This window comes from Malus domestica, chromosome 08 (assembly GCF_042453785.1).
Source record: "Malus domestica chromosome 08, GDT2T_hap1".
NCBI classification, from domain to species: domain Eukaryota; kingdom Viridiplantae; phylum Streptophyta; class Magnoliopsida; order Rosales; family Rosaceae; genus Malus; species Malus domestica.
The window spans coordinates 24707026-24779114 of record NC_091668.1 but is presented as its reverse complement, the minus strand read 5'-3'; the positions used below and the strand labels follow the sequence as shown (position 1 = coordinate 24779114).

The 72089-nt window shown below is 38.2% G+C and overlaps 5 protein-coding genes and 1 non-coding gene across 6 annotated transcripts; 3 read left to right on the top strand and 3 right to left on the bottom strand.

Moving 5' to 3' along the window:
- The first annotated feature begins 30406 nt into the window (after positions 1-30406).
- Positions 30407-31680, top strand: LOC103441662 (aspartyl protease AED3). The gene is given in 2 exon segments (XM_008380354.4): positions 30407-31130; positions 31133-31680. Coding segments are annotated over 2 exon segments (1272 nt in total).
- Positions 31681-37868: 6188 nt separating this feature from the next.
- Positions 37869-39107, bottom strand: LOC103410942 (uncharacterized). Its single transcript, XM_008349590.3, has one exon. It carries the CDS (start codon positions 39105-39107, stop codon positions 37869-37871), a length of 1239 nt encoding a protein of 412 aa, XP_008347812.1.
- Positions 39108-40084: 977 nt separating this feature from the next.
- On the bottom strand, positions 40085-42142 carry LOC103410907 (probable pectinesterase/pectinesterase inhibitor 20). The gene is made up of 2 exons (XM_008349560.4): positions 41091-42142; positions 40085-40921 (listed from the first exon to the last, which is right to left on the bottom strand). Exons 1-2 carry the CDS (start codon positions 42091-42093, stop codon positions 40230-40232), a joined length of 1695 nt encoding a protein of 564 aa, XP_008347782.1. The 5' UTR covers positions 42094-42142; the 3' UTR covers positions 40085-40229.
- Positions 42143-48600: 6458 nt separating this feature from the next.
- TRNAS-GCU (transfer RNA serine (anticodon GCU)) lies at positions 48601-48682 on the top strand. The gene has a single exon. It is a non-coding gene; the product is annotated as a tRNA-Ser (tRNA).
- An 8265-nt stretch (positions 48683-56947) lies between these two features.
- Positions 56948-58734, top strand: LOC103441661 (mitochondrial uncoupling protein 5-like). The gene has a single exon (XM_008380353.4). The coding sequence runs from the start codon at positions 57662-57664 to the stop codon at positions 58613-58615; it is 954 nt and encodes a 317-aa protein (XP_008378575.1). The 5' UTR covers positions 56948-57661; the 3' UTR covers positions 58616-58734.
- A 1075-nt stretch (positions 58735-59809) lies between these two features.
- Positions 59810-69597, bottom strand: LOC103441712 (rho GTPase-activating protein REN1-like). Its single transcript, XM_029107201.2, has 23 exons — positions 69361-69597; positions 69105-69194; positions 68826-68915; positions 68254-68367; positions 68023-68090; positions 67854-67932; positions 67036-67183; positions 66344-66463; positions 65866-65943; positions 65422-65477; positions 65249-65327; positions 64374-64458; positions 63677-63920; positions 63266-63472; positions 62740-63063; positions 62499-62548; positions 62147-62207; positions 61991-62074; positions 61719-61832; positions 61467-61636; positions 61223-61292; positions 60715-60879; positions 59810-60397 (listed from the first exon to the last, which is right to left on the bottom strand). The coding sequence occupies exons 2-23, from the start codon at positions 69132-69134 to the stop codon at positions 60047-60049; spliced, it is 2787 nt and encodes a 928-aa protein (XP_028963034.2). The 5' UTR covers positions 69135-69194; positions 69361-69597; the 3' UTR covers positions 59810-60046.
- Positions 69598-72089: the final 2492 nt, after the last annotated feature.

Below are 72089 nucleotides of genomic sequence, written 5' to 3'. Positions count from 1 at the left end.
ACCGAAAAGCAAAGACTCACTGCGCGACGTCGTCAAATCGCCAGGACTTCTTCAAAAGCAAAAGTATCTCATATCATCAAGGTCGAAAGCAAGAGTATCTCATATCATGCTTTTTCCATGTCCTTTACTTTGTCTTTGTTCTTACTCGCAGGACAATAAGAATGAGAACAATCAGTTGGCACTTGGAGCCAGCCTTCCGATTTGGAACCGACGGCCTGGAACTTCTTCCCTGATTGCTTACCTAGCATTGCTCTCGAGTAGTCGTCTTCAATGGTCGATACACTTCTAGAGAAGATGCTGCATCTGCCTGGAGAACAAATAAGATGAGTGACAATGAAACATTAATCTTGAATATCGTCAGCAAACGCGACAACTGCAAGTGCGGATTCATCCCCTAACCCTCTTCAATATGAATTGGAAAGATTGAACAAAGAAACAGGGCATCACCTCCACCTCGTGCCTGCCAGCCATGTGTCCGAACCCTAAAACCGCTCGTAATTCTATTTAAATTCAAGATCAAGCCCAACGGCCCTTGAAGAAATCACAAGTCCGATTCAAAATCAAGTGTCCACCACCCTTGAATCAAAATCAACTCCAAATAAAATGAGTAAGTTCGAACCTCTGGAGGAAGCCAGAAAACCCTTCAACCTAGTTCAAGATCAAAGATGTGGAAAGTCAACAAGCGCAACAAAATACATGCCGATTCATCCATTACCAAAACTAAAGATCATCTACCACATGAAACTCCTTGTGGTCCAAATTTCATCCAAGATCAAGCCTCAACGGCCCTTGAAGAAATTTCAAACAAAATTCAAGAACAAGCCTCAATGGCATTTGAAGAAACTCCTAACCCAATTCAAGATTAAGCCTCGACGGCCCTTAGATTGACATCTACATTAAGGGACTTCAAAACGCATCTTCTACACGTGACAAGCACATGTATACAACGCGCCTTGAAGTGGTGGCATTTGTAAACATTGAAATTTGGTGAAATAAATGTTGGCCATTGCATTACATTTGTAGACATTGAAATTTCGGTAAAATAAATGTTGACTATTGCATTAAAATGACAACATCAACTCATTTTACCTACATCATACACTTAATTCACCTACAACAATCCACCCAATTCACCTACAACCTCCACCCAATTCACCTACAACAATCACCCAATCCACCTACAACATCCACCAAAACAAAATGATGGTGGTAATTCATTCTCAAAGCTTATAAATAGGCCTCTCCAGCAAAGGATCAAAGGGGGAAATTGACATACATTTTCTCTACTCTCAAGCAAATCCCGAAGGATCAAGAAAGCCCTATTCGATCTTTGTGAAATCCTCCTTCAAGATCAAGCCCCAACGGCCCTTGAAAAACTTCCACCAATTCAAGATCAAGCCCCGACGGCCCTTGAAGAAAGTGTTCGTCATTCATCAATCATTCATCCAGGATCAAGCCCCGACGTCCCTTGGATCAACAACACAATCTACAAATCTACATTTTACGAAGATAGAATCAGAGGATTAAATTGTAAAAAAGATTGTAACCCGAAATCAATACAAAAAATATTATTTTGTACACGTATTCTTGTCTCATTCATCGCAGGAATTTCAATGTTTACAGCCACATTTTTATTGAGAAATTTTATATTGTTCAGATTTATGAAATTATGACGGCATTGACCCTACATATTTTATCTGCTCATAATGCACGCTTACACCGATGAATATAGTACTCGTTAGGGCCATGATTAGCTTCAAGTGTATGTTCATATTGTACCATTGCGCTCATTTTGGATCCATTATAGGTGTCAGCATGTACTAGTTGCTTTTGCATCTAGGACTCGTACGTGATGTCACATCCCGACCCGGGCCCTCACCACATCCCGGGCTCGACCCTACTTTAGCACGATATTGTCCACTTAGGCCCCGACCACGCCCTCACTGTTTTGTTTCTGGGAACTCACACGAGAACTTCCCAATGGGTCACCTATCCTGGGATTGCTCTCGCTTAACTCGCTTAACTTCGGAGTTCCGATAGAACCCGAAACCAATGAGCTCCCAAAAGGCCTCGTGCTAGGTAGAGATGGGAATATACATATAAGGCATAGAAGATCCACTCCCCTGGGCGATGTGGGATGTTACATGTGATGCGCTTAGTGCTAGCTTCACGTGTATGTAGTACTTGAGCATAAATCATTACACCCAGCTTGTTCATGTAGCTACTTTCTGCATGGACTCTTGTGTGCTGCATAATTTGATAAGCATAATATATATATATATATATAGTTGTTAAGATATTGTGGTTTACGTACATGTACCCTTGAATTAATTGTTTTACACTGATACTTTAGTTTTCATACTTACACGTAATATGATTTTGGAAACTATACGGGTTTTACAATAAAGAGTTATTGTGTTGTGAAAAATCAAAGGTTTTTAGTAAATCGGTATTTTTGCCCACTCACACTTTTTGTTTTGCAACCCTCCACGACTTTGTAGTTGGTTTCTGTGACGAGTGAGGGACTATTAGGGTTTTGACACTCCAATTAATGTAGGGAATTTATTTCCTATAATTTGTACAATATCTATCTTACACAGGATAAGAATATCCTTACTTTTACTACATAGTTATCTATGCTCTGATACTCATGCATTGTAATAAGGATTCATCCACATTGCACTCTTAGTTTTAATTTAGCTATCGAATTTGGTTTTAATTTGTTCATATTTTTTTGCACATTACTTGTATATTATGACTTCTTCACCTTCCAAATGCAAGTATCAACCAATATCCCTAGAATTCCGATGTCTACTTCAATATGTGGGTCGGGGTATGTCATTTTACATAACCATTATGTTTTGACTAGCATTCACATTTCAAGCTTTTGCATTATTGATCATGGGCACATGATGATGCTTGAATGAGAATTTCCTTTTTCCTTAGCAAATTTAACAACTAAAATTTAGACCCATCCATTTAAAATGTGCATTCGTATGTAAAGAAATGGATAATAACTATATTATGCATAGCCACTTAATACTACGGTCTAGTGGTATTTCTCTTTACTTGTAAGTGAGAGGTCTTAGGTTCGATTCTTGCCAAAGGCGAATTTAAACCACATTATTGCTAGTCCATTGTGAGGCTTAGCCTACTATAACGACCTGTCCCTAACTTTACGGTTTTTATAATTTTAAGAGTGTGATTTTACCAAAGAACCCTTCAAGGCCCAAAACGTTGACTTTTGTTGACCATCTTGTCGTGCCACGCAAGACCCGTTTCCTTAGCATATCTTTGTAGTACTCGTCACTACGAACGAGTGGATGCAAGCGAAGTTGAATTTGGAGTTAGAATGAGGATTTTACGAAGGTTGAAACATTGGGGGTATATTGGTAATTTTACATTTCGCAGCATATTTTTCTGTTTCGTCTTTCCATGTCTTGTTTGGTGAGCCAGTGGGGCCCACCCTTGTCTTTTTTGTTCCCCGATCCATCCCTTTTTTCATTTTCCTCCCTTTTTCTCTCATTTCTTCCTTCTTCCCCGTGAACCTCTCTCTCTTCCTTTCTCCTTTTTCATCTCTCTGCAACTGTCTCCTGATGCGAAAATTATCTTAACACAAAAATTTAACCCTCTTTTGACAATTGTAGTACAAGTATAAGTAGGGATCGTTCTGGACCGGGGATTAGGAGGGCTTGCTAATAACCTCTAAACTGACTCAAAAACATAAAACTAAACTTAAAAACACTTAACAAGATTCACAAGACTCAAAGCAAACTTAAAATACTCAAAACAGCTTAAAACAACCAAATAAACTTAAACTAGACACTAGGAATGACTTTGGACGAAAAGTGACTTTTATTTGAATCAAAACACTTAAAAACACAAACTAAAACAGATTTGAAACACTTTGAAACAAGAAACTAAAAGAGGGGTTTTGATTTGGATGAAGTTGAAACAAACAAGTATGAAAAACTAGGCAGATTGTAAAACGAATGTGAGAAATAGGATGATGGATGGGATAGCTAGAGGCTTTTTCTCCACACATGACATGTATGCAAATAACTTGATTTCCAGTTACTACTTCATTGAATTATGAATGACAATGCCCCAAATTAACCGTGACATCACTAGTTAACTCTTAGATTTTCCTTGTTTTATTGGATTGGATGACATCATTCGACAACCCAAAACATTCTTCAAAAATTCCCTACATGACATTATAATAGAGATACAATCAAAGATCATTACGTCTAATGAAAATCATAAGCATTGACAAAGCACTTGCAACTATGACATCATGTCATTCATGCTAGGAATTGAACTTAACGCGATCGTTTATAAGCGACCTTCACTACATGTGAATATAAGTTTGTAACGATTATATGAAACTTCCTTATATTCTAGCAACGGATTTATGCGTGTCAATTAAGTGTTGACCCTTAATTAACAAGTACAAATAAGTTATCAATCAAATAGTTAAGCCAATTGCATTCACGATTCAAGAGTTCATAACTGGAATTTATTAAATTATATTGCACACATAATCATGGCTTCGAAATCACCCCTAGCCAAGAGGGGTTTAGCCACTCATATTTACAACAAAATGAAAGGAAATGAATTTAAACATTAGAAACAAAAGAAAGAAAACACCTAAACGCTCCAACGATCCAAGTTGGACAGCAAGCACGTCCAAGCACTTTCCTTCCCTTCCTTTACTACGGCACAAGGTGTTGGTGAGTGTTTGAAGGTTTGTTTGTATGGAGGAATGATTGTGAAGATGAATGGATGTGTTTGGATGAAGGTTGTGTTGAAATGGGAGTGAATGATCTAACAAAGTATATCCTCCATTTATGTTACACACACTTCCTTTTATAGAGGAAATGCATGACAATGGAGGGGAACATGGAGTGGTGTAGCAATTGAGTGCAATGATTCAATGTAATGATGCATGAATCTGAAATGATGGAGGGAACAAGGAATGGTGTAGCAATTGAGTGCAATGATTCAATGTAATGATGCATGAAATCTGAAATAATGAAGGGGACAAGGGTGATTATGCATGGCATGGGTGGAAATGTCAGTAAGTGGTGAATCAATGAGTGCAAGGAGGTGAACGGATATTGTGCACATGGTAGACAAAGGAAAGGAAGTGGAATGATGCAACAAATGAGTCAATGGGGGGAACATGGATGATGATGCACGGCATAGGAATCTAAAGGGAGTGCAATGGTGGTGCACGGCAATGATGGAAAGGTGAATGGTGGAATGACACCCCTTTGTGGCTGAGCTCTTTGTCATTTTTACATTAATTCTTCTTTGTCTTTAACACATTCCTAGCCTCTTTAGTCTTCAATTTTGTCCATCCACCTTGCTCCATGCATGTGCTATTCATTCCAAGCCCAAAACTGCTCCAAAATGCATCAAAATGCATTTTATTGCTTTATAAGGCTTATGGACCTACAAACACACGAAAATAGCTTAAAATACATAATTAACTAAGAAATAACAACATAAATGCATGAGAACAAGCTAACTCAGTCGCATAAATATGCTCATATCATCTCCCCGAGCTCTCACCCACACAACAACAAAAAAGCCAACACCCTCACCACCCCCATGTGATATGTGAGACCTTTGGACCCAAGGAACAACGGAAAATTCCTCAAACGCCTCATCCCATCGATGCGCAGTAACCGTCACTATGCAAAAAGTCTATCCGACAAGTTCTCGCCATCTCCGATGAAGGTAAGCCCCTAGAAACCTCTAGATCGTGTTTTAAGGGTTAGATTAGAGTATTTTTTAAGTGTTAATCCCATGTTGGGTGCAGAAACAACTTGGGAAGCCAGTTTCCAATTTCCAGTTTTATGGCGAATACACCCTTTTTGTAGGCGTTTTCAGGCCAACTTCGGCCGCCACTCGGCTTCATTTTGGTACTAATCCCTTATTCTCATTCCAAGCTTCATTTCCATAGTTAAAATGTAAAAAATGGTGAAGAAATGAGCTCGAACGGAGCTCTAGAAAATTTGCTTAGAATTCGACTAGTTTCAGCCTCGCGAGGAAGGCGAGTATGCCTATACTCATAGGCATGTGAGGCTATGTGTGGGGCTACTGTACTTGGCCCGTGGAGCACGCACGCCTCTCTAGAGGTACTGTGCTCTGCCGTTGTCGACGGTTGCACTAACGACTTTTCTGGCAAACTTTTTGGCGACGCAACTTGACGTGTGGGGGAACCCGAGGTTCCTCCTTAGGTTTTTAGACGTCTCGAATCCGAATTCAAGGTACGTTTTCCCAATTCAATTGCTTTAGTAGGGTTTTACTAATTGATCCTTTTATGTGCCTAAGTACATTTATTTGTGGCGACACCGTCCTCTCTAGTTTGCACGTCTGTTCGACGACGGAGTATCTATGAGTGGACCCTTCTTAAAATGCATGATTTTAAATGCTAGGGTTGCATACAGGAAAAACATGATTTCTTGATTTTACGTTGTATGAAATTTATATTTGATTGATCGAATTTACATTTCATGAAATATTGATTTTACGTTTATGAAAGATTTACGAACCATGAATTTGTACGTTTTACGATGTATGATGGATTTACGAATATGAATTTATGGTTTCGCATGATTTATTTATTATGGTTTATGATGATAAGATGTTTCTAGCTTTTGAGCTTCGATGATGTGTTATGAAAAGATTATGGTTATGTTTTTAGTGCTTACTTAGTGGGTAATCATACAACATATACACACAACACGAATATGTATCTGTCTATGGCCATAGGACACAGTAAAGGAGCGATGAGATATTCATGACATACTCCCAGTTTCACTGGCGAAACCAATATCGAACAACTTTACTAGTCATGGCTAATGTTGGTGTGTTATATATATTTCTTCTCTAGCGTAACCCAGAGTCGTATAGCTTCACCTTCGGTTGATGGGATCCACCATGTTTCTTCACTGGCGTAACCCAGTGTCGTACAACTTCACCCTCAGGTGATGGATATGCCTTTGAGCGAATACGATACCCCTATTTAGGTACATTAGTGGTTGATTTACGAGCTTTTACAGATTTGCCTGCGGGTGCTTTCGATATCACTTTTAGAGATGAGTTTATTGTATACGAACATTTTTGGCATGTTAGATTTTTTGGAAAAAAAAACCTATTATGTAGTATTGTTTTATTTTCAAAACAGGGGGTTAATATGTTCAGAAAGAAAACGGTTTTACTTAGTATTATTATTATAAACTTTGGCCCACTCACATTTTGTTTTGCGCCTCCTTCAGGACTTAGAATCGAGGAGAACAATCCCGGCGTTAAGGCACTTCCGCATCAGTATCTTTAAGTCCTCTCGGTGTTAGACCCACTTTCTTTGTAATATCATTTATATCGTAATATTCCTTTCACACTATTCTTGATTAGTTATATGCCCTGAACACGTTCCCACATCCGCATATTTTCATTATATTTAAATTTGCTCGTTTTATTTACCTTCGTTCTTCCTTTATAACTCGCATGCATATTAAAATGGTTTCGTCACCCTTAGGTATCAGGTAGCACGTGCCCATCTTGGTATTTGGGGATATCGGGATCGGGCCGTGTCACCTACTCTCCCACCCACTTAGTGTAGATAATATTATTTGTTTGATGGAAAAAAAAAAAACTACATTCTGCATATAAAATAAAACAATAAAAAAATTACATTCTGGATATAACGTAAAACAATAAAAAAAAAGTTCTCTTCTCGTGCCACCAAGATATTTTTCTTTTATTATTACCGAAGTTCGGAGGAGAAGCAGAATCCTAGTGCATTAGAATAAATGCTTATTGTGTCACGCCTCAATTCCGACATAATCTTAGGGTCAACACGTGACGCTTGGGTGCAGGGTGCAAGTAAATAGAAACAAGGTACACAATAGAATACTGATACTAAAATTCACAATATTTACAACAACTGTTCAACAAAAGCAACCAACCCTCACTAGGGACAACGCCCACAGGCTCCCAAAAGAAAGTCCAAAAGAAATACAAGAAAAGATATCGGGGTAACCTAATCACTCCAAACTCTCTGACAGGAACATATTTATGCGACTTAGTTGGCTTGTTCTTGTGCATTTATGTCGTGTTTCCTTAGTTATTTTAATGTTTAAAGTCATTTTCGTGTGTTTTCAGACTCTAAGTACAAAGTATGCAAGAAGATGCATTTTGGAGGCCTTTGGAGCATGTTTCGGGCTTGGAATGGATAGCAAATGCATGGGCCAAGTGGATGGACGAATTTGAGAACTAAAGAGGCCAAGAATGTGAAGAATTATGGTCCAAAAGATGAAGAAAACAGCCCAAAAATCTATCACCCCAACTTGCATTCCTTGCCATGCAAACCACATAGAATTCCCTTTGGATTCCATGCCATGCTTGATCACTCTTGTCCCCTACATAATTTCTAATTTCATGCTTCAATTCATTTAATTATTACACTCAATTGCTTGATACCTCTTGTTCCCTTCACTCATTAGATTTTAGACAACATTTACATCCATTACATGCACCAATTGATGCTCCATCATTCAAATTTGGAATCCCATGCCTTGTGTACCACATGTTGCTGCACCTTTGACCCATTTATTGACACATTTTCACCTCCCTTTCCATCTCTATGAAATGTACACAATCATTCATGCCCCCTAGCTATAAGACCACTCCATTTTACCCTTCACACTTTGCATCATCACTTCATTTTCACCCTTGGACCATTGCACACCACACACACAAATTGCCATGCATTTCATCCTTAACCTAACCTGATTTTCTAAGGTTTTTGGGGCCTATAAATACATGTTTACACCCCTTGGCAAAAGAACAATCCCCCATATTCATCATTTTATCACAGAAATTCGTCCATACACACCCTAGGAAGCAAAACACCCCAAAAACACCATTCTAGTGCCTAGAAAACATAACAGCCACTCCACCTTCTTCCACCCTCTTTGCCTAGCTCTCTACCACTCCCCAACCATCAAACACTCTTCCACTCTCACCCTAAACCCTTCCACAAAATTCCCCATCCATTCTACACCATAAATCCACCCAAAAATCTGTCCACAAGCTTCATGCCGTAAGCAAGGGAAAGGAGGAATCTTGGATGCACTTGCTACCAAGTTGGAGCATTTTAGGTGTTTTCTTTCCTTTGATTTTAATGTCTAATTTTATGTATCTTTGTATTGCAAGAATGAGGAACTAAACCCCCTTAGTTGGGGGGTGATTCGAAACCATGTACATGCTTGCAATATGATTTGATTACATTCAGTTGTTATTTCATAAGTTGCGGATTCAATTCGTTCATCTACTTGATTGATAACTTATTTGTGTATGTTGATTGAGAGTGCACGCTTAGTTTTCATGCATGAATATAATGCTAGATTATGAGGGAGTTTCACCTAATAGTTACAATCTTATAATCACAAGTAGTGAAGATCGCTTGAAAACGATCGCGTTGAATGAATTCTTGGCACTAGTTTCATGCTCATCATAGTAACGAATGCCTCGTCAACACTTATAGTTCTCATTGTGCTTCATGATTCTTGATTGTATCTTTATTGTGCTCATCACGTAAGGAACCTTTGAGGAATGCTTTGAATTGTTGTATGCGCTTTTCCATCCAATTCATTAACTTAAGGAGAACTTGAAGGTTAATTTAAGCGTATCTAATTAACTTGGGGTGTTGAGTTTCATAATTTATTGAAAGAACAACTGAAAATCATTTTGTTTGCAAGTGTGTCATGTGTGGAGAAGAACCTCCTAACTAGCCTTTTATCCATCCTTTTCATCCAAAAACGTTTTACAATCTGTTTTGTTTTAAAGTTTCTGTTTTGTTTTCAATTTTCGTCCAAAACAAATCCCCCTTTATTTTGAAGTCTTAGATTAGTTAGAAAGTGTTTTGATTTGTGTTTCTAAGTGTTTTGATTCAAGTTTTCATCCAACTTCGTCCAAGTTCTTGTTAGGTTCTCAAAACTGCCCAGAAAGTGGTTTGTAGGCAGTTTTGAGTCATTAGGTTGCTGTTTTGAGTTTTATGTTTGTTTAAGTATTTTAAAGTATAGTTTTGCATTCTTTGAGTCTAGTTTAGTGTTTTAAATTTTGTTTTTATGTTTTTAAGTCAGTTTTCAAGTGTTTAGCAATCCCTCCTAATCCCCGGCCTAGAACGATCCCTACTTACATACTTTACTACAATTGATAAAAAGAGGGTTTAATTTTGTGTGTTAACTTATTTTTCACATCAAATTTTGGCGCCGTTGCCGGGGATTAGCAACTTTGCTAATCTCTTGGATTGTTTTCTTTCGAATTATTGTATTTTGTTTAAGTTTCTGTTTAAGTTGCTGATTTGTTTTGTTTTCTTTGTTTTTAGGTACTAGTTTATGACCCGTAGCTCACAACCTGTTCGTGAGCATATCTCCGACTTTGACGGTGATTTTGAGAGGACTTTGAGAAGGAAAAAGAAATTGCAAGAGTCTAATCCTCCTAGTCCCGAGCCTGAATTAGAAGAGCAAGAAGTTGAGGTTGAAGAGAAGGCCACGGCACAAGTAGGTGGAGAAGAGCAAGGTATAGCCATGGACAACCGTACGCTCAAGGAGCTTGCCGCCTCGGGTTTGGATAATGCCGCACCATTGTGTATCCAATATCCCATGGCTGCTCAAGGTAAAACTGAAGAGTTCGAGTTAAAGTCAAGTTTGCTCCACCACATTCCAAAGTTCCATGGGCTGTCCATGGAGGATCCGAACAAACATTTGAAGGAATTTGAAGTGGTATGCTCAAGTATGACTCCAGTTACCGTTGACGGAAGTATTTTAAAGATGAAGGCTTTTCCATTCTCTTTAATGGACAAAGCCAAGGATTGGTTATATGAGTTGGCTCCCGGTACAGTTACATCTTGGGAGAGTATGAAGAGGGCGTTTCTGGAGAAGTTTTTCCCAACTTCTCGCATCATTCTTCTTCGTAAAAAAATAAGTGGAATTCAGCAAAGCCAAGGTGAATCTTTTCCATCTTATTATGAACGATTTAAATCACTTGTTGCTTCTTGTCCACAGCATCAGATGAAGGAGGAGTTACTTCTTCAATACTTTTACGAAGGTCTTTTACCACTTGAACGACAAATGTTGGATGCTTCCGCGGGAGGAGCTCTAGTGGATAAGACACCTAGGGATGCCAAAACTCTCATTGCGAATCGAGCACTCAATGCACAACAATATGAAGGTGTTGGGCAAAGAGACACCCCACGGCCACATCATGTCAATGAGGTAAGTTCTATTTCTGAGTTACAATCCCAAATGGCTAACCTTACGTCTATGTTATCGCAGTTGGTTGAAGGCCCCAAAACGCAAGGAACTACAATCTGTGGTGTATGCTCCATTCAAGGACACCAATCTGATCAATGCCCTAAATTAATTGAGAATGGAGGATGGGAATCGGTCAATGCTGTGGGTTATGGGAATCAAAACCAACCAAGGAATGATCCTTTCTCCAATACATACAACCCAGGATGGCGTGACCACCCCAATTTCAGATGGAGAGATGCACCACAATATGGCCAACAAAGTGGATTCCGACAACCCCCGGGTTTCTTTCCAAGGCCAATGGAACCACAACCACCTCCTCAGGCACAATCTTCCCAAACTAACCCAGGTACGTCTATGAATGATGATAAAACATATCAGTTACTAACCACCATGGCGCAGGGAATGCAGAACCAAGCAAAGGAGGTTAATGAGCTGAAGAAGCAAATGGGCCAAATGGCCGAATTTTTGGGGCAATTCCGTGAAAATGGTAAGTTACCAAGCACTACGGTGGTCAATCCAAAGGGTGGCTTCGAATCTGCAAAGGCTATCACATTACGAAGTGGAAAAGAGGTGAGAAACAAGGAAGATGAGAAGATACAACTCGAAGAAGATGAGAACACCTACCCCACGACAAGGGTACCATCACCCATGCCGCAGCCATCTAAGACATCCCATCCGTCCACCTCAGGTAAGAATGTTCCAAATGTTGTGATTTCGAACACTAATCTGCCCAATGTCCCCTTTCCTAGCAGATTTTTGCAATCAAAGAACGAAGAGGAGGAAAAAGATGTTCTAGAGACATTTAGAAAGGTGCATGTCAACATTCCCCTCCTTGATGCCATAAAGCAAATCCCGAAGTATGCCAAGTGTTTAAAGAAGCTTTGCACAGCAAAGAAACGTGTCCGGGAGAAAGAGGTGGTACATGTAAGTGAGAATGTCTCCGCCATCTTGCAACATAAACTACCTCCCAAATGCAAAGATCCGGGAAGTTTTACAATTCCGTGTGTCATTGGTAATACCCATTTCAAATCTGCCATGCTTGATTTAGGTGCTTCTATAAATGTTATGCCATATTCCATTTATGCATCTATGAACTTAGGAGCATTGAAAAATGATGGTGTAATCATACAATTGGCCGATAGATCTAACGCTTATCCAAAGGGAGTTTTGGAAGACGTTTTAGTGCAGGTTGATCATTTAATCTTCCCGGCAGATTTCTATGTCCTCGAAATGGATGAATCGGACCATGCCCCTTCATTGCCCATCCTCCTTGGAAGGCCATTCATGAAAACGGCTCAAACGAAGATTGATGTGGCCAAAGGATTAGTCACTATGGCATTTGGTGGTGACATGATTAGTTTCAAAATTTCTGAATCCATTGAGACTCCTAATGTTGTTCATTCTTGTTGTGCCATTGATAAAATTGAAAAGATAGGACTGGACCGTTCAGCACCAGGCACAAAGGATGCATCAAGAACCATGCAAGAGGAGGGAATTGGAGTGGCGCACAAGGACCATACGACCACTGCTCTCAAAATGCTCAAATTGGCCGAACACACCATGGGGAAGAATGTTCACATTGCTGCCACTTCATCACAACACAAAGGTAAGCCACCTAATCCAAATCCAATTTCCATTAAAGTTGATAGGTGGTTCCCTTCTTTGGTGCAGGTACCCAAGCAAATCCCCGATGGTGGGCGTATGAACATGAACCTTAGGCAACACAACGCACCCATCAACAAACATCACTATCCATTTCCGTTCAAGGATGTAATCTATGAGAACTTTGTTGAGCATGTTGTGGAGGACATTCCCTTGCATGCCGTGGGCTTCAGTGGGGAGTAATTGTGTTCATCGTCCGGCTGGAAGACGTTAAAGCAAGCGCTTTAAGGGAGGCAACCCATTTATTCTGCTTGATTGTCAATTTTATTACTTGTTTAATTATTTTTGGTTGTGACTTTCTATTTTGAAACATTAACAAATATGCAAGGGATTTTTTACATTAAACTTCATGAAATGAACAGGAATCTGGGAAATAAAGAAACATAACATAATACAAGAGGAAGAGCCTTCACAAAGGCTGCTTGGGAGATGTCGTAGTAGTCGGCGGAGTCGCAATAGTTGGCGGAGTCTCAGCAGTCGGTGGGGCCACGGAAGGAGAAAGTATCAGAGGTTGATCAGTTGGAGCTTCACTGCGCGGTGCCGCCCCAGAAGACGAAGGCAGATGCGGTTGGAACAAACCCACAAACCTCCGGTGATCAAGTAAAATCTGACCATCAGTTTCCTGCAACTGGTCAATTTTCCTCTTCATGTTTGTGGCATAACTGTGTGCAAGCTTATGCAATTGTTTATTTTCATGCTTGAGTCCTCTAATCTCCTCTTTGAGACTCTGTATTTCAGCCACCAACGATTCAACGTGACGGGTTCGAGCAAATAGGCGTTGGGCCATGTTGGACACGGAACCGGCACACTGCACGCTAAGAGCCAGAGACTCCTTAACCGCCAATTCATCAGACCGTCTAGCGAGTAGTCTATTATCTCTGGGGGTGACAAGGTTTCGGGCCACCACCGCAGCAGTCATGTCATTTTTCATCACCGAATCCCCAACGGTGAGAGGACCAGTAGGGGATATGAGGGACGGGCGCCATATGTTGTCTGGAGAAGGCGGAGCTGCCTCTTCACCAATGTTCAAGTCAAAACGACGATCGGAAGGGCCAGACATTTTTCAGAGGTGGTGAAGAAAGAAGAGAGTCGAACTGATTAAGATTTTGGAAGTGCAAGAAGGGAGTGTTTACAGGAGGGAGCTCAAGTGTGTTGTGGAACAAAATTAACGCCTCTATAAAAAGAAGAAATCAAAGGGGCGCTCCTCAGAAATCGAAGAAGCGTCCTCTCGCAAATCGAAGAGTCGGGGCTCCTTTCTCAAAAGTCGGATTCTTTTCTCAAAAGAGGCGTTTCATTTCTCAAAGGCTGGGCTTGCTCAGAAACCACGAGCCGAACACCGAATTTCAAAAGATCAAATTGTCCAGACGCCTCGTCAGCATCCATCACACGCAACTCAGCTTTGCGAAAATCACGGGCAGTCTGTCGAAGCACCGATTCCAACCATCTGTCTCTCTCAGCCTCGTCAGCACTTGTCACATGCAATCTCAGCCTCGTCAGCATTTGTCACATGCAATCTCTGCCCTCAACGAAGCTCAGAACTCGAAGCGTAAATTCCGGATATTAAAGAGACCTCTGCTTTATCGAGACGTGTCAGCATCTGTCAATTTGCACATCTGCGTTGCGTAAATCACGCGCAATCTGTCGAAATTTTTTGGAGAAGCGGAATGCATGTGGAAACTACTGTTAAATTATCCCAGGCTTGCCGACACGAGTAATGGAACAATGCCTTCCCATCCATTAAGAAAATTCTATAAATGTTAAACTTCAAAGTGAAGCAGTCTCACCCAACTTTCAGCCTCACTTAACCCTTCATCCTCTCTAAAATGGCTTTCCAACAAACCCTCTCGAGTCACACTGTATTCCTCATTCCCTGGGATACCCCTGCAAACAACCCATCCAGAGCAAAAGTATTTCATATCATAAAGGTTGAAAGCAAGAGTATCTCATATCATGCATTCTCCATGTCCTTTTCCTTGTCTTTGTTCTAACCTGCAGGACATGGAGAAATTGCTCTCGAGTACTCGTCTTCCACTGCTGATGTACTTCCAAAGAAGCTGCCACATCTACCTGAAGAACAGATAAGGCAAGCGAAAATGATACCAGCAGCATGTGGAGACAACGTACAGAAGAAACAAGCAGAGAAGAATGTAGCTCGTACAATCAACCCAGCACAAGGAGTCCGAGCTGAAGAACTAGAGAAGCTGCCACATCTGCTTGGAGAACAAATAAGGAACTGCAACATCACCAAAGAGAAAAGCTTCGTCGTACAATTCCAATCTAGTTCAAGATCAAAGCTGTGGAAAGTCAACAAGATCAACTATCTCCAAAACCAGATTTGCGTTCTTAAACTCTACTCTGTCTGGTTTTTACTTTGCCATATTTGTCATGTTTATTTGTCATTTATTATTTGCTTGTTTTTTGTGTGAGTATATGCTTGAAACATTGAGGACAATGTTTGATTTAAGTGTGGGGGGGTAACCATTGTTTTGCATGAAATTCGTAGGAATTTATCACCCATTACTTCTAGTATTGTTCTTTGTTGTTTTAAGTATTTTTTAAGCTGTTTTGGAGTGTTTCAGTGTGTTTTGACATAAAAATCCGAAAATTCATAAAAATTTGAAAAATTGTTTTTGAAAATCCCAAAAAGAGTTGTTTTTGTGTGCTTATTTGTGTCTTAGGGTACCTTCCAACACAATGATGAGGATTCAGTTTGTAATTGCATGACTGTTAAAGAGAGTTATAAACATGGATGAAAGTTTGATTTACTCTTTATTTATGCGTGATTGTGGTTATAACTTATGAAATCACATGTAATCATAAAAGAAAAAAAATTAGTTTTTTTTGTAACATGCTTGAAGGAAAGAACTCAAACTAACGCTACAACCTTGTGAGACTTGAGCCTAAATGTTTATTTGGAGAGTTAAAATCTGTGCATTATTGTTTTCTAAAGTCGTTGCATGATCTCATTATTCTTTGCTTGGTTATTACTTAGAAGGCGTTTCATCATTTAGTTCCAAATGCTAGAACTCATGCCTATTTCATTCAAAGCATGCTATTGATTTGCATAACACATATTCAAGATGAAGTTGTGTAGTTACCACCACCAAAGCCAAACTGCCATGTATCCCATATCGTTATATGTTTAAGTTAACCCCATTGAGCCTTGCCTACATTCTTTGTTAAACCACATTATCCTTACCTAGCCTAGTTTAGGACCATCCATACCTTTGTTCTTGAAGCATAGTAAAACATGATTCAAATTGAATTTCTTTTGATTAATGTATGGCAGAAAACAAGTGTGGGGGAAGTGTGAGTTATTATGCTTGTTGAAAAGAAAAGAAGAGTTGAGGAAAAAAAAAAAAAAAAAAAAAAAAGAGTTTTAAAGTGCTGCTTGTTGAAGAAAGGGTCCAAAACTTAGAATTCGGCCCTAATTATTGCTTGAATTTTCCCTTCGTGTCTAAAAGCTGATTTCTGCAATCTAAGTGAATTCTAAGTTTCAATTTCATTACTTTACTTGCTATTGCTTTAAGAACGATTGTTATCCTTATCCTTCATTTGTTAGCCATCACCCCAAGCCCCGTTACAACCCTTAACTTCATCTTGAGTGTCATGCGTTTCAATATGTGGAGTTTGAATTTGGTATGAGCATATGGTGTCACTGGTTCTCGCATCTAAGTAGTAGCATTCCATTCATGAGATCATATCTAAACATGCTTATTAACTCCAGAAATTGCTTTCTTTGTGATACATATATGTGAGCGTTCGTTTTCATATCTACATCAATCTTCTCACATATAACTAGTAAGTGGTGACTATGATTAAGTATGTGCTTAAGTGTAAAGATGACTCAAATCTGTGGGGATAATAATTTTTAACATGTCATGTGCATTGGAAATCCCTGAGGCAAATGTTGGAAGGTTTAGGTTGTGTTTTATTTGTTTTGTTTTGTTTTATCTCTTTGTTTTGCTCGAGGACTAGCAAAAGCTAAGTGTGGGGGAATTTGACAGGAACATATTTATGCGACTTAGTTGGCTTGTTCTTGTGCATTTATGTCGTGTTTCCTTAGTTATTTTAATGTTTAAAGTCATTTTCGTGTGTTTTCAGACTCTAAGTACAAAGTATGCAAGAAGATGCATTTTGGAGGCCTTTGGAGCATGTTTCGGGCTTGGAATGGATAGCAAATGCATGGGCCAAGTGGATGGACGAATTTGAGAACTAAAGAGGCCAAGAATGTGAAGAATTATGGTCCAAAAGATGAAGAAAACAGCCCAAAAATCTATCACCCCAACTTGCATTCCTTGCCATGCAAACCACATAGAATTCCCTTTGGATTCCATGCCATGCTTGATCACTCTTGTCCCCTACATAATTTCTAATTTCATGCTTCAATTCATTTAATTATTACACTCAATTGCTTGATACCTCTTGTTCCCTTCACTCATTAGATTTTAGACAACATTTACATCCATTACATGCACCAATTGATGCTCCATCATTCAAATTTGGAATCCCATGCCTTGTGTACCACATGTTGCTGCACCTTTGACCCATTTATTGACACATTTTCACCTCCCTTTCCATCTCTATGAAATGTACACAATCATTCATGCCCCCTAGCTATAAGACCACTCCATTTTACCCTTCACACTTTGCATCATCACTTCATTTTCACCCTTGGACCATTGCACACCACACACACAAATTGCCATGCATTTCATCCTTAACCTAACCTGATTTTCTAAGGTTTTTGGGGCCTATAAATACATGTTTACACCCCTTGGCAAAAGAACAATCCCCCATATTCATCATTTTATCACAGAAATTCGTCCATACACACCCTAGGAAGCAAAACACCCCAAAAACACCATTCTAGTGCCTAGAAAACATAACAGCCACTCCACCTTCTTCCACCCTCTTTGCCTAGTTCTCTACCACTCCCCAACCATCAAACACTCTTCCACTCTCACCCTAAACCCTTCCACAAAATTCCCCATCCATTCTACACCATAAATCCACCCAAAAATCTGTCCACAAGCTTCATGCCGCAAGCAAGGGAAATGAGGAATCTTGGATGCACTTGCTACCAAGTTGGAGCATTTTAGGTGTTTTCTTTCCTTTGATTTTAATGTCTAATTTTATGTATCTTTGTATTGCAAGAATGAGGAACTAAACCCCCTTAGTTGGGGGGTGATTCGAAACCATGTACATGCTTGCAATATGATTTGATTACATTCAGTTGTTATTTCATAAGTTGCGGATTCAATTCGTTCATCTACTTGATTGATAACTTATTTGTGTATGTTGATTGAGAGTGCACGCTTAGTTTTCATGCATGAATATAATGCTAGATTATGAGGGAGTTTCACCTAATAGTTACAATCTTATAATCACAAGTAGTGAAGATCGCTTGAAAACGATCGCGTTGAATGAATTCTTGGCACTAGTTTCATGCTCATCATAGTAACGAATGCCTCGTCAACACTTATAGTTCTCATTGTGCTTCATGATTCTTGATTGTATCTTTATTGTGCTCATCACGTAAGGAACCTTTGAGGAATGCTTTGAATTGTTGTATGCGCTTTTCCATCCAATTCATTAACTTAAGGAGAACTTGAAGGTTAATTTAAGCGTATCTAATTAACTTGGGGTGTTGAGTTTCATAATTTATTGAAAGAACAACTGAAAATCATTTTGTTTGCAAGTGTGTCATGTGTGGAGAAGAACCTCCTAACTAGCCTTTTATCCATCCTTTTCATCCAAAAACGTTTTACAATCTGTTTTGTTTTAAAGTTTCTGTTTTGTTTTCAATTTTCGTCCAAAACAAATCCCCCTTTATTTTGAAGTCTTAGATTAGTTAGAAAGTGTTTTGATTTGTGTTTCTAAGTGTTTTGATTCAAGTTTTCATCCAACTTCGTCCAAGTTCTTGTTAGGTTCTCAAAACTGCCCAGAAAGTGGTTTGTAGGCAGTTTTGAGTCATTAGGTTGCTGTTTTGAGTTTTATGTTTGTTTAAGTATTTTAAAGTATAGTTTTGCATTCTTTGAGTCTAGTTTAGTGTTTTAAATTTTGTTTTTATGTTTTTAAGTCAGTTTTCAAGTGTTTAGCAATCCCTCCTAATCCCCGGCCTAGAACGATCCCTACTTACATACTTTACTACAATTGATAAAAAGAGGGTTTAATTTTGTGTGTTAACTTATTTTTCACATCACTCTCTAACCTCTGTCAGCTACCCCAAGAACTACTCTTATCTACTGACACTTGTCACTTGCACAATTGCCCCTACACATTGTCCACTTAAAATACAATCTTCTTGTTACAAAATGAGATTCATTTATTTTTCAAGTTATCTCCTCCTCGACCTTACGGACTTGGCTAGAATAAATTCATGATTCATGTACTTAGTACAATTACCCTATTAACTGAAACATGTTAGTAATGACATTCAACGATTATATGTGAGCATCAATGAGTTGATAGGAATTTAAAAGTTAAGATATATAGTCTTCATCTAGGTACATAAATGTATTCATATCTGAACATCAAGCTTTGTAAATATTTGTAGGAAATTACAGTTAAGATACATAGTCTTCTTCTGGTGGAGAAAGTTTCTGCAGATGTAAAATGAATAGTGTATAGCAGCAATAAGGTATAATTAAGTAACAACACAGGTGTATTACCAACAATGCTTTACCATCTTTCATTGATTTTGCGTCGTGTACTGACAAAAGCATAACAGAATTACTGAATACCTTTGAACTATTGCAAGCTTGTCAATAATCCGTGCAGTAACAAGACATTAAATTTGATGCAAGAAAACACAAGGGATGTCGCAAAGGTAGATATGTGTGTCTGGAAATCGCAGGAAGGCGAAGGGCCGGAATGAAAGATGTAGTCGATGAACAAGAAGTGAATATTTTTGTCCTACCGTGGTGAGGCTTTGGTAATTATAAACTACTCTAAAATGATAAGGTACTGTTTATAAATTGAGATCGATGAACTTGTTTTATGATTTTCACATTCGTTGAATTATTGTTACTCACAAATTTCGTACCTTATCTAGATTGTTGCTTTGCTCAGTGCACCATTCTCACGGTGTAGGGGCAATTGCAGGTGACATGTGTTAGTAGATACGAGGAGCTCTTGGGGTAGTAAACAAAGACCTTGGAATGATTAGGTAACCCCTATATCTTTCCTTATATTTATTTTGGACTTTCTTTTTGGGAGCCTAAGGGCATGTCACCCTAGTGAGCGTTAGTTACATTTTGTTGTACAGTTGTTGTAAATATTGTGAATTTCAGTTTAGTATTTCTTGTTTGTATTTCCTTGCACCCATGCACCTGAGTGCTACATGTTGATCCTATAGACGTATGTCAGGATCGGGGTGTAACATATGCGCCCTTCCACTAGGGATTGCATTCTTTCAATCATAGACATAAAATTGGACCTACATATATTGATCACAAAAGTTAATTTACGAATTTTCTAGTATGCATCAATGTGTACTATTTATCGATATTTGTGACCGCTAAACTCTTACCTGTTAGATCTTTAATTGTACATCTAACTCTCCATTCTTCTGAAAAATATACACCAGAGTATATGGTAAAAAATTTAGTCACATCGTTTCATAATTCATGATTCATATCATGTGTGAAGTGTGCGACACTGCATGCAACCTTGGCTGCCGTATGCTTTGTACCTTATGTGGCTGTTTGTAGATAAGTAATAGACAAGGGTCTCGTGAGCGAGTACTTATGAAATTTATAATTGATTTGAGCATCTTCTAAAAAATATCCAAATCACTGTGCATTTGTTATTATTTGGATTGCATTTGTAGCATCTCAAAGTTGTGGTTTTGGAGCCTATTCGCAATTTTACGTTTTTTTTTCTTTGGTTTTGGCTTCCATAGCAGTCTTTAATTGAATGGACTAAGTATAATTCTGTTCAGAATTATAGTCTTGCAAGAAATTACTTTTTGATGAATAGTATCATACTATATTCATCTACTGTCTCTAATCGAATAAGCTAAGCATAGTCCGTTCTTTTTGAAACAATTGAACCAAAATTCACAAAGAAAAAGAGGACCAGTCGTCGAGCTTCGCGTCGCTCACCAGGTCGAGGAAGCTCTAATTTAGCATTTTTTTCAGAGGTGTTTGATTCGGCTATTGTGATCGATGAAACTCTAGAAGTTGAATTTTGGAAATTTTGTTTCAATTTGTGAGATGAAGAACAATCAGCGAGCATGAACAACGATCCAATTCAGTAATATCACGCGCTGCGGATTGGGTTTTGTTTCAACACTTGGCAGTTGGATCTGCAGCTACTACTGGTGGCCCCAAGTAAACGGGCTGGGTATCAGACCAAACTTGGCTAACCTGATTTCTTTTCGGCCATGTTTTGACTTGGTGAGCTCCACTAATTTTTAACCCAATCTTCATTTAGTGATGAGTTTCTTTTCTTTTTTCTTTTTTTTAATCATATCACATTTTGACCCTTTAACCATTTCCATTGAAGATGAAAACAATTGTTGTGACATCCAAGTAATTGAGCTCCACAGTGTAATCTCGTAAGTATGGTGGGGTAAGGTGCCAAACTACAAACTAAGTGATAAAATCACAGCCACCAAACTTAAGAAGGTGTTCTTTCGATTCTAACCCTTGTGAGTATTGTGAGATTCCTTATGGAACTTGAAATTAATTAAGTATAACTTATATGTAATCGGGGTATGTCTTTCAATATTTCTTTGTTGCTTCTCATGTGACTAATTATACGAAGAGTAAAATAGGAACATTGAAAGTATATTTATGACATTTATGATTGTTTTCCCTTAACCGTGCTAGATATTGAAATAGTGTCAATTGTGAGTGAAGAATCGTTAACATATAATGTTTGCGAGCCACGAATTAGCATTGATCAACGATTGTGATAGCATCAAGTGCAAACATGTGACTGTCGCTACAACAACTCGTTTCCTATATATCTAGTTTTTATTTAATTTAATTTAATTTTAATTTTTTTAATCTTTTTAGAAATTTTAGGAAGACATTATTCACATTTTTTAGAGTTGGATAGTGATTTCTGCATATTCTTTTTGTTCTTTTCCGTATTTTTATTTATTTTTCGTATTTAGATTGAATGTTTAAAATAAATAAATAAAAGACACTCACACTAATTGGGCGATCAGGTGCATGTTGTTGCCCCCATCTCCCATCTGTTTTCTGGTTGTGCGTAAAAGACACTCACAAAATTAAAAGGGAGATTTGGAAAAATAACTAAAATTTTAACTATGAATTGAATTTTAACCAACTATCATTATTGTTTATAATTCTAACCAAAATTTGACCTGAAAGTACATCAATACCCTTTTTAAACTAAATTAATTACAAAAATATATCATCTCCATCTATTTATGGTCCAAATTTTGACTATGTATCAAAACTCCCTTCTGTGTTTTTTTTTTCACAAGATTTCTGAGGATGAAAATGTCAAAGCCATCAAGGAGGAAATTAACAAGGTTGTTAAACTTGAGGAATAGCTCGACATTGATGTCCTGATTATATTACTTGTCAATTAAAAATTATGTTCTCCTTTTAAGCTGAGGGAGTCTCTTATGCAAAAAGAATGCATGTTCCATTTAATTGAGTGTCAAAATATAAATGGGTTTTTGGAAATAATATGCCTACCTTAATCAGCTTTTGCTGAGATTAGAAAGAGAATAATTATCCAGTGGAGCCGATCATGTGCATGTTAGTGGAGCCGATGCTGGGCCATGGCGAAAAGTTTCCTAACCCCGTGACCGATCGCATCTCGGGAGCGGCCCAAGCAAGGACAATAAGCAAAAGATGGTGTTGTCATCCACCACTGCTATCCAAAACCCCTCCAATGGCGTCTTCTTAGAGCAAGTCTAGCCTTGGACAATGCTTGGGGGACAGGGGAAAGGAAAGGGCCTGAGGCCTGGTGGACAACCCTCTAGCCTTGGAGCGCCCGAGTGAGGGTGGGAGCCCGAGCACAAGGGGTGGGGAATTGACAGGCCTGCAGCCCGAGGGCCAGGCATTTTTTTTTTTTTTGTGTCAGCCCAAGGGCTTGCAGCCCCATTTCCATGTTTTTTTTATTTTGTATTGCCAGGGGGGAGGGCTCCAAGGGTGGAGATGCAAAAGGTAATTACTGTTCATTAATGGTAGTTACTATTCATTAAAGGCAGTTACTGTTCAATATGGTGGATTCAATAGTGGATTGCCAGGGAGGAGGGCTCCAAGGGTGGAGTTGCTCTTATATCCACTCCACACTTAAAATGTAAAATCATACGACTTGAATTGCTAATGAGCTGGATGTCAAAATGGGTTCATAAAATTCCATGACTTCATACTTAATGAAGTAGATCAACAATTCATTAGTTAAAAGTTAATGGAAAACTCACTCAACCTAAATTGAACATGAAACGAATCGTAAACTTAGATGTTTTAGATTCAAACGTTCACATAGAAGTGAAAACATTTGACTTTACCTCATACGTATGGTTTTCAAGTGATTGTATCCACTCAAATTTCGCCTTAAGAGCAACTGCACCCATGGAGCCCTCCCCTTGACAATCCACTATTGAATCCACTCTTTTGAACAGTAACTGCCATTAATGAACAGTAATTGCCATTTGCATCTCCACCCTTGGAGCCCTCCCCCTGGCAATAGGCAGTAAAATATTAGTTTTTTTGTTTGTTTAAATAACAAAATAAAATTATTTGTAATTTCGGATAAGATTTTTTAAATCGTTCTCATTGCGTCACGTGTCATTTTATAAAAAAAACAATTATTTAGCGATGGATTTCGATAAGATTTTTATCCAATGTCATCGTGCCACGTGTCGTTATCTTTTGAGAATCTTTGACGATAGATTTCGATCAGATTTTAACTCGTTCAAAATTGCGCCATGTGTCATTATCCGAAAAGATAATTATTTGAAATCGATTTCGATAAGATTTTTATCCAATACGATCGTGCCATGTGTCATTATCTTTTCAAAATCTTTGAGAATAGATTTCGATCAGATTTTTAACGAATGACAGCATGCCACGTGGCCTTATCTACAATCCAATCCTTTCTTAATCGTCCATATAATCCACCATCCATCCTCACAAATCTCACACCAATTTTCTCAACATCTCCATCTCATTATTCATAGTTTCTGCTTCTTCTTCATCATCCATCCTTACAATGTCTTTTTCTTCATCAAGGATGATGTGGGAAATCGATCAGCAAGAGGAAGAATTGTTTAACCAATCTAAAGGAATGTTCAACCTTCAGATAGCCGAAAATGAGATGAATAAGGATGAGGAGCGTAGAAGGAGAGATGACGAAACAAGAATGGCCAGAGCCTCACATTCCCGTTGAGTCATCCAGACTGTTGCTTAGATATGCAGGCCCAACCGTTCAAGAAACCTTGATAGAAGCAGGCAACGACGGGGTGAAGAGCTGTTGGACGATTACTTTGTCCATAACAGTGCATTTCCTGATACGTACTTCAGACGCCGTTTTAGAATGGAACGACATTTGTTCAACAGAATCATGACTGATGTTTGCAACCATGATTCTTACTTTGTGCAAAAGAAGGATGCTTGTTATGGGTCTCCTGACTCAGCAAAAAATCACTGCTGCGTTGCGGATGCTTGCGTATAGAGCATTTGTAGACCAAGTGGATGAGATAACGAGGATGGGGAAATCAACCATTCTTGAGGCCCTGATGAGGTTTTGCGGAGCAGTCGAATCTTTATACACCGCAGAGTACCTCCGAAGACCTACTCACATGGACTTGCAAAGGCTTCTGGAGAAGGGCGAGATGCGAAGTTTTCCTGGGATGATAGGAAGCATCGATTGTATGCACTGGACGTGGAAAAACTGTCCAAGTGCATGGCAAGGCGCATATGGGGACAGAAAAGGAGCAAAATCTATCATTTTGAAGGCAGTGGCATTTTTTGATACATGGATATGGCACGCCTTTTTCAGGGTTTCGGGGGCTCAAAATGATCTCAACGTCCTTGCCCAATCCCCAGTGTTCAACGACGTCCTGCAAGGAAATACACCAAAAGTCACGTACGTCGTCAACAGACTTAGGTACGACGGGCCATACTACCTAGTTGACGGCATTTACCCACGGTGGGAAACATTTGTCAAAACAGTGCCACTCAGCGAGGTGCAAAGGAAAAACACTTTGCAAGCTGTCAAGAGGGGTGCAGGAAGGATGTGGAGCGTTGTTTTGGTATCCTTCAAGCTCGTTGGGCGATCGTCAGGGGTGCTGCCAGAATGTTCGATGTAGAGTCACTTCGATCCATCATGATGACGTGCGTCATTCTTCACAACATGATTGTGGAAGATGAGTTCGATTGTGATGCGGTTGATGAATATGAGCCAGAGCCAGACACGATGAACAATTCAAGAACACAGATATATTGTGCGCATGATGCCACCGAAGAACCCGTGCAACACGAGCCATTAGAAAGGGATGGACGTTACAATGAAAGGGTCATTAAACGATATACTGCACTTCAAAGTGAAGGAAATTTTGTGAAAAACATGTTCATTTGAGCAACATCTATAGCATGCAATTAACAAATTAAAGGCGGAATCATGCTTGCATGCACTCAAAACAAAACATTACCCATTAAATTCAAAGCCTAGTAGTTAGGTGAACCAAGACTCAACTCAAAACAAAGTGAGTTGAGAAATTATACCTTTGTTGATTCCTCTTTGCATAAGCAAAGGATAATCACCCAAGAGATAGGGCCTTCATTCCTTACTTCTTAGATCCATGGATTTGGATGGAAGAATAGGTTTCTCCAAGTTCTCAAAATTGAGAACCTCTAAGTCTCCACACCAAGGTAAGATTTTTGGAAGAAATGAGTGACCTAGAGGAAGTAAGATTACTAGCTATTTTCCTCTAGGGTGGCCGGCCTCTTTAGAGAGAAAAGAGAGTTTGTGTTCTCATCTTTTCTCCAAAAGAAACCCTAAATGAATTTTGGCTATAAGGTCATATTTATACCTACATTCATTGGAGTGGCAAACTTGTAATTAAGTCCAAAACCCACTCCTTTATCAATATGGCCGGCCATAGGGTTTCATTGGGCTTTTTAGGCCTTTGTGAATTATTTGTCATTAAGTTGTCATACAACTTAAGTCAATGGGCTTGACGTTCGAAGCCCATTGGGCCTTGAGGCCCAAAACTAACCCGTGGTCTTTTAACGAACTTTATTCGTTTAATTAATTAACATATTAATTAATCCTTGCCATAAATAAATAATTAAACCATTTAATTATCCTTACTCATCTCCGTTGTTTCTTCAATCTCTACCTTACACGGTGTACGATCCATTAGGTTCCTTTTAGCGAGGCAGTGGGTGATTAGAACTCTTTCAAATCGATTGTGAATTGAAACTTACTTTCAATTCTCCCTTTAGTGATTATACACGTTTAGGGCTTCCACAAACCATGAGTGACACCTAGCAGTATGTCATGGTTACCCAAGCTAATCAGAAGAGGTGGATAACCTATTCAATTTAGGATTACAATGCAATACGGTCTTTCTCTAATACAATACTCTTGACCATATTGTTTGGTTTGATAGTTTATTTATGTCTACTATCCAATGTGATTCATTTACTTATATGATTACTTTGAATGTAATTTGGAACGACTTCCTAAATCTCATTCATACTCTGGCCAGAGATTTTTAATCATATCATAGAGTATTCTCCCTCAAACGGTTTGAAGGTTAGAGATCCCTTGTTACACATTCACTTGCCTCCATGGCTAAGTGGCTTAACCCCAACTATGCCGTGGACACCCGCGAATGGAGTGACTTTGACATAATCAAAGATCAAGGACCTAACCACAAGACAACTATGATGCCTTAGGTCAAAGGACTACTTTGCATTATCCTAACCATGAGTTCTCATGTGACATGAGTATGAGAACTCTTCGTTGATCGTGTTCAGTGAACTCATTCCTTATTGAGCACCTACGTACTTGTCTTGGTGTCAGTCACACCAATGACTCGAGACCAGTCACTCTCACTAAGAGAAGACATAGCACATACTGATCTTAACGGACTGTCAATGCCCAATCGGCAATCCTATGATCAGGAACGTTTAGGATATGTATACGAAAGAGAATGGTCTCATGAATCTAACTTCTTTAAATTACATTCTCCTAATTACATATTCCTTGGACTCATCGTTTAAGCATATAACATTTATATGAGACGGCTTAAAACAATAATTTATGCCCTTGATATTAAACTAGATTAGCTTAACATGTGAAATGTCCGTAAAGTATCATCATATGATTGGTTTTAGGGCACATTTCCAACACAAAGGTCATCTATGCACAATGATCGGCAAATTGACTTGATAGAGCACCAGTGGGCATTGAAACAAGCTGAAGATACTTAAGTTTATTTAGTATGTTTGTTTGTATTTGGTGTGTTTATGTAATTCTATTTGGTGTGTTTTTTGTAGTGAGTTTTTTATTATTTGGTATGTTTATGTAATTTTATTTGGTGTGAATTATTTGGTATGTTTATGTAATTTTATTTGGTGTGTTTTTTGTAGTGAGTTTTTTATTATTTGGTATGTTTATGTAATTTTATTTGGTGTGTTTTTGTAGTGAGTTTTTTATTATTTGGTATGTTTATGTAATTTTATTTCATTATACGTGAACAATTTGATGAATAAAGATTCTATTATTAGGATAAATATATTACGAAATTAAATAAATGTACTCTCACTTTAAATAAAGTCCTCACTTCAATAAATTGGAAAGAACATAAATAATAAATTACAACCCAAAGTGATTGGAAAACTATGGGCTCCGATTACAAAAAGTACCTTATTCATCATCACTTAACAAATCTGTGGTGCTAGGATCATCTTGTCTTGTTGTGCTAGGACCATCTTGTTTTGATCTCGCTTCTCTTGCACGCCTCCTTTGCACCACATCCGCTTTCTCCGACTGCCAAAAATATTTAGAATTTGGAGACATCCCTTCTAAACGCGTGTTCATAATGTCACGATCTCGTTGTGCAATTCTTTCTTCTCTAAGCAACTCCCTTTCTTGCCTAAGTAGCTCTCTTTCCCTCTGTTCAGCTTGAAATGCTTGTTGAATAGCTGCAGCTTTTGCCTCATCTTTAGCCTTTTCAACCTCATATTTCGCCAATTCCCGTGCCAACGTCAATTCACCTTGACGAGCAAGTTCTTGCATGTACTTTCCATAATCATTCTTGGAAGCACTCATTTTCCTCTTTGAAGCCTTCTTACCTTGAGGCCTAATTGGATAACGGGTCGACCCCGACGCTTGTTCAGGAATGGGCGTTTCAGGCACTTCTTCTCCATCTTCTTCATCAACATGGGAGCCATGATCGGGTGTAGAGTGTGGAGGGGTGCTGCGTACAAAGGTGATGTGTAGAGGGGTGTTGTTCATGCATACTTCTGGACCAACAAGCACAACTTTGAATTTAGGACAATCTTTAACAATATTCCAACATTCCCACCGATGGAATGATTTGTTTCTTGATTTGATTTTGGCAGCATACCATGCTTGTGCTTGAAGTTGCTACAAATGAATAATAATGAAATTATTAGGTAACAAATAAATAATACAAACAAATAATAATAATGAAATTATTAGGTAACAAATAAATAATACAAACAAATAATAATAATGAAATTAGGTCACAAATAAATAACGCAAACAAATAATAATAATGAAATTAGGTAACAAATAAATAAAACAAACAAATAATTATAATCAAATTAGGTAACAAAATAATAATACAAACAAATAATTATAATATATTCTTACCTCATATGCATAATTTGCCCCACTTCGAACATTACTACTAGCTTGTGTCAAGGCATCTCTCCACGTACTAAAGGAATGGCTAAGTATTTTCCAACGACTGGACATCAATTCTTTGGTTCTTTTCCCACTCATTTGCTTAAGAAATTTGGTATGAATTAAACTCCACATTTCTCACAACTGCATCTCATTACCCGTAAGGGAATTATGAGTAACTTCAACCCAGTTAGTGCACAACGCAACATCTTCAAGAAGCGACCAATTCGTACCTGCGTGAGAAAGATAGGAATTTGATTGAAAGTAGTTGAGAAAATATGAAATTGTGGTGTAAGGTAGATGGAGAAGAAGTGGTATTTATAGAAAAGTAAAAACAATTTTTTACAATTTTTTTTTTCAGATTTTTTACAATTTTTTTTGGATTTTTTTGGATTTTTTTTTAATTTTTATTCAAATAATTAATCTCTGCTGTTGGATTTTAAAAATTTTGAATTCCAACACTCCAGATTGTGCCACGTGTCACAACGGTAACTTTTCTTAATTTTAAAACTATTTTTTTTCAATTTATAAAGCAGATTAATATCAACCGTTGATCTCAGATCGAACGGTTGATATAAAATCAACTTTTTTTTTATTACCGTTGCAAATCGAACGGCTCGTATTAAAGAGCCGTTGGGATTGAACGGACCGTGGGAAGCCACGTGGCTTCCTAACGGTAACTGGGTTGCTGGGCCAGTGCCCTGAATTCCTGTCGAGCGACGCGCCCCCCACTCGCGAGTGAGGGGCACGCGCCTAACACAAAAAAAATAAAAAATAAAAAAGCCCGGACCCAGGCCTGACGTCACGAGCCTCGGGCCATAGGCCTGTCGATTGCCCACCCCCCCCCCGGCCCTCGGGCTCCCACCCTCACTCGGGCTCTCCATGGCTGGAGAAGAACCAACCGGCCCTCGGGCCCTTTCCTGATGCCTGTCCCGAGCAAAGAGCAAGGCTGGACTTGCTCTAAGACCTCGAACGGGCGTTAGGTATTCTTTATTTCCAAAAAAAGAAAATAAGTCATCAAGAACCCTAAACCTAAAGTCAAACTTCCTCGCCTAGTTTGACTAATGTAATTTGATGTTTTGTGCAGTACTTATAACACATCCTAGGTCACACGATGCAATATTTGAGATTCACTCAGAAATTTGAAATTCACCAAGTAGCAGTAGCACCCTCTATTTTCTCAGGCAGATATGGAGGTTGAAGTTTAGGGTTTGAACTCTGCTAAATAATGACATTCTTCTTTTGGACCAATCAGAGAGCTTTGCTGTTTTGGGATCCTGCATGAACTGATCAGTTGTCATAAGCTGCACATCCTCCAAACTTATCATTTTTGGGTGTATTCTCACCAATGGTCCCCATAATTTTCACATGATTTTATAGGATATTAACTTATAAATTCGCAGTAATTCTAAGGATGCATTGCCTGCAATAATTTAGCAATAATTTAACTCCACCAAACTTTATATATATCTTGGCTCTTATAACCCTTGACGCACACTACAAGCTTTCTTTCCTCAGCTGATCTCGACTCCAAAGTCATGGACTTGAAGAATACTTCCCCATTTTTCTTCTTTGCCCTATTGATCTCCGTTACCAAAGCCCTTGATCCTTTTTGTGCCTCCCAATCTGATGGCTCCGATGACCTCTCCATCATTCCCACCTATAGCAAATGCTCTCCCTTCTCCTCACCCAAAACAGACTCTTTGGTCACCACTGTCCTCAACATGGCCTCCAAAGATCCAACTAGGGTTAACTACTTGTCAACCCCAGTGCCCCAAAAGACTACGTCTGCTTCGATCGCTTCAGGCCAGCAGGTCCTCAACATTGCTAACTACGTGGTCCAGCTCAAGCTCGGTACCCCGAGTCAACTCATGAACATCGTCCTAGACACTAGCAACGACATTGCTTGGGCCCCATGTTCCGGCTGCACGGGGTGCTCCTCTACCACCTTTTCACCCAACTCATCGAGCACATATGGGTCACTGGAATGCTCAGTGTCCGAATGTGCTCAAGCTCGCGGACTCTCGTGCCCGGCCACTGGGTCTACTGCCACCTTAGTTCAAGATGTTTTGAGATTAGGTAAAGATGTTATTCCCAAATACTCTTTTGGTTGCATCAATTCCATCTCGGGTGGGTCCATCCCTTCTCAAGGGTTATTAGGCCTGGGTCGCGGATCCATGTCATTACTTTCACAATCTGGGTCGCTCTACTTTGGTGTGTTTTCGTATTGTTTACCAAGTTTCAAATCATACTACTTTTCAGGTCACTCAAGCTTGGCCCGCCAGGCCAACCCAAGTTAATCCGGACCACCCCACTTCTAAGAAACCCACGCCGTCGGTCACTGTACTATGTCAACCTGACTGGAATCAGTGTGGGCCGAGTTCTTGTACCAATTTCCCCAGAGCTTCTAGCATTCAACCCTAACACCGAGGCGGGAACAATCATAAACTTGGGCACAGTCATAACCCGATTCGTGCCACCCGTCTACACAGCACTCCGCGACGAATTTAGAAAACAAGTGAAGGGAACATTTTCGTCATTGGGAGCCTTTGACACTTGTTTTTCTGCCACCAATGAAGTTGTGGCCCCAACCATTACATTGCAATTCACCGGGTTGAAGTTGACACTGTCGTCAGAGAACAGCTTGATTCACAGCAGCTCAGGCTCACTGGCTTGCTTAGCGATGACGGTAGCTCCCAATAATGTGAACTCAGTGTTGAACGTGATAGCCAATTTGCAGCAGCAGAACCTTAGAATTTTGTTTGACGTTGCCAACTCTGTCGTTGGCATTGCTCGTGAGAGTTGTAATTAACTAGCTACGTAGGGTTTCTGGTGTTTTGTCTCTTTGTGTTGTGTTTAAATTGTCGCAATGCAATATATATAGGTGATGGCTTGTGACAAATAAAAATGCAGGATAAGCCCTGCTGGTGTTGAATTTGGAGATGGTGTGTAAGCTGTTAATAATTACTATGTGGTAATTTTAGGAAAGAGAACTTAATTATTGGAGTTTTTATTCTGAATCTCTGATTGTGACTTGATGAGCTTTGAAATGAACTAATTTTGGAGTTCACATAACTATAACAGTAGCCATTTAGGTTAAAAGAACACAAGAATTTAACGAGGTTAGTAATTTGTGTTTTCGTTCTTGTGATCGCGTTGAGAAATTTCATTAGTAGAAAGAAGCAACTTTTGCTAAAAGAATTCGCTTAATTACCCCTTTTTGTTAAATCCTAGGTCTTAATTTCTTTGTCACCTATTCTAAGCCATATGTGTCTGATATTGTCAAACATTTATTTGTCCAGATTTCGACTACAAACTTCGTCCCAACAATTTTGGTGATCCAAACCATAAAACGTAACAAAAACAAACAAGGTAGTGCAGAGGCCAAATATTTAAAAATGTTAAACAACTACTGACATATGACTCACATTTACTCTTACATTTGAGTCCCCTATTTGATTACGACTCAAGCAATTGAAGGTAACCAAATTTTTTTGCCTCAAGAATAAGGCGTTGAGTAATTCAACAAAAATGCAAATATCCCTTATGAGTCTATGACCGACAGGCAAAATTCTTGACAATTATTAGGTTATAAGAGTTGAGGTATTCGTCAATTTACCCCATGAACTTGTAAGGATTGGTCAATTTCCTCCCTTAACTTTAATTTTGGTCAATTTCCCCCCTAAACTCTCATAATTAGTCAATTTGTACCTTACTGTTATTTTTTTTAATTTTCCATCTATTCTTCTGTTAAGTAGGTATCCGCATGACTACCTTTAAAGGGCAAAAAAGTCATTTTCCCTACACCTTTTATCTTCTTCCTTTTCTTCAAACTTTCTCTTGTTCTTCCTTTTCTTCAAGCCGAGCCCATGACTCCCTCCAACGCCTCCCTCCTCCACTATTTGCAGCCCAATCCATTTGATTTGTTGCTTTTGCAGTTTGCAGCTGCCCACACCCCGTCGCCTCCTCCCTCAGCCTCGTCGACCTCTGGTAAGGTGTAGGGAAACCAACTTAACGGAAAATGACAGTAGGGTGCAAATTGACTTTTTTTGCCCTTCAAAGTCAGTCATGCGGATACCTACTTAACAAAAGAATAGATGGAAAATTAAAAAAAATTAGGGTAAAGTACAAAAAACTACCTCAACTATTGGTGTCATGACACTTTCATACCTCATCTTTTAAAATTGACAATGTCACCTCATCTTTAGAATTTGGTCCAATGTTATACCTTTCGTTAACTGGCCGTTTACTTTTCGGTTAAATGCTGACGTGGCTTGATTTAGAGCCCACTTTCTATTAAAAAATTATTAAAAACTAAAAAAAATTATTTAATATTTTTTAAATATTAAAATAATAAAGAAAAGTTATAAAAAAAAAACACCCCTTAGTTCATCCCTCCCCCTCCCCCCTCCTCCTTTCTCTTCTCCCCATCTTCATCGTCTTCCCCCCACCTGCAACCTCCAACAAAAAAATAAAAAAATAAATTCCAATTTGTCTTCCCCTACATCTACCCTCAGTTTGTCTTCCCCCACCCCCTCTTCTCCCTCCTGCAACCCAGAAAAAATAAAATAAAATAAACCCAGATCCCGTCAGCGGGAAGATGGGTGCGCTAAGATGATGGAGGATTGGTGTAAGAGGATGTGGAGAATGGATGAGAGTGGTGGATTTGGGGTTGGCAGGGGGTTAGGTTTGGGGGGGGGGGACGAATTGGGTTCGCTTTGGATTTTTTTTTTTTTCTTCTTTTTTTTCTTTCTCGGTTGCGGCGGCCGGGGGGGTTTTTTTCTTCTCCTTCTTCTTTCTGGGTTGCAGGGGGGGGGAGACGAACTGGGTTAGGTTGTGGTTTTTTTTTTTTCTTCTTCTTTTTCCTCCTTCTTCTTCTTTCTGGGTTGTAGGGGGTGGGGAGGGGTTGATGGGTTTTCAAATTTTTTTTTTTGGTTGAAGATTAAGCAGGGAAGAAGATGAAGATAGGGAGACAGAGAGAGGGAGAGAGAGAGAGATAGGGGAAGGGACGAAGAGGGAAATTTTTTTTTTCTTTATTATTTTAAAAAATATTAAATAAAATTTTTAAGTTTTTAATAATATTTTATTAAATTTTTAATAGAAATGAGCCCCGACTTAAGCCACGTTAGCATTTAACTGAAAAGTAAACGGCCAAGTAATGGAAGGTATAACATTGGACCAAATTCTAAAGATGAGGTATGACATTGTCAATTTAAAAAGATGAGGTATGAAACTGTCGTGATACCAATAGTTGAGGTAGTTTTTTGTACTTTACCCAAAAAATTAATAGTAGGGTGCAAATTGACTAATTAGGAGACTTGAGGGGGGAAATTGACCAAAATTAAAGTTGAGGGGGGAAATTGGCCAATGGTCACAAGTTCAGGTGATAAATTGATGAATACCTCATAAGAGTTTGGAACAATGACTCCCATCGACCCACCACTTTCACTACTGGGCTAACTCCAAAGTGGCTTAGAGTCGCAAATTTAGGCTTGGCAAACAGATCGTGTTTCTCATATTCGCATTCTTTTTATGTCATACCAATGATCATAACGGATCGTGTCGTGTCAAACCCGTTATCTTAACGGGTTCTTAACAAGTGACTCGATAATGACCAGTCGTGTCATTTCGTGCCAGGTTAATGGGTCATACAAGAAATTGTCATGCATAACGTCAAGATGTGGCAAACGGTAGTGTTTGTGTCATTTACGTGTCATTCCCGTTATCTTAACAGGTTTTTAACGTGTGATTCGATAACTATCCAATTCGTATTGATCCCAAATCTGTTACTTTCGTGTCATTTCGGGTCGAGATAACATGTTGTGCAAGAAAGCCAGCCTACTCAAACATTTCTTTATCAAAGGCAAGATAGAACATTTTTTTAACACAACAAGGTTGATGAAACTAGAGAACAAATCCACACAATATCAAAACATAATAAACTTAATAAAATGAATATATAATATTATTAAAAGAAGATGAATTTAGACGCCTCATTTATGAGAAAATTGTGAGATTTCTTGTTAATGTTTTGTATTTTGTGTATTTGAATCAAAAGGAATTTTAGTGTTTTGGTAAGAAATCAGAGTAGAGAAAATGAGAATGAAGGGAAGTGACGGCTTGCTCAACATTGCAGCTTTACATTCGCGCGCGCGCACACATATATATATCATCAAAATGGTAAGGTTTTTGGTCCCATTTACGGTCATCAATCTTATCTCCATTAAGAAAGAAAACAAAGGACTCTACCTAACCTTGTACTGTTCTAATCTTAACCATACAACCCAGTTTTAATCTGCCTTCCATTTGTCTATTCGGACTTGGCTTGAGAACTAGCCGTTGGTCTTTTGAACTTAACCATCATTTTGAACTTCGTGAATATGTTGAACACCTCAGACTTATACCTCATGAAATATGCTCAACACATCCTAGTATGATCATCTATGAAGGTTAAATTTTTTTTGTTCTTAATCACTTTTGCAGTTTGCATTGAACCACAAACATCTGTGTGGATAATTTCCAGAGATTGTGTAGCTCTCCAAGTCTTGCATGTCTCAAAACTATCTCTATATGATGCTTGCTAAGACACATCCTTCACAGGTTTCATTTCCTTCTTGCAGCTCAGGTAGTCCTAGGACTATTTCCAGTTTCCGTAAGTCTCTCAAACTTTGAAAATTCAAGTGGCTATATCTCTTATGTCATAGCCAAGTAGTCTTTGTGACACTTGTTCTCAGTGAGATAGACTGACAATAGCTTAGTAACAATGGAAAGCTTCTGTTTACTGTCATTTAAACCCTGGTGACCAAGTTCTCCAAGCTTCTGTCATCAAAGATTTCTACCATTAAGTCACCAAAAATAGAAAATAGCATGTAGTATCATCTGGCCTACACTTAAATTCTTATCCAGCCCAGGTATCAACAAGACTTCTTTGATATATCTTCTTCCTTGTTTTGTCTCAATCACCAAAGTGCTTATACCAGTGGCTTTCACAAGTTATCCGTTGCCCATTTTAACTCTTCCAGTAATTCCCTGTCAATGTTGATGAGTAAAGACTCATGTACAGTCATACGGTTGCTGCACCCAGTGTCAATGTACCATACACCTTTATTCTTCTCAATGGTAGTGACATTGCAAGCATAGAACAAATTTGTCTCCTCCTCAACTTTGTGTGCATATTTTACAGTTGATTTCCTTTAGAACCACAATCCTTGGACAAATGACCAAACCTTTTACACTTGTGACATTTGGGTTTCCCCTTGATCCAACAAACACCGAGATGATCATTATCAAAGATTTTGCAGAGTGGCTTTGTGCCTTATGTATTATTTCTCACAGGCAAGCTTGGTTTTCCGTCCCATTTTTTACTTTTCCCTTTCCATGTTTTCTTTTGTTGCTTGAAGTTGTTATATGACCAGTTGAATCCCCTCTCTAGGATTAACACTAAAGGACTAAAAAGCCCTTTCTATGGGTGCACCAGCATGCCTTTCTAGCCTTTGCTCAAAAGCTTTCAAAGAAGCCATAACTTCTTGTGCATGTGTCAATGTCCTTAGTTTACTTTATAACTTTACTATAGAATCATATGGTCTTGTCAAACTGATTAGTAATTCTGTACAAGTCTTTCCTTAGGTAGTTCTTCCCCAAGAGTTTTCATTTGGTTCACAGCATTAAACAATCTATTAAAATAATCTTTAAGAGGTTCATCCTCTCTCATGCGTGTATACCAGAATCACGTCTAAGAGATTGAAGTTCTACTTGGGTTAACTTCTTGTCACCTCTGTATTCTCTTTGCAGGACCTCTCATGCAGCTTTGGCCATCTCTTCATGTGATATTCGGGGGGAAATAGCATCTGAAACTGCCCATTGTATTGTTCCCAGAGCTTTAGCATCTCTCATCTCATTGTCTCTCAATATATTTTTCAAATCACAGAGAGTTCCTCATCATCCTCTAACTCATCATCAGACTTTGGAATTTCATACCCTTCTTGAACAATTTTCCAGTGGTCTTGTGACTTGAAGATGGTGGTTATCCTAATCCTTCAAAAGTCATAGTACTCTCCGTTGAAAATATGAGCTCTAAGCTCACCGCTGCTTAATCCAGACTTCCTATCAGTTCTTGAATCACTTTCTAGGCTCTGATACCATGTTAATGTATTGTATTTGTGTATTTGAATCAAAGAGAATTTCAGTGTTTCGGTAAGAAATCAAAGTGGAGAGAATGAGAATGAAAGGAAGTGACGGCTCCCCAACATTGCAACTTTACATTCAGATATACATCATCAAATTGGTAGGTTTCTGGTCCCATTTACAATCTTACCTCTATTGAGAAAGAAGATAAAGGACTCTACCTAACCTTGTACTGTTCTAATCTTAACCATACAACCCAGTTTTAATCTCAGCCCTCCATTTGTCTCTTTGGACTTGGCTTGAGAACTAGTTGTTGGTCTCTTAAACAAAACTAGCCGTTGGCTTCTTCTTGTTGCTGGAAACTGTTTGGCTTCCAACATTTCTCACTAGCCTGTAAAACCATGATCTCAATTCATACACATCTGGGCAGCTTAGCCCTGAATCATGACTAAATGATACAAGTACCAAAAATCAATGAAAGAATTAGCAGCAGCACACTCTATATATGTATATATATATCTCTCTGTATTTCTTTGTTTGTTTTTATTTTTTTTTTAATAACATAACACCCCTCCAACTTTCAATTGAAACCATCCCTCGTGTCACAAACCCTTCATCTTCTTTTATGGTCAATTGATCTTCAGAGAGCTTCTTCTTCATGACGACAAATTATATGAACTCTAAGCCCATACATACAAAGTAGTACACACCAACACAACAAATGCAATCGAAAAAGAAAACAAAAAAGAAAAAACATTAACAAAACAACGACAGTTTTTGCTTGCTATATTGTTACCTCTCTCTCTCCATCTCTCTCTCTCTGAAATCATGGAACTCCCTCTGCTCTCTCTCTATGCCTCGGAAACTTTTTTCTGTCTAACCCCACCATTGATGCACCGCAACACCTTCGTCCCGAAGCTGTCCGTACAATGCTAAGCACTGCCAATATGCCCTGCGGCTCCTAACATTAATTTTTTGATTATGTCCCTGGTGCTTGCACTCCAAGAAAAGCTCATCCACCAAATGAATCGCTTTACTCTTCACCATCTCCTCCACCACCTCGGCCTCGGCCTTCATCACCACATACTCCTCATCCTTAACATTCTTGTTCAGCCACTCCGATATTCCGGTCTGAACCACCTCCTTCCCGGAACTATCCTCTGTTACAGTCTCGATCTTGTACATCTCAAAGTTCTTGTCCCGGGTAGGGTAGTTCTTTGCGAACCAGCTCGTCCCACTTCCGCCTTCCTTCTCTGGCAACCCTACGTCAATGAAAACCCTTCTAGGGTAGCTCTCGAGCGAGTCACCCATCAAGTCCGGGAGGTACCTTGTTCTCTTCAAGTACCTCCTCGATTTCCCAGATGAGGCTCTCGGGGGCTCTAGAAGCACATCTTCGAGCTTCTTCAGCGCCTCCTTCTTTGCCTCCTCAGCCAAGAGCCTTCTCCTTGTGGGAGAGGTGGTGGTAGAGGATGAAGTTTCGGTTGCATGGGTGCTGGTCTTCCTCATTGCCAAAATGATCGTGTCAAATCGCCTCAGGTACACCATCTTGTAGTTGTTAGGCTTCTTGAAACTGTTAGAGGCGTCATTGCTGAGCGAAAGCACGACAATCCCATGGATTTTAAGGGTCCTTTCGATAAACTTTGAGGCATCAGGGAAGGCAGAGACGAAGGCAAAGTCGATTGAGTTTTCAGGGGTTAAGCTTCGTTTGTCGGAGTTGATAAGCTCGATTTCCTTGATATCATCGTTATCAAGGATCTGAGATGCTTTAACAGCTTCTTCATCTCCGTTGCTTACGTAAACAGCTTTATGTGTGCCTTTCCTGTATAGACCTTCGTTGGCCAAGTCGCGGAAGATCAAAGGCAGAAGCTCCAGATTAACCACGTCGGATGAGCTCATTATTTCAGGCAGAGAAGTGGTTGCTGTGGGAAGGAGTGAGTTCAACCACGGGAGTGAGGCGATGCACAAAGCCAAGATCAAAGAACGAGCAACGAGGATCAAGGCTCTGGAATTGGGAATCCGAATAACCAAGTACTTGGCATCTGGATACAATCCGATTGGAGCAGCATGCTTTGGGTGGCATTTGGTACGGAAACCTTGGATCAAATTGATCGCCATAGTTGCGAAAAAAATTTGGGTATTAATACTGTGTGCAAGTTTGAGAATTTCTAGACTAATAATTCGGTCGGACAGGTAAAAGATTGAATTGTGAGAAAAAAAAAAAGAAAAGAGAGCAGATGAATGATTGTTTTGGGAGAGAGAGGGAGAGGGCCACACGAAGAGCGAAAATAATTTAGCGAGTGCAAAACCGGGCGGCTGTGTGATTCCCACCCACGAGGGCCACACGAGCGCTTTGCATTCTAGACCATAATAACATCAACTGCCTCATCCTCTGCACCTCCATTCCTCTTGATTTTTTTACCCAGATCGGTGTGTTTAATGTGAGTCTCCGCCAATTAGTACACTTTATTTGCTCGTCGTCATCATCATAACTTGTACAATGCATGTGTAAATTAGCGAGACATTGTGCGCGAAAACCACATTACACCCCGATCAGAGATTCATGGAGGGAGGACTACAGAGAGAGGCGTTGTTGTTGTTGTTGTTTTTTTTTTTTTTTTTTTTTATGTTTGGTCTAGAGGAAAATGATATGTACAATTGGGCGATGGGGTGGTGGGGGTGGGAGAGAGGAAGAATATATATATTTATATACACGGGACGCTTTACAGACAGGTTTTGAAAGGGAGGGAGAAGGGGGAGGTCTTAAAACACGGACGGAGCTAAATTTTGCTGTGAGAAAGAAATGACCGGTGCAACGAGAATCGAGTTTGGCCGTTGCTTCGTCCTTCACGCATATTCGTGCATGTATGCATGGATTGTAATTTTTCCTATCAAACTGCTATAATTAAGCGTAATTGGTTGTAACATACACAGCGACTTCAGGGTGGCATATATGCATGGCTTCACTTAAAATCATTGATATAGGTTACATTTTGCTAACCTTCAACGACCTCTCCCAGTTTTATTCAAACTAACAGCAGATATGACTCCGAAAAGAAAAGAAAAGAAAAGAAAAATTCTATGGCATTGCTAGCTAGCTAGAAGCATTTTGTTTTAATTATAAATTAGGAACCATACATGTTCAAATTATAAATATAGCTTTCACCATTTCACAAGAAGAATGTTTATCATAAAAGCACATCAAATGAAATAAACAATACAACAATTTTAACAAGTTGCTCAAACCAAACCACCAGTGTAAGGGACTCCAGTGTCAGGCAACCAATTATCCCCCAGCAAGAAGTTGGAGACTGTAAAATTAGCAGCAACAGTTGCATTGATCACATGGTAACCGGGCCATGTAACTCTATTTGTAGTGCTTGATCCAGGACCAGTGTTATTGTACTCAGCATAATACAATGTACTTAGTGCAAAGTCTCCACTCCAAGCAAGCCATCCAGCAGGATCAATTAAACTTCCCATGAAAGTTTGCATGTAAACTGTTCTTGAATACTCCTTCCATGGCCTCCCTAGATAGGTCTTGACAGTATAATTACTCGAAGCCAAATCAGGTGTAGGTGTAATAGTGCAATTGTGGATTGAAGTTCCTGTGTTCTGATTCGGGTCTGTTCTACCTTGAGCTGTGATGGGATTGGATTGCCCTTGATTAGGCTGACGAGGGTAGATATTGCAATTTTGTAGAACAACAGCAGCATTGCCGAATATGAAATCAACTGTTCCATAGATATCACATTCTCTGTAGAATTGTCTGAGGGAATGTGTGTACAAGGTATCTTGGTACCCTTCAAAGCTGCAACTATAGAACACTGAAAAATCCGCTCCACTTCGAAGTGCAACTGCTTGTCCTTTGCTTGGCCCAGCTGTGTTACGAACAGTGATGTTTACTGCCATAAACCCTTGTGCCACCACAGCTGCAATGGGGATCACGAAGTAAATTATATAGCTTATATCAATCATCTTTAAAATATTTGCAATTGTAACATATTGTATAGATTTTTAATTCTCACACACATATATTTTGTCAGACAATCATATATATATGTTACGTAGTCAGCTTGTTTATTAAATTTTGAACCTTACCTAAAGTAGCAGAATTGAAAGTTGTCGATCCATCTCCTACGCTGTTATTTCCTGTGATGATAGTCTGATTGATACCATCTCCGATGAACAACAAATACTTCTTTTGTGATATAATTGACACGTACTCTTCATAAACACCGGCAGTGATATATATCATGAAGTACCCACCACTAGCAACAGAGTTATTTGGTGCAATGGCAATGGCTTGATTGATGGTGGTGAAGTTTCCACTTCCATCTTGACTCACAACCACAATGTCCTTCACCAAAACTTCTTCATCTCCCACCTGAAGTAGCCTTCTTCCCCGATGATTGATAGCGGAGTCATAAATTGCACGAGCATGGCTTGACATTTTCAAGTTCAAACGTCCCTTCCCGAATTTGAACTGCCTCTTGGGTTGCTTTGGCACCCCATTTTTGTCCTTAGGCACCCAACCCTTGGTAAAGAGAGCCAAAGAGGTACTAAACAATTTTGTGTTGTTAGAGAGTGGAACTGATAGATCACCTAGGACACTCCCAGCTGAAGAAGGCAGAGATGCAATCCCATCAGAACAAGTTTGGTGGTTGGTTAGAATTGCGCTAAGCAATGTTTGGACATCATCGGCATCCAAGATAGGAAGAACATCACTCACTTTGTTAACAGTTTCAAGGGAGCTCGATAAGAAATCAATGTTTAACAATGCAAGCTGCTTGCAGTCCTCAAGTGCTTGGATTGCAGGATTTGTTAAACTTGAACCCTTTTGAAGATATTTTTCATACAAATCTAAGAGCTTATGGGATTCGGAAAGTGCACGTTGGACTGAAAACCTGCCAAAGTCATAGACACTTTCGTTGTTGTGGGGAAGGACAGATGTGCAGTAAGAAGGATGTGGGGTGGACTTGCAAATGGTTTCTGGTGGGAGAGGAGTGTTTAGAGGGACATCTGCTAGCGATCGAGAGCTGAGGAAATGGAAGATTATGAGAAATGATGAAACTTTCACAAGATGAAAGAACTTAGAAGCCATTGCTACAATGGAGAGGTTTGAGGAATTAGTGTATAATAAGGTCACGGGGTGTGCATCTATATATAATATGATCAGGAATTTGACTATTATTTAGAGAATATAAAGTTGGTATAGATTGTCGAGAAGTAAACGTGCACGATTTTATGTCCAAATAAGAGTGCTCCAGTCTTCACAATTCAGATGGATATACACTATATTGATTTATTGATGAGGAAGAATGAAGGCTACAGCAGCTGTCACATATATATTAATAAATACAGAAAACGAAAGTGCATGTTAAATTTTATTTTTAGAAAACCACAATGTAACACATTTGTAACAGAATGATCTAACGTATAGTTTGTTAAGACTAATGCTAACATGTTTTTACACCATATTAGAAAGCAGAGCTTAATACCGTGAGCTTGAAACTGAGTAGAGCATTTAAATGGCTGTAGTATAAGAATTTATCAGGGAACTATAGTTCTACATGGCGTATTATAAATTACTCCATAAAGATCGTCTTTGCAAAAAATCAATTAAAACTAAGGCCATTAATCATCGAACTGTATAAAAACAGTTGAACGTAATTGGTAAAAACATTACAAACCGTCTATATATTTACTACAATAAAAGACCTTAGTTTTATTTTTTATTTTTTATTTTTTTTTGCATATATGATCTTTACACAATAATTTATAATATATATGAACAATTCTGATCATTAGCACAAATCTCTATAATTCGAACACATATTTTTTTGAGTAAGAGTTCCTATCTTTGAATAGACAAGCATTGTTCGACCCTGATTACCTCATTAAACAGTGTAGAAACAAGATTTTTTCCTTTGATGCTATTGGTTTATTTAACGATATACTAGTAATAGATATATTCCTGGAAGATTCGTTTGTGTCGCTCCACTGTCCTGTCATATGTCATTTGTCGACGTTGGGTCAATTGGCACTTGGTGCCTAAACGGAATTATATGTTCAAAAACCATGTACACAAGTGGATGTATTCAATTTAATCATTTTTATGTCGGTGACATAGCAGGCCATGTTCCAACCCTATGTAGTCTAATATTCCAAAAGGATATTAATAGTGGCTTAATTGAAAAATAAAGGGTATTTGGAAGTTATTAGGTGATGAGGATAGATGTGGATGGCATAACCCTAAGTTTAGAGAACAGCGCGTTAGGGCCGCCGCATCCATGCGTATAGTCAACGTACACGACGTGCATGATGTTTGGGCGCGCACCAGAGGACATGTAGATCCCCAATACATATTACATACATATATACACAAAAAGTTGACGAAATTAAGTACCCTACAGTGTTATAAAAATCTTCGCTTAGCACCGTCTAGACCCGTATAGGCATTAGGCGACTATCACAATTAATCCATAAGCGTTTAAAAAAATAAGAAATGGTGACAGCCCGCTTATTCCCCTAGGTACCAGTCTAGACCACATAGATTATGACTCTTACTTAGATAGAAAATAGATAATTTTCATTTTGCATTTTATTTTTTCAATAAATTGTAAGAGACTTAGACTTATTGGATACTTTGATGAACATTCATTTTATGTTTATTCCTCATGTTTTCAATATATTCTAGTACTTATAAATGTCATTTTATTTGGCAATTTATGTATCTCATATAATTATGTATTTTTTAAGTATAAGTAGACATTTATTTACATGTTATATAATAAATTTACTTAAAATTAAAAAAAAAAAACTGCCTAGGTGCCTAGGAGTTAGGCCCTGCCTAGGTGCCTAGGAGCTAGGCCCTTCTCGCCGCCTAGGCGCTAGGCCTTTTTTCGCCGTCCGACTAGCGCCTTGCACTTTTTAAAACCATGCTCCATATATAATTAAAAGGAAAATTGCAAAATGAGTTAATTATTCATTTCAAAACGAGAATATTTTTTAAGAGATATTTCACCTACCATTTTTAAAGATATTTCAAGTACCATCTCTTCAAAGGAGAATTTTAAAGGTATTTCACCTACCAAAATAATTATTATATGATATAATCAAGCATCCGAATTTGGATCAGAGGCATACTCCGTTCTTTAAGAAATTAAGGTTAACTAACTAGGGTAAACAATTTTAACCTAAGGGACAAGCCCTTCATTTTGGAGAGTTGAACGACAAAGTCTTTAAGCTAGTTATTAGTCAGTTGTTATTTCATAAAAAAGATGCAACACCGACTCGTTTGATTGAAAACCAGTTCCATAGTTAAGCATGTGATTTCTCAGATTATATATATATATCTAGTTTAACAAGTTGGGCTGCATGACAAAGTCAGAGAACAAATACAGCTGCTGCGCTGCATGCTTCAATCTAATTGGTAGTTTGGACTGATTTACTCACTTCTGAAGCAATTTGCTCTACCATGGAATTCTGTTAATCTCTACGTATAATAAACCCGCACATGTCCACTTGATGTTCCATACTAATCACAGCAAGCTAGATTGAGTTGACACGGAAATATAGGAGTTTCTGGGTTTGACTTTGCTTGATTAGATTACGTAGTCATCTTGCCCATCGTTTATCAACTCGATCATCATTTCTATAATCTGTTTGACTGACAAATAATTCATCAACTTGGCAGTTTACCCGATTAATCTCGACTTCAAACTCTTTTATATTTGAGCACCAGATATAAAGGTTGTTTAAAGATAGACTTTTGTAAGTCTTATTTTCTAGACAAAAAAATTCACTCAGTTTTAATAAAAGATAATGCTAAGGTGACTTAAATTTTTAAAACTAAATGACATGTATGGAAGTTGATGATTGGATCATAACTTAAGTGTTTATTAACTGCTTATTTTTTTGTGACACGTCATTGAATTTGCAATTTTAATCTACAAAATTAGTCTCTCTAGCATTATTTTTTAATAAAACCCAAATTAATGAAAAACTGCCAATAGGAAAGAAATAAATATACGGCAATAGTTGTACTTGTACCTTGTAGGTGATTTATGATTTTATTCTGACTTGATGGGGGAATATTTGTTAGTTATTAGTCTCATTTGATGTGTTACATAATGAAGATTATCCGAAAATGTGGTGCATCAAAGTATTTTCACACGCACAGGCATTTGTATTAAGGGAAAGAATAAGAAAATTAAGAATTGAATGATAACATTTGTCATCTTAATCTTAAAGGTTTTTTAGCCAAAATGGTTCCTGAGATTTGCCTAATTCTTCACTTTGGCCCTTGAGATTTGAAATCAATAGAAGTGGTTCCTGAGATTGTCCACCATCAATCATTTTGGTCCCTCAGTGAAAAATTATGTTAAATAAGGATCAAAATGACAAAACTACACTCAAATATAATAAACAATTGGCCAAAATGATTTGACAAAAATTAAGGGTATTTTTTTCATTCTATCCTTATTTTATGAAGATTTTTCATGGAATAACCAAAATCATTGATTGTGAACAAACTTAGGGACCAATTCTATCGATTTCAAATCTCAGGAACCAAAGTGAGGAGTTATTCAAATCTCATGGACCATTTTGGCTAAAAAAACCAATATTAAATTTTCATTTTTGGGCTTGAGAATCAAACTCTGACTACTGATGGTAATGGTGGTGGTGATGATGATGATGATGATGATGCTAAGCCAGAGTTGGCAATGGAAGAAGGCCGCACTGGAGGTATCCTTACAAAATAATACGTCTATATAATTCTATTTAATATTAATTAATGAAACTTTTAGGTTCAGTATGGCTAACACTAATATCGCCCAATAGCCCTTAGTGATATTAATTAGGAGTGCAGTCCCCTTTATATATATTGGAGTAATGTTAGGTAGACCAACTCTTTAAACTAAATTTGCAAGTCATATGATGTGTCACCAATAGAAAATAAACATGTTAATCATCAATAACCACGTCATATAGTTTACACAATTTCATTTAAAAAGTTGGTCTCTTTGGCATTACCATATAGATTGCATATTATTTTGTTATATTTTCTGAAGTATGATTACTTTGTTATATCTTCTGTAGAATTGTTCCATTTGTTTTCAAATTGTAATAATTATTTTTAGGACAAATTTGGTTCCTATCCCTAATTCGGATGCATTTGTGCTCACCACCCACTTATTATTATTGGGTGACTTTATATTTTAAGATTTATGTATATCCACTATAAATAACTCTAAATTTAAACTCATATAACGATGATAAATAAAGTAGTAAATATCACCAGTACTTAAGGATGGTAAGCAAAAATATTCCCCCTTAACTTTTAGTATTGTGTGACTGAAGCCTTATGAATTGTAAAATTTGATAGAGGTCGACTTTTGTAAGTGTCATATATTCAACATTTATTTAATTCCATGTCAACCTTTTGCTTATTTCTTTAAACATATATTCAATATGGATAATATTTTATAATATCATAAATATAATTGACTGATGGTTTACACATCACATATGTATTAGAATTTATGTCATATATGTAGTAGGTGTATGTATGTATGTGTGTGTGTATATATATATTATATGTGCATGAATTCATTAGTTTCTAACCTATTTACGTACTACAGTATAGTAATATTCATCTTTACTTGTAAGTAAGAGGTCTCAAATTCAATTCTCGTCAAAGATAAATTTGAATTACATTATTACTAACCCATTGTGAGGTTAAGCCCAACCCCTTAATGTAGATAATATATATTGTTCAATAAAAATCCTATTGACCTAGGTATATTTTCTTGTTTTCTATGACCTTCACTATAAGTAATATATTTCCTTATAGACAATATAAACACAAAACATTTTCTTGTCTATGACCTGCACTATAGGTAAATATATTTGCCATGTTTAAACTAAAAATATTGACTTTCATGACTGGATGTGTTCCCTACCTAAAAGAATAAATGTTCTAAAGCATACGTTGTTATCTTATATGTCATATGCATACAGCATAAGAAACTTTCATTTTGAAGAATATTTTTTTTAAGGACAAATAATAGGAAAATCTACATTAAACAACGTCGAGGGAGATTTGAACACATAATTTCGGGTACAAGAGCAAATATTGTTCTTAATTAACTGGGCTACAAGTCACTTGCTTTATTTTTAAAGAATTCGGTTGCATGCATGTTTAAATTTTATAAAAACCGCTTTAATTAAGGCTTAATTCATGAAATACACATTCCAGCGGAGTGACTGCTCAAAAGACCAAGTCTATGAGATGAATCTGCATACCAACTAAACCCAAGTTGCCGAGCTTGTTGGGTCGTCGGCCGCGGTTGATTGGACCGATATCTGCCTATAAATTGATATTATCCATAGCCAATGGAAATTAACTACATATATTGACTTGAATGGATTGACATTACTTAGTCATAGATCGACAATCCTGCTTTTACACACCTAAGTATAGTGGATTTACAACCATCACGTGGTGGCTCAATGGTTGACGACGAATTTCAGGTCCGTATTCCACATGACATATACTGAATTCGATTTCTGACATTGGTGAATTACAAAATAGGGGTCAGGGAAAGGTTAAAATGTATATGTAAGTCTTCCTAACCTCCGAAAGAATGAATTGTTGTGACAATGCTTGCAGGTCCCTTTAAAAAAATAAAAATTATAGTGGAATTACTAAAACTAATGTAGACAACAACGTACCTCATGATGAAACAGGTGCATGCATTCTTTCTCTCTTTTTCAGCCATAAGGTGAGTTGAAAGACTTTTAGTTTTTATTTTTTTATTATGGTTTGACATTTTTTTGTGTATGTATTTTAATTCTTTTGTGATATGTTACGTGATAAAAGTGATAAAAACAAAATAATAATCAACTTGAGATTGATAAGTTAATTATACCCCTCATAATATTACGCATCAATACTAAACAAGAGGATCATTTGAAATGACGAAGAAAACTTACGTGATATAAGTGTATAGCATTGATTTAAAACATATTCAGGAGTGTCAAACCTATTTGAGCAACAATAGAGGATGGATGACAAGTTTAATACCGGATTAAAATAGATTATAATTTTTTTAATATATGAGGTTTCTCATTATACACGGATGATAAACTAATTCTCTTTTATTCAGACCTTGTAACACATGAGACAAGATTGTACTTTTGATTCCCAAGTCAAGCGGTACATCAAAGCAAAGCCGGTGGCCCTAATAAATGCCGAGAGTTCATTTTTTCGCTTTGCATTAGACCAACCCGTTAGAAAATGATATCATTTATGGCTAAAAGGTTATAACGCATTTCGATCAAAATGGTCCCTTAGAAAATAAAATTTTGTTACGTGGGGATGTACACAATTGGTTTGGATTGAAGTAACGAAAGTCTTCTTCAGACTGGGTGTTCAAAGGCCCTCATGAATTCTTTGTGTTGAGGCCTCTTTCAAAGGCCCAAATGAATTCTTTGTGCTGTGATTTTTCATCTAAAGGCCCACGTAAATTATTTGTGTTGCGGTTAAAGGCCCACATGAATTAAAATACTATAAATAACCAGGCAGCACGCTCAGTTAACAAGCGACGCTTTGGCCGAGTGGTTAAGGCGTGTGCCTGCTAAGTACATGGGGTTTCCCCGCGAGAGTTCGAATCTCTCAGGCGTCGTTTCTTTTTTTCTATTTTTTCTTCCTCTGTTTTTTCCACTGGTTGGGCCCACGGAATGAAAATCTGCTAATTTATCGTTTTGTTCGACTGCTTGGCCCCACAGATGTCCTGGAGAATTTTTTTGGGCGGCAAGTTGTATCTCAATCGTCATTATAATCTAACGGCTGTAGTAAGAGTTTAATAAATAATTAATTACAACAAAATTGTTAGCCACGTTTGAAACTTGAAATAAAAAAATTGAAAAGTTGATTCCTCTTTCTTCCCCCTTCGTCTTCCGAATTTGAACTCAACATTTTTAAATCTGAATATCTTTTAAAAAAAATGCGGCGAGACTCGTAATTAAGGATGGGCAAACGGATTTTAGACCAGCGGGTTGGGACGGGTCCAGGTAAATTGTGAGGCAGGATGGATCCAAATTTCTGAATACACGGGCGCACACACATACAACAATTTCACACAGATCTTCTCAGTTCTCACTGAGCCAGTCCTCACTCACTTTCACGATCTCTCTCGTGAACCCAGAGTCCCAGATTGAAAAAGAGGCACTTTTGGCTCCGAACAAGAAGAGCGGATCGAGTCCGTACGCCATAGCAAAGCACAAGGCAGTGCTGCCGGCGAATTTCAGGAAGAGACTGCCTCTGCAGCTGAAGAACTCGGCGGCGAGAGGGAAGCTGATAGATCAGGGCCTCGTACAAGCTCCCGGATGCGGGGAAGAAGGAGAAATCCGCAGCGAAAACAGCCGCCGTTTCGAAACCAAAATTGGAGAAGAAGACCAAAAAAACCTCGTCTGGTAAGAAGCCCGGAAGGAAGAAATCTATGAAATCTATGAAGCAGCTCCTCAACCTTCCCTCTCGAAGCAGCCCAAGTCGATCAAGAGCTCTGCTGCTAAAAAATCTATGAAGCAGCTCCTCAAGCCTCCCTCTCGATCTCGATCTCGAATCCGTAGCCACCGCCGCCGCCGCCTCCTCCTTCTGCTTCAATCTCACTACTCCACCGAACCTCTGCCCTCACCACCTCCTCAGCCCCTGCGTCTCTTCTTCTTGCCACCCAATTTTAGTTTTATTTTCTGAATTCGAATTTGGGGATTTAGGAATTAGGGATTCAATATTGCTATATTTGTGTCCTCTCCCAGACTCCCACTCGGCTCATCTTTCCCTACTCCTCTCCTCGACAACATCACCGAACCCAGACCATCCTACTCCTCTGCCTGCTCCCCCTCCCCGCCGCTGCTGTTTTCCTGGTGTTGGGCACCACCTGATGACAAGGTGCTGCTGCGTCGACGGAAAAAAAAATAATAATAATAATTGGACCCATGAAACCGCTCCGAATCGGCCCGTTTGAAACGGGTCGGATTAGGTCCGGTTCTCAAACTCAAAATCCATCTACCTTGTCCGGCCCATTACATTTTAAAACGGGTAAATTCAATTCCTCCTAATTTGGGCCCGGCCTGATCCGTGCCCACCCCTACTCGTAATGCATTACCAATTTTGATAACTCCGAATTTTTTTAAAATGTTCCGAACTTTTTTAAAATGTTCCGAACTTATTCCGATAAATAAACTCTTAAAATATTTTGAATTCTTATATACTCAAATTTTGTATTTTAATGTTAGTTTTAGATATATTTTGTTAATTTTTTTTTGTATTAAACATACTTCTATATGTTAAAATAGATAAGGCAAACTCTTAGTGAAAAAAATTTGATAAAATAGATATTTATATTAAGAGTAAACTGTCGGTTTACCCCCTGAACTTTCACCTCACTTTCGATTTCCCCCCTGAACTTTTCCATTGGAAAATTAAGGACTCAAACTAATTTTTTTAGCCAATTTGCCCCCTACCGTTAGTTTTTCATATATTCCATCCATATTTCCGTTAAGTGAGACCATGTGCACAACATGTGAGGGTAGTTAAGTTATTTCACTCTTAAAAATGATTAAAAAACTAAAAATAATAAAAAAAGCAAAACTTTCCCTCTATTTTTTCCCGCTAATTCCTATCCTCGATTTTATTTTTCCCTCTCGTTCCTATGCATGAGAAATGACATATGGTGTTATTGTCTACCATTTTTATTTTCTCTAACAAATTAATAATTTGACAAATGCTAATGGTGCTATTGTCTCCAAAGCAGTGCATTAATATAAGAAACCCTAGTCTTTTTAATGGACATGTTTCTTATATTAATGCACTGCTTTGGAGACAATAACACCATAAGCATTTGTCAAATTATTAATTTGTTAGAGAAAATAAAAATGGTAGTACATGCTTCAAAAAAAAGATTAACTTAGCTACTTATGAAGACAATAACACCATATGTTATTTCTCATGCATAGGAATGAGAGGGAAAATTAAAATTGAGGATAGGAATTAGTGGGAAAAAATAGAGGGAAAATTATTATTATTATTATTATTTATTTTCAGTTTTTAATCATTTTTAAATTGAAATGACTTAACTATCCTCACATGTTATGCACATGGTCTCACTTAACGGAAATATGGATGGAATATATGAAAAACTAACGGTAGGGGGCAAATTGGCTAAAAAAATTAGTTTGAGTCCTTAATTTTCCAATAGAAAAGTTCAGGGGGGAAATCGAAAGTGAGGTGAAAGTTCAGGGGGTAAACCGACAGTTTACCCTTATATTAATATGTAATTAAAAGACAGAGAATATTAAAAAACATATAAAACATGTGAATTTTCAAATTATGTTCCTAAATTTTTTAGATTACTCCGCTTTCGAAATTTTCAAAAATTCCGAACTTGAAAATTATGTTCCGATCCAATTTTGAAATTTCGTACCGAAAATTGGAAATGTGGTTTTTGATCTGGTCCTTCTGAAAAACACACCTAATCTCTCCAAGTGAATATTAAAACCCCAAAACGAAATAGAATGACTTATATGGCATCGAATGCACCATGACATCCCGTATAACAATATAAAGAATATGTTTGTTACTCTCCACATAATCTTGTACTAGTAACACGAAATACTACCATGACAGTGTGCCATGTTATACACAAATTGCTAAAACAAAACTGTTAAAATGAAAACCAATAGAGTGAATAAATTAGTGGAGTGCAGAAGGTTAAAGAGAAGAGCGGAAGCAACTTTTTATTGAACAATTTACTGGTAAATCCCAAATTAGATCCAGAATTAGTGCTCAACCTTTTAGATGAGCTGCTTCCTCCCTCAGTTGTTACCTCCCCTGCCAACTTTCTTTCCCAAATGATATGAAGCTTCAATTAGGTCCACCGAAATTCTAGTGAGATTTTTATTCCCTATTAAATGGTTGACCACAGAAATTGAAATCCTTAGATATCTTTTTTGGGTGGATGTCATTTACCCATCGGTTACTCGTTCCTTTCTATTTATAAGGCACGCCAAACGGACGACCTCAAAACTTTAGTCTGGGAATCCAGTTGGTCAAGTGATGAAACATAAGAGTTATATGAGTAGCGATTTTCACAGTTTCAGTTTAACCTTCGACGGTTTTATTGTTAGTGTAATTAAATTGTAAAATAATTAGTAATTGGTGTTAAAAAAGCAAAGTGGTTTTTTTATGCAACTTTAATTTTTTTCATGGTATTAAAGCAGATTGTCTCATCTCTCATGTGTGAAACTCAATGGCTACAAGTGCTCATGTCACCCGATTTCTATTGTCACGTGATAGGTTTGAAAATTCGTCACACTTGAGGGGGCGTTTTGAGAGTATCTTGAGTCCCACATCATAGAAGAGACATTACATTTGTTTATAAGCAGTTGGACTACTATTCATCTTGCCAATTAATTTTATAATAAAAACTCAAATGTTCTTGCTATCATGGTCTAAAATATCCATAATATCCCGATATTTTCATCGAAATTTCCCTGTTTTTGGACTACCGATATTTTTTTGGACTACCGATATTTCCGATATCATTGATATTTTAGACATTGCTAAATCACTCATGTATGTAAAATATTGTACTAATTCATTATATATAAATGATTATGGTGTGTTTAAACTTCTTTCATTAATTACTACATATTTTCTACACTCACAATGTTTGCCAGCTCGCTATATAATCAACTTAAATCGGTTATATCTATCATGCAATGCATTTCCTTCCAATTTTTTGTGATAAACTAATAGATAATTGACTAAATAAACATCCTACAAAGTTTCAATAAAAATTTCTAAGTTTTTCTTACAATTTTCGTGGTTTTTATTCAATTTTTATCGATATCGATAATATCCCGATATTTCCATCGAAATTTCCGTGTTTTTGGACTACCGATATTTCCGATATCATCGATATTTTATACCTTGCTTGCTATTTAGTACTACCATTAAGTGGTATTCCTCTTCATTTGGAAGTGAGAGGTCGTAGATTTGTTTCTTGCAAAATGCGAATTTGAATCACATTATTGCTAACTCATTGTGACTTGTGATGCTTAGCTCACTTCTCCACCCTCTTAGTGTATTTGTTTTTTTTTTAATTAAAAAATACATAAAAAATCTCAAACCTTGTTTAATGCTGATATTGTTATCGGTCTGAACATGTGTGCAGTATTCTCTCAAGTAGGAATGCACATAAGAAAACTACTAGAAGCAGAAGAAAGGCGGAACAATTCTCGTGGTGTGAAAGTTGTGAATACGGAATCAGATTTTTTTTCTTTTCTTGGTGAGTGAAAGAGTTGGGTGATGATGCATGCATGAAACTTCACTTTCGTGGAGGTCAGGTTAGGTTCTTATTCTGGATCCCCTCCATTATTTTGTGGCAGCCACTCGACTGAGTATGCGACTATGAGTGCTTGGGGACCCATGCTTTTTAACCTGAGGCTGCTGTGCAAGATGCTTCACATATGGAGGAGGTTAGGGTAAAAATAAAAAACATATATTAAACGTTGAGACTTGAGAGTATGAATTCTGCATCGAGCGGAGAAGGGAAGAGAAGTCTTGCCTATTAATCTAAATAATTCCGAGCTTACAGTGGAAGGTCGACTTTTCTCACAAAGTCAAATAAGAACGAAACTAAAAATAGTAGCTAGCTAAAGATGAACGAGTTGATAGAGTTTCAACTTCTTTGTGAAGGCAATAGTTGAATCTAATGTGAACTACAGGCACTTCTTAGAGACATGGACTATTTTGTCTAACCCAAATGATTCACCACAATTTTCAAACTCAAATGGGCCAAACAGTCCCAATATTTTGTCTAAACCACTAGCTGGTAGCTCAATGGTAAAAGACGGATTATGAAGCTTCCTTAAAACTAAAATTTGGAGGTCTCAGGTTCGAAACCCGCTGTTGGTGTGGAAGCCAGATTTGTGGCTAAGGGGAGGCTAAAATGTCTATGTGAGTCTTTCTGGCCCCCGAAATGGGTGGATAACCGTGGTTTCCCACCAGTTGCCTCCCTTTAAAAAAAAAAAAAAAAAACAGTCCCAATATTTGACATTAAGAGTATGCTCTAGTAAATTTACATATTATACATGTATTTACATATAATATGTGTACTACATATTTTAATACATGTATTAAACACGTACGTGAGTACTTTTTACGTTTAATACATGTTATTTTCACATATTTTAATTAATACATATAAACTTAAAATAAAAATAACAATCCACATAAAATTCACGTATTTTTAACATATTTTAAATAAATAAAAATTTAATTAATTAATTAATTAAAAAAAGTGGCTGAATCTTTCAAAGTAAATTTTTAGCAAAGTTATCCAATATTAACGTACGTATTATTCAAATATTGTACCAGTTATGTATTTTATCAATGCTAAGATATATATATATATATAATTTTATTTTTTTGGATCAAAATATTATCTACATTAAGGAGAGTTGCACAGTGAATGTGATGGTGACATTTCTATTAGCGGACTGGTCTGATTTGGTCATCATGTGCTTTGCTTGGACTTCTTTGTCTTTTCGGCCTAATTGCAGCTTATTTTTATGTTTATCTCAACATCTTTAACATCTTCTTCTACCAATGAAGTTCATGTTTGACCAGAAAAATTATGGTTCAAATTCTCTTTTGACGAAAATCAAACATAAAACTTTTCACTTACAAGTAAAAATGAATACTAAGTGATATCAATGCTAAGAGTTAGACTCCACGAATCAAACCAACACAATTTTGGTTGCCCAAGAAGAGCAACTGTTTTTGAAAGTCACTTTTTTGTAAATGTTCTGTCTGGTAATGTTTTATAAAATAAATTATTGGCATATTATATAAAACAAAAAGAATTTTGCAGGTTTATGATAGTACTTCTAGTATTTTAATTCGAGAATGATTGTTTAAGAAATAAAACATTAGAACGGAAAACTACCAAATGCATTTTAACACTAGCATTTGTATCTATAATGTGAAAAATTGTTGCCCTTGAAGTTTCAATTTTTTTGCTATTGGTTTGGGCTAATTTAGGACCTCAAATTGACTCCCTTTCACTGGCATTACAATTATCAACAACTCTCCAATCCTTCAATCAGTAAATTAAACAGTAATATAGGAGGCTTACAATCTCACTATTTGAATCATTCAATTAAAGGATCATACTTGACAACTTAGACATTGTTCATTCATCTAATTTTGACTAAAAGGACTACGATGTGTTCTTACAAAAATTGAATACAATATGTTATGAATGAAAATTGAAATGGCCGTCATGAAATTCAGATTGATTAAATGTCCCAATTTGATTGGCCTTTTACAAAGTTGACATTTTGAAGGGAGACTTTTTTCTTTTGACAAACGATAACGTTAGTAGGAAGGGGGATTGATGAGGATCGAACCCACATTAAGGTGCATATGCATGATTATTTTCCACTACTGCAGTAAACCATTATATGTGAAGGGGGACTTTTTGTATTGGGTAATTCTCATTCACTTCCCTCAAGTATTGTGAAATTCGCACATTACTACATTTAGTTCTTTTCGTCATAGTTTCATACCTAAATTTTGTTTTTTTGTTTTCTAACACTTTAATACTTTTGTTAGGCTTTTGATCAAATTCTTCTTTAAGTAATGACGTGACATAACGTTGGTCCACCATATTTGCCATTTAAATGAGAGATTCTCTTGTAAATTCAAGCTACAGTGTCGAGTGCTAATTCTTGGAAGACATGGTGGACCAAAAATTATGTCATGATATCACTAAACTAACAACTTGACAGAAAGCTTAACATAAGTGTTAAAGTGTCAGAAAATCAAAGTTTAAGTATGAAACCGAGACGAAAAAAACTAAAAGTAGTAAAGTGCGAAATTCATGATACTTAAAAGTAGTATCTTCCTATGTAATACTTTTTTTTGTCGAACCTTCCTATATAATACTTAAAGATAATAAAGTGAGAACATGGAAAATGAATCGAACTTGGGTCGACATACTTATAATTCTTTAAGATACGTAAGTACACATAATATAATACGCAATATCAAGTGGTTTCAATTAATACGAGTCCATTGCGGCGGGTACATGCTTTGAAAACTCGTCCAGAAGACGAGGAATTTTCTGTATTTTTTTATTCTGTATTTTGAAATTAAAAATAACGTGTCAAATTGTCAGAGGTTGAGAGACCGAGCCCCAAACAGACTGAGTCCTGACGGCTGCCCTAGGGTTACCATTTCGTTTGACGCATTGTCATGCTTGGAAGTCAAGCCGGCTTAAATACCCAATAAAATTCCTTTAAGAGAAGAGAGTTAGGGCTTAACTAACTAAATGCCCCAACAACTCTTTGGAAAGTATCAATCAATTTACCCCCCAATTTTGCAATACTATCACTCTACCAAGACTTTCTTTCTCTATCTCACATCTCTCCATTGTCAACATTTTTGTCACTCTAACTACATTTTCTAGCTACCTACTTAGTACTACGATATGGTGATATTATTTTTTTCTTAAAAGTGAGAGGTCTTAGGTTCAAATCTCGTGGATGGTGAATTCGATACTAAATTAGGCTGCCCATTATGTGGCTTAACTGAACTCCCCCTCCCTTAGTGTAAAAATATTGATGTACTTAAGAAAAAAAAAACATTTTCTATATTACATTTACATTACCTCTTTAATTGGCGGACCTTCATCTTTATTAGAGAGGTAATGCAAATGTAGTATTCGTGATATTGAAATAATATAGCAAAGAGTCTTGTTCTCCTTGACTCTAGGCTCCAAATAAATTATGATCACCCACTGTTCGATCTTAATTCAAGTGGAGGACAAAGTACAACAAAAAGTTAAAATGGCATACTATTGAATTAAAATTGAACAATAAATAAGAACAATTTATATATAGATTAAATGAAGGGTACCAATATACCAAATATTAATAACATATTAACGAAAAATCGAGTATCCCACCCATACTACAAAATTAACGAGTCAATAGACGAAGTTGAGGGAACGGGATAGCGTGTAAGGAAAAGTGGGAGCAACTAAGCTGTAAAATTGCTCTAGACAGTTGTAAACTCGGCGGGTAAGTCCAGTCATTGAGGAGGGGGGTATTAAGATAATAAGCGGAAAATTAGAGGTCCCAGTAAGCAATCAATCAATCTATAACCGCGTCGTATGACTCCCACAAATGTTTACAAGGCGCGGCCCGCGGCGCATCTCGCATCCTCGTTCCCCCCTCCTTCCCACTTTCTTTCCTTGTAGTTGTTACTTGTTGCTACTCTCCAATTCCCACTATATAAGTACAGCCTCTACTCCCTCACCCTCCAACTCAACCATTCGGACACATTTCTACTTACATACAGCATATGTCTCAGAGGCCCAACGTCCCTCACTGCTCCTCCATTGCCTTTGCCCGCCACTCCCACCTCTTGATCACCAGTGACATGAACCCTAATTGGTCCTCCTGAAAGCCCTTCGATTTTTTCCCCCAATTCAGTTTTGATCCAAATTTTCAATTCTTTCATTCTTTTTCTAACAGACGATCCCAAAAAAAGGGAAAAAAACCCCCAAGATTCGACCTTTGATTTACTTGAGCAAATGGGTATCAAAGGATTTGTCGAGGGAGGCGTCGCTTCCATTGTCGCCGGCTGCTCCACCCACCCGCTGGATCTTATCAAGGTCCGTATGCAGCTCCAGGGCGAGAACAACCCCGCCCGGGCTGCCGCCCCCCAGCACATCCACAATCTCCGCCCTGCTTTTGCTTTTCATTCCCATTCTGCCACCCTGGTTGCCCCGCCTCCGCCGGCCGCCGCCGCACGCGCCGGTCCAATCTCGGTCGGAGTCAAAATTGTTCAGACCGAAGGTGTTAAGGCGTTGTTCTCTGGAGTCTCCGCCACCGTCCTCCGCCAGACTCTCTACTCCACCACCCGAATGGGCCTCTACGAAATTTTGAAAGTCAGATGGGCAGACTCGAACTCCGGAAACCTACCCCTGCCCCGAAAAATTCTCGCTGGACTCGTCGCCGGTGGAGTTGGTGCCGCCGTCGGAAACCCCGCCGACGTGGCCATGGTCCGGATGCAGGCTGGCGGCCGTGACTACAAGAACGTGATCGACGCGATTACGAAGATGGCGAGGAGCGAAGGGGTTCTTAGCCTGTGGCGCGGGTCCAGCCTTACGGTAAACCGCGCGATGATCGTTACGGCGTCGCAGCTGGCGTCTTACGACCAGTTCAAGGAGGCGATTCTCGATAGGCACTTGATGAAGGACGGCCTCGGGACTCACGTGACCGCGAGTTTCGCGGCGGGGTTTGTGGCCTCCGTGGCCTCGAACCCGATCGACGTGATTAAGACGAGGGTTATGAACATGAAGGTGGAAGCCGGGCGGGACCCGCCGTACACTGGGGCCCTGGACTGTGCCCTAAAGACTGTGAGAGCGGAGGGGCCCATGGCCCTTTACAAGGGCTTCATCCCTACGATTTCGAGGCAGGGGCCATTCACTGTGGTGCTGTTTGTGACGCTTGAGCAGATCAGGAAGGTGCTTAAGGACTATTGAGAGTTGGGATCCGACCAATGACGATGATGAAAAATAATCACCATGATTATTATTATTTTTTTTTTCTTTTTTCGACTGCGAGAATTATTATTGATTAATGAAATTTTACGTTTGGAATCTGGCTATTGATTTATAATTATGTTTTTTCCGCCATGCAAACAAATCCAATATGCGATTAGCAAGAAGGGTTTTGAGTTAACGGAAGGAAGATTTAGTATGTGAGTATTAGCTCTGAACTAATATTTGTGGGTATTGGTCTTTGAATATGATTAAAATTTTCAATTACATCCAAAATAAAAGGTTTAGGAGGGGCTGTATAGTAAGGGAATTTGACGATTTTGAATAGCATTATATATCTATTTATTTTGATGGAGTTTAATTGATTTGTAGATATTTCATCTAAATTTTGATTCAAATCTATGTACTTGTGAATGTTTAAAATACGTTATCAAATCTCTCAAATTCCTCAACTTTTTAAAATTCTTTAAAACCAATTCCTAATTGAATATACCTACAAAATTCTTTAAAATTCTATTTCAATACATTTCCATTTATAAGGATTTTAATAAAATATCTTAAAATCCTCAATAAATAGACTTTGAATTTCAAAGAATCATTTAAAATTCTGATTGAATATTCCTAGATTTATTAACAGAATTAAAATCGCTCAAAATTCTAATTGATACCCCTTCCTTAGTGTGGACAAAAGATGAACGAAAAATTCTAATATAAATTTATAAATTGAGTCAAAGCCCAAGAGCCAATGCTCTAATTTTCTTGGATATTTACCTCTGTTCAAATTGTATGAAACCTCAAAACAGAACATTGCGCTTCAACTAAACTTTAAAACAATCAAGCGATAAATGCATTGAAACTAAAGAAATATGAGTAGAAATGAGATTTTCTTAAGAGTCTTTTTCTATTTAAAGCAAGTTGTGATTTACGCATGTGGTCCAATATCCTAATAGATAGGATATTAGGATCCTATCTAGTATTATGGGTTCGAAACTCCCTCCCCCTAAATTATAGTAAATTGTAATAGTTTCAAATACTATCCCCTCCCCCCTAATACGAGTCATGACAGTATTTCAGCAATGTGTGGTTGCATGATGACTTTTTTGGAATATGAATAACGAACCTTCTTTGTAAAATCATTTGATATCAAGTTCAACACTGAGACCCAGAAACTTCAACTTGTGTTCAAAATTTATGAGCATATATATGCTTAAGCAACTGGAACAAAAATTACACATTCATTCATCCATACAGATACAACGCACGCAAATAACTGAGCAATTTGTGCTGTATGAGTGTGCCTGCCAGCATAAATGAACAGTTTGGGGTTCCAAATAAATCAGTTTTACATCAAGGAAATGCTTCATCTGTACACACGTCGCTCTCGCCCTACACGGAACATATAAACTTTTGTTATCATCTGCTGTCCGTCCTCGGAGAAGTTTTCAGTTTACTACCCTCTACAACTCGACCCTTCTCCACGGCTACAGATAGATGGCTTTCCGATTTTCCTCTGTCCAGGCTATGCTGCTGCTGTTGGCTTTCTGATCTCTTGCCTCCTCTCTCCGAATGACTCTCCGCCTTCCTAAGTTTCTCTGGCTTTTCCGAGGTTTCATAACTCTTGTCGTATTGGAGCGACTGACTTTTATCCAAACTTTGAGCAGGACCGCGGCCTTGAATCTCATTTGCTATTTGGCTCCGCCGCTCCTTCAACAAATTCAGTCGTGATGTCAACTTTGTTATTGCTGAAGTTGTGGAATTACCTCCCTGTCATGCCACAGGAAAATAGGTATGTAACTATTTCTACCCTTCTATCTAATCACACTAATAAATCAGCTCAGCAAGCAAGCAAGCATTAGTAAAAATACAAAGCAACAAGTAGAAACATAGACGTTTTCTAGTCTTTTCAATCTGCGTTGTAATCCTCCCCCCAATTAATCCAAGTATGCAATCCATAATAGTAATCGACATCATCAAAACGAAAGACAGAATGCATATGTGCAATGTGGAAAGCGAATCTTCATTTTAATGGTAATCTAATGGTTAAAATTCTATTGAACCAGAACTAATATGACCGATCTTACCTCACCCCCACCGCCTTTCTTGGAGTTGGTTGAAGCTGTAGGCTTGGCTACCACTGTCTCTACTGCAGAAGAATCAGCTGGCGGCCCAACAGACCGAGAGTTGCTTTTGTTTGCTGCATCTGTTTTCTTTCCATTCACATTTTCCGTTCCATCTTGATGAGTATCCTGTTGAACATGCCCAGATATTAGTTCGAACGTAGTTATTACTTTAACGAATCCACTTTAGCACAAACTGCTCGCTAAGTTCATCCTACAAGTTTTATAAAGGCTTAATTTCCTTTTCTATTCTACTTTGAACTCATTTAAAGTGCAGAGAGGAAATTCGGACTCGGGTGCATAGGTGGGAACACATCTGCTCTAGTCAATGTGATTACGCCCACATCTGCTTCTAAAGGCTCAATTTAGCTAAAACATAATTGGACCCGGTTGCAAGACCAAAATAATACAAAAACTAAGTTAACCGCGACATTTATTCATGTCGATATCTCAAATGTCAAAATAAATGTACCTTGCTTCTTGACGATTCGAAATGGGAAGGGACTATGTTTTCACTGTCCTTCTGTCTATCTGTTGTGTGCCTAAAAATGACAGAAAAGGGGAAAAAGAAAGTGCCAATGAGTCATCACTGGAAAACTATGTCTGCATTCATGTAACTTGCATTCGAAGACTTGTACACAGATCACGAACTCTCTTTGACAAATATAGAAGAATGATCTAGCAAGAAAGCATCACAAAATAACAAAAGATCTCACTGTTTTGCTTGATGATCGCCACTATTTCGGGATGGAATGGAAGCATCAGACATAGAGCCACGGTTTCTTTCACGTTGTTGATTAAGCTGCATGCCTAGATCATCAACCTTCATCTTCAAGTTGGAAACATTCTCTTCTGCCTGAGCTATTTCAATAAGATCTGCCCTTGTCTATATAGCACGTATGCAAGTTAATATTTTGGTGCTTGATAAAAGCTCTTATGCCATAACAATTTAAGGGCACAATACTAACTTTTTCATCAACTGTGGCTAAATTGGGCACACGTCCCCCCGACATTTTTAGTCCTGCTTCGAGAGCTGCTGTTAAATCCTTCTCCTTCTGTAACTGTTCCTGTAGTCTCGCCACCTACAAGGACGTTTAATGCCCAATATCAGTATTAACTTCACTCATCTTGGTTAATCACTTAATAACCATTAATAATAATCGAACTAGCATTATATTCTATGGATGCAGAAGCGTGTTTAGATAAATAAGAAAAATTGTTCTCTCAGTATGGAATTTACATCTTGCTTGAGAGCTAGGCGACGCTCACGCAAGGCCGTCTTCTCTCTCTCCAGACTTGCTTGTAGAGCAGCATTCCCTTCAACCTGTAAAGGAAACTGACAACTAACTTAACAATTCCAAACAACTTGATACAGTGTAATTGGATGGTGAGATACCTCTTCTGCAATTCTGTTTTCTAACTCAGATTTAGTCCTCTCAAGATTCTGGATTTCAGCCCTTTATAGAGGAGGAAAAATTAGATGTTAGAACAAAACCAATGACGCGAAGAGAAGCTTCAAAAATTACAAGTTCACTGCATCCTAAATGTTAACAGTAATGGATCATCTAGAGAAAGTAAAACACTGATACACTTTGGAAAAAATGTACTACTGATGCATGCTCATGTGCACGCGTGAGCCTGTATGTATGAAGTGTGCAATGCAGGACATCCACTGACACTGAAAAAGATTATAGGCAAATCTCTATGAGGGAAAGAAACTCTTCAGAGATGGAATTTGCATCACTTACTCTTCCTCAAGACTGTAGTCAATGGATTCCATGGAAAGGTTCTTCCTTGCCTGAACCAGAAATCCCCCCACCCGCCAAATGAAAAAAGAAACTCAATTAACAAAAACTCTCTGAATTGGAGACGGTTTATGGGAAAATTGCAAGTCCCTTCCCGGATAACATAATCTAGGAAGGTATAGATAATGATGAAAGGCCTAATAAGCAAAAGACTGTATCACCAGTCCAGTAAACATAGACTTACAGCCATACGTCCCCAACCAGTACGATTCCTAACATGCCCAGATCCATTGGATATAGATGAAGATTTTTGTATAAATGGGGATGGAAGAACATGATTGGGTGGCTGTTGCCGTGAACTTATTTCTCTAGAAACCTCTTCTACTACAGCAGACTCGCTAGCCTGCTCTGGCGCATTAGTTTTACTTGAACTCAGTTTATTCTCACTGCTCTCTAAAGCAGGTTGAGGCTGCAATATTTTAGTTGAGCTTGATGACAACTTCTCATGAGCTTTACCATCGTTGCCTCCATGAGGAGACTTCACTCCTGGTCTTAAACCGTCACCATCCTGCAAAGAGTGAATATGTTATACATGAATCTCCAAGTTTTTCTGGCAACGGACTAGCAACAAACAGTAAGACAAGAACAAAAAGCAAAATGCTAATGCTAATGCTAATGTCTGGCACTAATAATTTAACCGACTTGAAAGCACCAAATCTCGACCACAAGGTCTGGCACTAATATATTGAAGGACTAAGTATGTAACAAGCCTTATTATCATGCAGATCATTGTCTTCAGATTCACCACTCTCACTAAATGTTCCATCTCCATCAGAAACAATTTCAACATCTTCATCCTCTGTTCCTGCATCAGTTTCATCATCTTCATAGTAATCATCATCATCAGTTGCCCCCTCAGTCTCACTTTCACTTTCTTCTGTGTCACTGTATAGTTCCGGGGACAGGGGACCACCTTCCTGCAAATACATGGAGAAAGAACCAACTCAACAGAAATCCGGAGTCCAAACTATTGACGTGAAATAATTCTAGAGTGAGCTAGTCGATAAACTTTTATGAAAAACAACACTGAACAGAATATACTCGCAGCTCAAAACCAGCACAAAGTAGAAAGTGTTATCGTTAAAGTAATGGTAAAAGGTAAAAGGATTGTTGGAGTGTACCCCAAATATGTGATTATACTCCTCCAACAAAGTTATAACAATCGCTTGAGCATGATTAGCGGCAGCAGCAGCTTGCAATAGTTGAACAGAACCATCACCCCCCACATCAAAATCATTGTCAATTTCACAATCCCCAGCTAAGAGCGGGCGAAGAAGTAAAGGAGCCATACAAGCTGCCACAGCAGAGCAGCTCATTCGGTTCACAGCTTTCTGAGCAGCCACACTTTGCATCATCAAAAGAATTCTGAACCAGAAAAGGATACAAATTAAATTTTGACAAAGTATAACTGGGCATTATGTGAATGCAAGATATTAAAGAAAGTGAGATAACACAGGGAACAAAAAGGAAATCTCCCAAAACTGGTGTCCAAGTAGTAGATAACTGAAGTTTATGCAAGCAAATGGCTTAACTACAGCTAAGGAATCTCGCTAAAAGAAAATTATTTCTAGTAACCTTCTTGAACACTATAATTCGAACTGCACAAGCATGTTAAAACTTCTTTACAGGAGATGCTTGATACTTAAAGAATCGAGGAAAACAATCTAAATGTCAGATAATTAACAAACGAAAGCAATAATCTATTCAATCAAAAAAAAGATATCCAAGCTTTAGATACTCAACTGCACATGCAAAACACACTCGTACACAAAACGGAACTAAACCAAAACTCAGATAATGAAGTAACATAAAACTAACCTTTGCAGTAAACGGCGATTTGGCTCTGGGAATGTATCACATATTGTTGTGCGCATAGCATTGACTCTACCACCACGATCATTACCTAATCATTGGGAAATTTGTATTAAGGAATTAGAACAACAGTAACATTTTAACACTCAAATGTTGCGTAGAAGACAGACACACATAGACCCAAAGGCCAAACTGAAGTGCTTGACAATATAAAACTTCCCCTCTCAGGAAACACCCATTGACATTTAGGCATAAGTCAAACTCCGGGAACTTTTGTGTAAACAATGAACTCCAATTTATCTTTCTCTATCTGAGACGACAACCAAATAGGAAGGGATGGTTCTTGACAGAAGTCTAACTAGAAAAAGATCTCTCTATAACTTTGAGATGTGGGAAAATGGACATCCCTGAGCAAGTAAGATTTAGCAATAACAAAATACCGAACTGAGCTTTATAGTATTAGTTTCCAATCACAAGGTTTCAAATAATCTTCTTTCCACTCCAATTTCACAAAACATAAACAAAAAAGATCCAGGAAAACTCCCATCCCCGTTATTGCTGTTTAGTAACCTGGGTTTTGAGCCAACATCTTGAAGCTCAATTACTCTTTTCTTTGTTTTACTTGTTAGAAAATAGAAACTCTAATGATTGACTTCAGGCCAAGAAAGAATGTAGCTAGGCTAAATGCGGCTTCATTTGGGTTGGCCCTAATATGAATGACAAGACTGATGCATATTATAAAATGATATTAAGACACTGTTAAAAGGTCAGCAGTTCTATGTGAGAGTTTCTTAGCCCGACTTTACAACACAATAAATATCATAACTAATCGAAAAACTACAAAGTAACAGATGATATAGTTTAAATCAAATGCACCATACCAGATTTACGAAAGGCTTCTAACAGTGCATTACAGCAAGATGCAGGGACAGGGGGAGAGGGCAACTCCCGGAGGACATACTGGAAATTTGCATCAAGAAAGAAAATATAAAACCTTCAGAACATTCTATAATCTACACGAAGAAATCAACATTTAATTGAGAAAAATAGGTACCTTGACACAATCAGCGATAACATGTGCGTCCTCCTGAGGAGAAAACTCAGTTTTCCCTGATGCATAAAAACACAACCCGAAAATATCTCAGATATCGAAAAGGATCATTATTTAGAATTTTTTTCCACTTATACAACTCCACAAACCACAAGTGATAAATTGAATTTAGATTCTAGAGTTTCAATTAAAACAGCCAGTCCTGAATAAAAATATACAGTTTGGATTGCTGAAAAAAATACGAAGATATATAATCCATAACCTTATTTGAGGGATCCTTCAATAGAAGGGACTGTATATATAAATGGTGTGTATATATATATATATATATGTATGTATGTATATGTATATAGTTAATAACAGCTCCATTGAACAATAAATGTACAACTTAAAAAAAAAAATTGTCGATGAACACCAAATATTATTAAAAAGGAAAGAAACACTAACCCTGTTCATACTCTCTTATTCTACTTTGAACATCTTCAACATCTGCAGCTTGTCGTAAGATCCCTTCTACTTTGACTCCTATTTATAACAAATGATCAGACACATATTTCAAACAAGAAAAGAAATTAATCTATTTCGAAACCAGTGATGGCCGAGGTCATACAGACTTAAGATTGCTCATAGTCAAATTACAAGTACCATCAGTTGACAGCTTCCCCTTAAGAGCCTTCAGTATAAGTATGTAAAATTATTAGGTCTTATACATTAATACCTATCATATGCAACGGATATGCATTAAAGAATACATCAAAATCAAAAGAGTAGCTTCCAATTAAGGCTTCTCAGACGGTGCAGGCATTAACAATGTTCAATATACTACAAGAACTGGGGGTGGGTGCACTCGACTGCATATATGTATGTTATTAAACCACCTAGGTAAGTTGAAATGACATCTGATAGTGAGATATGGAGAACCCACCATATTCTTCTACGAACCTAAAGGCTTTTTCCAAGAAAGACGGAGCTCCATCAACATCTTCCAAGGCCAGTAGAACAGGCACTCCAACGACTGTAGATTTCACTGGCTTCTTATCCTTTGCTGTAAAAGAAATACAGACAACAACAATATTTCAGTGAGGTGGTACAAGGATAGCAAGAAAAAGTTTAAAAAAGATCCAATGCAAGGCCCGATCGTAAGAACACTCGTATCTTAAGATACTAGCTAAACAATCTGACAGGATTTTATACTCGGTTGGGTAGCCATGAAGCAGACTGAGTACTACAACACTAAATATCATGTGGCGAAACATTCTACATATAAAAACACAACTCGTCTCTTTGTATTCAACTGTCTAATTGAATTTGTATAGTGGCTTGAAGTTATTTCAATACTTGACTACTTTTGCTATCTTACCATATTGTTTGCGCTTGAACTCTAAGTTAAATAAATATACTTAAAGTTTTCTCCATTTTTCTTAAAATGTACAAAATTTCATTTCCGGTATACCTCATAAAGTAGATATAATAGACTATAAGGTAATGTATGATTTAACACCAAATACCGGTTCAATGAGACTATGCTAACAGCTGAAAGAAAAATGTACACCAGATGGCATAAACATGTGCAGTATTAAACAGTAAGTCTGGAGAGTCACTACAAGAAGAGCATACACTGGTCCGCAGAACCATCAACAGCCTCGGTCTTATCATTCCCTAACGTTCCATTTTGCCCCATAGCATGACCGCCACCACTTGGGGCTTGCGCCAACGCATTTTCAAGTGCAGTCTTCCACTCATGTAGATCTTCCAATGTTTCAGCCTGCAGAAGATGTAATACACGACAAATCAGCAGAAGATAGCAAGATCAACTTCACCTCCATACCTAACTTTTGGTGAAAAGGATTTCTAACACATCAACTTTTTTTAACCAACTTCTCAACGTTTTCCACAAAAACAAAGCGTTATGCATTTTTCTTTATAAAAGAATATCTCAATGAACTTCTATGAAATGGTTAAAGGAATTTAGCCCCACAATGCAGTGTCCCCAACAAGTAGTGCCTCCTTGAAGTCCGAACTTGGCCACACAACTAATGCAGTGTCCCAACAAGCTTGAAATGTGGTTATGATAGGATATGATAACAACAAATAAGACCTAAAGTCAAATAATCAACAAACATTTATCTTCTTTAAAAGGAATGTACGGAAAAAATGTACTCAGATTATCATCGATACAATTAATCATCACCCTTATAGGAAGACAATTTTATCATGCATAGAATACAGGACTTTGAACACAGAAGATTTTACTGACAGAAAATCCGAGTCAGTTGAATGTATTCGTGTTATCAGTAGAAACTGTTGTGACTTGCGCAAATTAACTTTCTTATATATAAAAAAGTAGTTGTAAATCTAAAAATTCCACCTAGGAAAAAGGAGCACTTCAAGTTTTTCAACCAAGAGAAATAATAGGGATAAAAAGGAAAGCACACCTTAAGTGTGAAGGCTCGTCCATCACGACCATCTGGAAAGAGCACGGTCAAGAGTTTCTTGTCTGCTTTGACAACCACACTAGAAAAATTGTACAATTAAATGACGCAAGGTTAGCAGTAAGGCAAGAGCAGAACAGCGGATAAATAAAATTCAGAATTACAAGCCAACCTGCCTGAATTGTTGAGGTCAATACCACCCAGGGTCAAGTTCACTTCACTCCCCTTTAGAGCAGCACTCTGGCAATGTAGAATTATAGTAAATGAAACATTAGGAGGGAGGGAGAGAGAGAGAGAGAGAGAGAGAGAGAGAGAGAGAGAGAGAGAGAGAGAGTAATAATGTCTACAAGAAGAACAGATGCAAGCACATGCACACACTATTACCGGACAAAGAATTACTTACTGGATCACTTCTGAAGAAAACGAGTGATGTGCGAGTTAGGATAAACCATCTTTTCTTCCAGGACGTCCACCCAATTCCTTTGGATGATATGAATAACGGTCCACTCTTGAATATCTGCAAAACAGCTTAACTTCAGAGGGCATAGTTTTACTTTGGTTAACCAAGAGATTAAAAAAAACAATGATATTACATGACAATGAATAGCATAGGATATTATTTCACCCTCTTGCATCTAAATTATCCACGATCACTTAGTCTCGAATGCTCTTGTCTTTTCACAAATGGTATAGTTCCATTAGAATGGTCAGTTGAAAAGCTTAGATTGTGCAACAACATAAAAACTACAATTCTGTGGCATTGCAATCATATGTTGTTATTCCTTTTTACAAAACTTTGTCCTTGAAATTCAGGACTAAGTTTCCATATGAGCCGATCATAGTAATGGTGAATGATAAAAATGAAAATTAGATTTTGATGAGCACAGCGATAACAGGTTAATGCGAACCAGGGATAGTATAAATGTAAACATTTTCATCCACGCTGATGTTATGATTGAATAAAAATGACATTACCGTGTTGGCACCACGGGAAGGCTGAGATTCAGGTGGGCCAGGGCCACCAGATGGGGGAGGAGGAGGAGGAGGAGGAGCATCGCCTTCCCCCTGAAACACACAACAATCCGATAAATTTCCTTTTCACCGCTCCACAATTTATGTACGTTCAGACTGAGTCTGCCCTTGTCAATTTGCCTAACAATTAAAATGCATGTGCAATATTTATGTGGATACATATAGATTAAAGCTATTAGAAAAAGGAAAGCAGCATTTGTAATGAAACCAAAACATATATACCTGAGGCGCATTGGTGATTCGGTTAGTCATCCTCTGATGAATTCCAGAGTTACAGAATCATATCCCACACGGATCAGCACCAACCGGTTCCTACATTGATAAAAAAACTCAACAATGTAATTCAAACGATCAAACCCAGAAACCAAAACCAACACAAACCCACAAAAGCAACAACATTTCTCATCAAGCAATCAAACCCAGAATCCATTTTTCAAATAAGAAAAAACCCAACTCCCAAAAATCACAAAAAATGTACCTTGTATAGAAATCGAAACGTGGGTTGTTGTTGTTGGATTGGAAAGAGAAAGGAGATGATGGGATCTCTTTCTTTTTCTTCTAAATTTTTTTGTTTTTGCTGACAGATTAGAGAAAGAGGGAGATATTGTCGTGTTGTTGTCACCAACAGGAACAGACAACAGAACAGAAAGAGAGAGAGAGAGAGAGAGAGAGAGAGAGAGAGAGAAAGAGAAAGAGAAAGCACGGGGGTGTGGGTGTGGTGGTTGGTCAAGCAGGAGCCCAAAGAGAACGGGCCCTCCGTCCACCTATTCTTGGTCAGTCTTCCTTCGAACGTGTTGGAGGGAAAAACGTGCAGGGCTCCCCTTGTTTTTTTTAAGGTTTTGATTGTGCTGACACGTGGCATTACTTTCCCTTAATCACGTCCTTAAGACATGGCCAACTTGATAACTTAACACATTGTTGTTCTATTTGTACTTCTTAACATTTGGACATTGTTAATCAAACGGTTAAACGGTATCTGATTTGATTGAGTTTTAGCATAATTAATTTAATTTTTAAAGAGTGATAGATTATAAAAAGTATCTAGATTCTGATCATCAAATAATACATATGAAAAGAAGATTCCTGCTTTTGAACACCAGGCACCAACACAACTAACCTCTACGGACAAACTAGATAAGATTGAACGATGTTCAACATGTACGGACGACACTGGAATGTGAATAAGCAACATTTGAAAGATTGGGAGTTTTAACGGAATACTTCTGGTACTGTTAATTTTTAACAAAAAATACATTTTTACTCTAAAAAGTCATTTCTGATACGATTCACTTATAACACTGTTGACCCTAGAAACTACAAAGCCTACGTGGCGCGCAGGCCGAGTATTTTCTAAGCTAACTACGTCCTTCGGTGATTGCGGGGCGTGCCAACTCGTCGGCCGAGCTCGGCCGACGAGTAAATTTGATGATGTTACGTTGGGTCGCGCTACTGACTTCTGCGTCTTGCGATTGCGGCCGAGAAAGGAACACGTCTCGGCCTCTTGGGTTCTCGAGCCTGAAGACAAGGCTGCTATTCTTACGAAGTTCACGAACCGAATTCGGCTTTCAGTGTGCCGAATATAATAACTGTAACACCTCACTTCGCCGAGAAGGCTGATGAGATGACCTCGACCAATAGGGATTCGGAAATCCTTCTCGACCGAGACTTGGATAGGTAACCAGTCGTCCTCGCCGCAGTGCTGTTGATGCCAACGGAAGATACTGCGAGACCGACTGACTCTACGGTGACAGAGCTATCTATGCCGACTTAAGATATCACCGGTTGCTTTCACAGTGCTGTTGATGCCAACGGAAGATGTGTCAGCGAAGAAAGGAAAAAGAAAAATCACAAGTTGTGAGAGTTTGCGCAGGGCAATTTTGTATTGATTTTGTAGGGGGTTTTCCTGATGCACAGCGTCCCCTATTTATAGTACTGAACCTTGAGTCCGAGTTTACATCCTACTCGGACTAGGTTTCCCTCTCCGGATCACCTCGACCAGTCCTACACCTATTAGGACTATGAACCTAGTCCTTAGCTAAGCTGGATTAATTTCCTGGATATCCGATCCCGTCGAGACTCCCCATTGCACTAGGATTCGTCTTAACCGCCCTAGGTTTAGACTCCCACGGGTTGACCGATCCATGGTCCTTTTGCCGCCCGGCCTCCTGGGCCGAGAGTGATCCTACCCTCGGCCCAAACTATTATTTTGGGCCCAAACACCCATAACCAAGATAATTCACGTTAAAAGACAATTATTATAATAAAAATTATAATATTATCTCTTAACAATAATAAAATTATCTTCACCTTTCTATCCGACGGTTGGGAGGTATGCTTACTCAACGGCCTTGATTGCACGGGCCGATAATGTAAATTTGGGTCCAAACATTGCCCCCCAGTTTCCTTGAGCTTCGGCCTGTAAGCCGAATGATTAAGGAAATTAACTGGTTCATAGCCAACAACATCTCGTCGTATTGCCGAAACAAATTTTGTTCCTCGGCATTAAAATCACCTCTGTTTTGGCAATATCATAAAGCAGGGCCGAGGTCGAGAAGAATTGTGGTCGAGCAGGGCCGAGGCCGATGATGAAATTGGGTTGCCACTACCGAGAAGAAAAGGTGCTGCATATATATAAGTATCCTGATTGTAAACTGGCTTCAACCCCAAGGCCATAATGGCAGTAGCCTGATTGTAGGTTGACCTTAACACCAAGGCTATTTATATTTATATATATACATATATATATAAGTAAAAGTAGCATGATGTAGGCTGATGCGACCTGCCAGCCATGCAGCAGCCATATATATAAATGGGATCCTGGCCGAGCACACACATTTATAGAATGAACCTGTGCCGAGCACCAGTCCGTCGAGCTCGGCATGTGCGATATAGGTAGGATTTTTACTCAGCCAATAATATATATATATATTAAACTGCACATCAAAACTTTAATTGAGCAAGCTTTGCAACCATGCATGCTCTCATAAATTCGTTCGACCAAAACTGTCTGCCGAGTACTCCGTTATTCCTGTCAAGTGCACCCTCTTGTTGCCCCCTTTATTTTCTTAAGTATCGGTCAAGGGCCCGAATGGTTAAGAAAATAATTTATTCAATATTTTTTAATATCAGAAAACAAAAGTGGCCGAACTATAAAGCGGAGGAGGCCAACGATGCTTTATTCCAAGCCGAGATTTTTGTATATCAACA

Excerpts from the sequence above, each read along its gene's own strand:
- LOC103410942 (XM_008349590.3), bottom strand. The coding sequence starts at position 39,107 with ATGGCGATCAATTTGATCCAAGGTTTCCGTACCAAATGCCACCCAAAG.
- LOC103410907 (XM_008349560.4), bottom strand. The coding sequence starts at position 42,093 with ATGGCTTCTAAGTTCTTTCATCTTGTGAAAGTTTCATCATTTCTCATA. Across the intron at positions 40,922-41,090 it reads TTTCAATTCTGCTACTTTAG|CTGTGGTGGCACAAGGGTTT; the intron begins GTAAGGTTCAAA and ends TCCCCATTGCAG.
- LOC103441661 (XM_008380353.4), top strand. The coding sequence starts at position 57,662 with ATGGGTATCAAAGGATTTGTCGAGGGAGGCGTCGCTTCCATTGTCGCC.
- LOC103441712 (XM_029107201.2), bottom strand. The coding sequence starts at position 69,134 with ATGACTAACCGAATCACCAATGCGCCTCAG. Across the intron at positions 68,916-69,104 it reads GAATCACCAATGCGCCTCAG|GGGGAAGGCGATGCTCCTCC; the intron begins GTATATATGTTT and ends TGTGTGTTTCAG. Across the intron at positions 65,328-65,421 it reads TTATCGCTGATTGTGTCAAG|TATGTCCTCCGGGAGTTGCC; the intron begins GTACCTATTTTT and ends GCAAATTTCCAG.